This window comes from Nomascus leucogenys, chromosome 7b (genome assembly GCF_006542625.1).
Source record: "Nomascus leucogenys isolate Asia chromosome 7b, Asia_NLE_v1, whole genome shotgun sequence".
Taxonomy (NCBI): domain Eukaryota; kingdom Metazoa; phylum Chordata; class Mammalia; order Primates; family Hylobatidae; genus Nomascus; species Nomascus leucogenys.
Window position 1 is genome coordinate 83,558,683 of NC_044387.1, and position 72,089 is coordinate 83,630,771.

Consider the following 72,089-nt stretch of genomic DNA (forward strand, 5'->3'; position numbering starts at 1 on the left):
AGGCATTTCAGTGAGGAGCAGAAACAAGCTTTTCATTAAATCAACTCCAGTCATGTAAGGTTTTGGTGCTCTCCTTTTCACCCTTTTTTTTTTTTTTTTTCACATAGAAACTTAATCTTGGAGGGGCTAAGTGAATACAACTTAGATAAAATTACTACTTCCACAAACAACTCAAGAATACTTAGTTCTTCTCCCTCTTCATTAGCTTCTATCTTTGTATTTCTTATCAAATATAAAATTTATAAAGAATTTATACCATAAATTCTCTCAAATGATGCACTTAAAATAATTTCATGATTAAAAAACTAATATTATCTACCTATGCTAATCTGAAACATTAGCCTACAATTGTTACTTATTCACTTTGGGGAGAGAAGAAAAAAGTTGTAAGTAGTTACACTCCACTTATTAAAAATCCTTTATTGTCTAGTGTCTAAAATATTTCAATGTCTAGGAAGAAAAAAATCCTCATTGTGAGGTTAATAATGTATTCAAAGCATTTTTCTATTAGTTAGTGAATTTAAAAAGCATATACAGAAAGAACACAAGTGGTAACAGAAAAGTGAGGATGATCTAACCCTACCTCACAGCCTAAAAAAAGAATGCTATGACTTGTTTCTGTGAGGTCCTCAAGCGGCAAGGAGAGAGTTCCTCCATGGGGAGCTAACACCTGACATTTTGCACAGAAAGGTGTCTCCTAGAATTACCTCACACTCTTCATAGATATAGAGATTACTGCCACCTTCAGTGAGTTTGAGGGGCCTATACATAGGATCAGGTGAGGTCTGAATAAGCAATGATATGTGTCTGATCTTCTGATCCAGAATGAAATGAAAACATAATTAGTTAACACAGAATGTGCTTTTAAAATGCAGAGATGTAATCCTTATATTACTTTTGTATGTCTCTCATTTTTACCTTTGTTTACTGCAAATGATATGTTAGGTAGCATCCTGCCCTATTAAGTACGCAGATACGGAGAACATTCAATAAGATAGCTTGTCATTATTTATTTAGGCAGAACATACAGTACTTGAAATCTGTGGGTTGCCATGAGGTCCCCATGGCAACTCTTCTATGGATAAGAATGCTTGACTAGGCTGGTAGACTTGCTGTTACCATCACCAGCCATAGCATCATTTGAGGATACAGTACTCTCCCCTCATCTGTGGTTTCACTTTTCGTGGTTTCAGTTACCTTCAGTCAACCATGGTCTGAAAATAGGTGAAGTAAAATCAGACATTTTGAGAGAAAGAAGACAGTCACATAACTCTTACTACAAAATATTGTTATAATTGTCCTATTATTAGATGTTGCTAATCTCTTACTGTGCCTGTCTCCTAAATTAAACTTTATCATAGGTATGTAAGTATAGGAAAAATCATGGTATATATAGGGTTCGCTACTATTTGTGATTTCAGGCATCCACTAGGGGTCTTGGAACATATCCCCCAAGGCTCAGGGGGAATTACTGTATCATCATCTTAACTTCAAAAGTTAACTTGTAAATGAATTTTGTATATTCTCTTACTGATCTGGAAACCTAAGGTCAAGCAAAAGTGATGTTTATTTGCTTCAATACATTTCCACTGAAAGAGGAAAGGAACTAGAGACAGATTTTAAGCTTTCAGTTTTGTTTTTGGTTTTCCTATTTTTGCTTCCATCAAGTTGAACTCTGCTATGGATTTTTGTAACTCAAAATTGATGAGCTCTAGCACTTTGTAGCGTAGTTATTTACATATTTAGTCTTAGGAACCTGGAACCATAATCTCTAGGGATTTATTTATATTTTTAAAAAATGGATTAAAGGCCTACATAAAAACTGATAGAGCTGCTTGAGTTTTGTTTCTCCCTCTATAATAACTAGATATTGTATCCTTTTTCACATATTAAACACCGGAAACATTTTTAAAAAGGTAAACCTCCAAAATTGCTTTTTGAAGGTTCCTCAGAAAACTCCTTATTAATTTATATCTGGCCAAAAAAAATCTCTCTTTTTTTTTTGTAGATTTCTGGACATAACTTCAGCTATTGCATAACTACCTTTTTTTTTTTCAGAAGTGACAAGTGTTGAATATATACTTCTAGATACAAAGCTGAAGGACTGATTTGGTGTTAAAGAAATACGTGAATATGAGTCAAGTTAGGAAGGAATTGAATACCAGAAGAGAGGGAAGAAGTAGTGGGAAAATGTCTTCGGTGGTTGTCAACCCATTTGAAACATTTAAATTCAGAGTGCTATCCCTAGAAAATTGGAAAGTAGGTTAATTCTTTAACCACCATTATTCCCTCCCCATCTCTGAACATAAAGTAAAAGTAATATACAATCCTTATTGTTCTTCTATTTTGTTTTGTTTTGAAACACAAAATAAAATGAAATAGAATGAGCTTGAGCAACTGGAAAGATGGAGTTGTCATAAACTGAGGGAGCAGAAATGTCCAGTGGCACAAGTTTGGCGTGAATTTAGAATTCATTTTGGACATGTTGACATATCTATTAGTCATTTAAATAAAGATGTCAGGGAGTTTGTGCATTTCTGAGTCCGAGTGTCTGGAAGAGAGATGTGTACATAAAAAACATAAATGGACCAAGCATGAACTCTGTGACCCTCCTACCTTAAGAGACAGGGAAAAGAGAATCAATTAGAAAAAGGGACTGAGAAGTAGAGCCACCGCTAGTGTTTTGTTCTAGGTAAATGGCATTTCTTGGAATTGTGCACTAGGTGGCCCATCTGAGAGTGAGCCGTGAACTAGGAGGAGAAAAAAGTAAGAGTTTGATGTCCTGGACGCCAAGTGGGAAACATTTAAGGAGTAGAAAATTTTTATCAATCACGCAAAAAACGTTAAGTACGATGAAGACTGACTAGGAGGAGAAAAAAGTAAGAGTTTGATGTCCTGGATGCCAAGTGGGAAACATTTAAGGAGTAGAAAATTTTTATCAATCACGCAAAAAACGTTAAGTACGATGAAGACTGACTAGGAGGAGAAAAAAGTAAGAGTTTGATGTCCTGGACGCCAAGTGGGAAACATTTAAGGAGTAGAAAATTTTTATCAATCACGCAAAAAACGTTAAGTATGATGAAGACTGAGATCAGACCATCATAGTTTGCATCGTAAAAGCCACTGATGACTTTGAAAAGGGCAGTTTCCACTAATGGAGGGGGAAGCCTGATTAGAATAAGCTACAGAGGAAATGAGAGAAGAATAATTGGGAGTCTGAGATTATTAATAATTTTGCAAAAGAAAGCAGAACAGCTCAGTAGCTGGTGAAATGGGCCAAGGCAGGGATAAAAAAAAATGAGAGAGATAATAGCAATTTTACAAAATGGAAAAAATGATATGGGGGGAGAAAGAATTGCTAGTTATCTCTCTCAGTAAGCAAAGACAGTACACAAATGAAGTGATCAGCTTTAAGTAAAAGCACTCTGTAAAGAAGGCAGTCAGAGGATATTGAGGAAAAAAGCAGGTTGGTAGGTGAACATGGTGATGGAAATCTGAATGTGTTTGAGGTATCACAGGTTGGATTCACTGGAAGCAAATACTGAGATGGAATTTGGAATACTGAATATGTGTTAGGGATCAACACCTAGGGAAGGGAGAGAGAGGAAACAATTGGATGGAGGAGAAATTCAAACTACAGTACACGCTTGGCAAAGCTTAACCAACCCAAAGAGAGCTCTGGATTTGTTCCTCCAGCCTTTATGCTGCCCTCAACCACTCCTTCTGGAAATGGACATTGGATTTGGGCTCCCCCTACAAATGTGCACTTTGGGCTCTCCGTAAGTGAGATGGACTTTATAGTTGCTGAATGCTGGAAGATGTCTGCTAACCCCAGCATCTGGGGTATAAGGCTCTTTTTGTGAAAAGGGATGTGGATAATACAGCTCTGTGTCCACCCAATAAAACTGTTTCCATTTTCTCAGTACAAAGAGGAAAACAAAACTGCTACTGAGGAGGGATAGTGAGATCAGGGAACGGAGGGCTTGAAGGTTGTAGAGGAGAGTTATGAAATTGTCACCTTGGTGAGTGACAAGTGAATGGACTAGGAAAAAGTATTGCAGCTTTAAGGCTCCCTTTTAGGTTTGGTAGTTATGAATCTCAAGTGATACCAGACAGCATGAGTGTTGGGTTTTCTCCGATCACGTTCAACTCTATATGTGTAGATGCAGGAGCAGAGGGAGACAAGAAGAAAAATTGAGACATCAAACCATTAGTAGGAGGCCAGATTATTTAGAGACTTGTCAGCCATTTAAGAATCTTGTCTTTTGTTTCCCAGTTAGATGGCAAGCACTTCAGGGTTCCTTTTAATCCTTTTGGTTTTGAGAAATAATACTTTTATAGATAGTTCCACAGAATATAAGTGTACAGCTCAAAAAACTATCACAAAGCCATCACCCTTGTTACCTTAGTCAATCCAAGGAAGAGAGTATGGCCAGCAAGGAAATGGTCCCCTCTGGTCCTCTCCCAATTATCATTCACTTCTCCACTTTCGTAATTCCTCTCCTAACATTTATGGTAATCCCTTCCTTGTTTTTTTTTTTTTAATAGTTACGCCATCAAAACTTGTAAGGCTTCTTAGTTTTATTTTTTCATCTTTTCAAAAATGCAATTAGACCACATATCCTTTTTGTGTCTGGCAGTTTTGCTCTCCATCATGTTTTTGAGATGCATCCACATTGTTGCATTTCTAAGTTCAGCTGCCCACAGGATCAGACTTCAAGCTTGGTTTTCAGAAATTTTAACCCTGCAGCTACAGGAGATATTTCTGTGTGTGTCTGTGTTTTCCAGGACAATTACAGAAGTTTCCTGGATCCCTACCCTGTTGTGGATTAGGATTTAAAGCCATGAGCTCATCTTTTCCTTTCTCCGTATCCTCCAGTACACTTTGTAGAAATCAAATAAATGCAAAAACCTTTATTCTTTATTCCCACAATAATGTTTATTGCAGTAACTACTTGATCACTTAAAGTTATCTTCTCTAGACCCTAGCTACCTGTTTAGTTATTGCATGCCATGGACTACTTGTGTTTTATTTACCATGGCAATGAGGTCACTAATGCCTTTAAATCTAGTAGGATTCTCATCCTTAAAATTCTATTGCTTCTACTCTAATTCACTTCTATTATCAAAAACTGTATTAGCCAAGATTCGGTCAGAAAAACAAAGCCACTAAAAATACCATGTGAAAAGGAGGTTTACCACAGGTATTAGAGCATACACCAATGTATGGGAAACTGGAAAAGGAAAGACTGGAAGAGAATAGGGAAATAACAGCATCACTAATATGACAGTTGTGGGTATGTAGAAGCATGAGGTAAAATTCAGGAAACTGCGTGTATCTGGCCACTGAAGTAGAACCACAGAGGGGATCTGTGGAGAGGTCTGTGGAATCTACCACCTCTGAGGAAATGGCAATAAAGCACTTAGTAGTCAGCAGGTCCAGGAGCTGGGCAGAGCTAGAAGCTAGAGCTACCTGTGTCTGTCACTAAGTCTGGGACCAGGAGCTTCCTCTTGGTATTTACCCCTCCTTTGCTTCTGCCTGTTCAATCTTGTGAGTGCCTTCCTTGATCAACTCGAATCCAGAATTGTGCTGAATGCAAGATTCCAGAAAATTTATTTTCAAGGCTTACACCGGAGTGGGAGTGCCAAGTTGATAAATTCAGAACATTCTGTTCATGCGATGAACAATATTGATGGATAATCACGTGTTAAACCAATCTCGTATTCCTGGAATAAGTCCTACTTGGTAGTGTATCTTCTTTTTATATTTGCTGTTTCCATGTTGTTAATTCACTCTGTGAGTAGTATTTTTATATCTACATTTGTGAGATCTGCTTGCAATTTTTCTTCTTTATAATGTCCTTGTCAGATTTTGGCATCAAGTTTATGTTGTCCTCACGAATGGGTGACATTGTTCCTTATTTTTCTACTTTCTGGTAAAGTTTATGTAAAATTACATATTTTGTCCTAAAATATTTAGTAAAATTCACTGGTAAAGCTATCTGGACCTGAGGTATTTGCTGTGGGAAGATTTTTTTTTTTCTCCATATGGCTTCTACTTAATAGAGGACTACCCTGATAAATTATTCTTTTTTAATCCATCTTCATAAGCTTGTTTTTCTAGAAATTTGACTATTTCACTTACATTTTTACATTTTATTGGCATAAAGTTATTCATAATATCATCCTATTTCCTATGACGGTTATCTTAACTACAAAAATGTAACAGTCAACTAGACTTTCTTCATAATGTCATCATAAACAAATTTCAAAATGTAGGATCATTAGGACCACAGGCATGAAAGACTGTACATTTTTTCTAAGTTATTCTCAATAAAGTTTGATACTATCGGTGGTACAGGACAATAATTTTTTTGAAGCCTTAGCCATACTCAATATGATAATCATGTTTCTATTTATTTTTTGCCAATTTGATACACTCAAAATAGTATTCTTAATTTTATTTTTATTTCTTTAAGTTTATTTGGAAGGTTGGGCAATATTTTTGCAAATTTTTATTGGTAGTTTTTTTTGTGACTGGGCTGACATATCCTGTGGGTTACATTTTGATTTAAATGATTAAACAGGCAAAATCTACAAACAGAAAAAAAGCCAAATTCTTTCAATATGACCACTGACCAGTGTTACTACTACTGAAAATACAAGTCGTACCCTTTATGTGTACAAATGCAACAAAATCTTGCAGCTATTTTGCATAATTCTTCCCTATCAGTTTTATTTGTAGAGATCTATTTCTATGCACAATTTTCAAAGTAAAACAAAAAACTAAATGTTTGCAAAATTATTATGTATACTAATATCATTATGACACTAAATTGCCTCTTGAAGCAAAATCGATTCATTTACTAAACCAATAAAGATGCAATAGATGCATTCAATTCAACGTAGTTTAGAAGTCTAAGTTCTTGCTACTTATTCTAAATAAATTCCTAAAACTGACACAATATGGCAATCTGATGACACATCATCAGTTTTTGATTGATAGAGTTAATGCTAATAAAAAACAATTCAGTTTCCAACTAATAATAATACCTTCTAGCTCTAGGTCCAAAAATGTTACGAAGTTTTAACCCAGTGGTGTATACGTAAGTGAAACCCTTGAAAATGTGTGGTTCAATTATGTAACTGCTGCAAGTGTCCTTATTATGGAATTTTGAGAAAATTATACTTGGATGAATAGAAAAGTGTATCACTGAGTTAACCTGGAATCATTTTTGTTCATGTGTATGTATGTCTGTGTGTGTTAAGAGAGAGAGAGATCTGTATTAAGGCATATGTGGGTATTAAATATATCAGTTTCTAGCAGAATTTCTTAGCACTAATGTCTCCTTAAATATAAATTTAACAGTTTTTTTCTTAGTCCTTGTTATAATATTTCTTCTTCTCTTCCTCAATTCCAACTTTTGAAAATCTTGTGGTTTACTAGTGCCTTTGAGGAAGCCTACAATGGTGGCTACAAGCTCAGATCCTGGAATCAGACAACTCTTGTGTTCCATATGATTTCATCAAGTACTAGGTGTAAGAAATCAAACAAAATCTTTAACCTATACAAGTCCTCACTTTTCTTCCTTATAAAATGTTAATGTTTACTACCTCACAAAATTGTTGTGAAGATGTAAACACATAAAAGATGCAAAATATATCCCTTTTTTCAGGGACTACCACCCTACCTAGCCATTCAAACCATAAATAAAGCCAAGAGTCATTCCAGACACCTTCCTTCTGCAGCACAATCCCTAACATTGCAAGTCCTGTCAATTCATGCCCCATTACTTCCAGGATAAAATCCAAACTCCTTAGTAGGGCCCCAAAGGTCTCCTGTCACCTGACTTCCATTTACTTTCTACCTCCAGGAATTGTTTTCTTCTATTCCATCCTTTTACACTCTTCATACCCGTCATACCTATCTATCTGCTGGTTTCAAAACATGCTGAGCTGTTTTACAGTTCTACGGCTTTTCTCAGGTTTATCTTTTATTTTTTAAGATTCAGCCCTAAGATCATGTTCTCTGTGAATTATTCCCTACCTTCCTCCTCTTCCCATCTGTACCCAAAGTGGAATAGACTTTTCTCACCTCTATGTTCCCACCATACCTTGTACACATACAAACTTGTATTATAGCACCTAGTGTCTTTATTTATCCATTTTCTACTACTGCACTTAGGATTGCATTCCCAGCATCAAATGACTAATAAAAAGCACAAAACGAATGTTCATTGAATAAATGAATATATTAAATTTCAATGGCTCTCTAAACCTAATTTCACTAGGTTGGTTCATTAACGGAAATATTAACAGCAACTGGTATGTACTTCCCCACTTGTTGCTCCAAGAGATTTACAGGTTTGTGCTTCTATTTTTTTTTTCATACTTTCAAGTAAATCTAAATACATGGCCTCAGATGGCTTTCTCATCCTGAAGCTATTTTACAAAGTAGAGAAAAGCAGAAAGGGAAAGCAAGTGTCTCCTAGGATACTCAGTCTTCTCTTATTCTTTAAACTCCCTAGAAAACACGCGCACACACACACGCGTGCACACACACACACACGAATACATCATCCATTATTCATTGTTATCTGTAAAGGTCGGCACTCTGGTATATTTACGGATAGAACAGCATGGATACACTCTTACTGAATGATCATATAGAGATCAATCCAAAAACCTTGCAGCAGATTGATTATCCTTAACCATTTGGTAGCCAAATTTTGGTATCATCTAAAGTTGAATATTTTTAAGCAAATTTTATTATCCTAGGAAAAAATAATTTTTCTAAAATGTTGTGATTTCCAAATTAGAGGTGATAGGGTCCTCTCAAAACCAGTTCCAAGAAAAAGAGAATTCATGTTCCATTTATCTTTCGGAGCCATTTTTGATGAACAACTGACCAGGAAATCTGTGCTAAAATAGGTTTATGATACCTTGTGAAATACTTTCAAGTCATTAAATAAAAAGAATCCTCACTAATGCTTGCCACAATAATCTTGAATCCACACATATAAACCACTATACTCTAGAAACACAAAGGAGAATCCCAGGGGTGATGAATCAGAAAGTGGTATCTAGAAACAAGGTTTCAGTTACTGTCTCTCAAGTAACTTCCCTGTACTAGAGTAGGGATAGGTGTGATAAAACAGTGCTGGCCCTCAGATAATACTTTAACAGAAAAGATGATTTAAGCAATCAATGGAAGTAGAGCACTGTATGAGAACTGAAGTCTATTCTCACATCTCACGTTACAGTCACAGACAGAAATAAAACTTATTTTTGGCCAGGTGTGGTGGCTCACGCCTGTAATCCCAGCACTTTGGGAGGCCAAGGCAGGTAGATCACCTGAGGTCAGGAGTTTGAGACTAGCCTGGCCAACATGGCGAAACCCTGTCTCTACTAAAAACACAAAAATTGGCCAGGCGTGGTGGCGCATGCCTGTAGTTCCAGCTACTTGGGAGGCTGAGGCACAAGAGTCACTTAAGCCCGGGAGGTAGAGGCTGCAGTGAGCCAATATCACACCATTGCACTCCAGGCTGGGTGACAGAGAGAGACGCTGTCTCAAAAAAAGAAAAAAAAAAGAAATAAAACTTATATGAGCATTTGTAAGGGTCATTGCTACTTGCCCACATTAGGAACTGTCATGATATATCTATCCAGTCCAGCCAGCTATGTGAAAAAGTACCTGGATGAGTCCTTTGACTAGAACTCTATGAGAACTAACAAAATCTTAACTAGCATGATTGAATCTACTTTTTTATAAGGGCAATTTATACATTTTGCTTTTCTATAACAAAAATAAATTATGCAACTATAAGACTTATATATAAACTTTCAGGTCCTCTACTCTAAGTAAATGGAGAGTATACCTTAGCCTATTAGGCCTATGAGAATGGTCTGATTCTGGTCTTCATTTCTCTCCTTTCAGAAACTTTTCTGAATGATTTTCTACATTCCGTTTGTATCTTTTCCTTTTCTGTCGTTGTTGCATATGGGCATTTTTTAACTATTTGTAGAATGTCCTTAAAATTTGTGTGGACTTGCTCAGATTTCACTGTTTATCACAATATGCCTGGAATGAGCTTTATAAAATAGAGACAGACCATTAAATTTGTTAAGCTGAATATAGTGCCCCTTCTTTTAATGTAAGAATGATTTTCTATTTGTATCCTAAATGACGGACTCTCTGTCTCCAGCCTCTTTTTCTGTCTTCAGATACTACTTTGAAAACAAGATGAAAGCCATGGAATCTCCCTCTCAGAAAAATGTACATCTTACAGACTTTCAGTGAGTTCTGGAACACCAGGAACCAGAGCCCACCTAATGAACAGCAGTTTCCTAACCTAATGCGAGAGACCTAAGATTTCTTCTGGGTCCCATGATCTTCTAATAATTGTCTTCTTAGCAAGACTAAACACATCTCCAAGAAATGTGCACTGCCATGAATGTCTTCCAGCTATCTTCTATGACAGCATTTCCCAGTGTGTTCTGTGAAATAACGGTACAGGGTGATGTTCTATGAAGAAAAATATGGAAAGTAATATATTCCACAGTCTGTATATTAGATCGGACTAATAAAAAATAAATATGGAAAGTAATATATTCCACAGTCATATATTAGATCGCCTACCCAACAGCAATTTGATATAGTTTAATAGGATTTGAATGAATAAAATTAATGCCCACACCTGTTTTCTTCTGCCGGTAAATATTTTTCTGCCCATCATCTTGCTAAACAGAATTCATCTGAACTTATGTTGTTGCCAACAAATATACGAACAATTATACCTAGTCAAAAACAAAAACCAAACTGATGCTAAAGAAAATTAATCATTTGTTTTGAATAAATCAACTATTAAGAAAGCTTACATAATTGAGTCTGACAGTGCCAAATCATGTCTGAGATGAAACACCGCATGATACATAATCAAACAGACATTTGCAAGAGCTGTGGGTTGGGGAAGAGTGCAAATGTTTCCCAGCACTCCTGTATGTCATGGGAGCACACAATAAAACACTTGAAGAGCCGCAATAATAAAAGGTTTAAAGAGCTGCAAAAATAGGTTTTGCACACTATAGTGGCTACTGAGAACATTTTAGAAGTTCATCTCTATCATCCAAACACTACACACCACCTAATCTATTTATTACATTCTAATAGGAATTCTATGCTAATATTTTATCCCTTTGCATCTGCTCTATTTTACTATTTGGGTCATATCTCTTGTTAGAAACAATGTTTGGCCCATCTATCCTCAATATAAATAAAAAGCTTTTACCACATAAACAAGGTCAGTTTGTTCTGTTTGAAAGATGGAGTAATGGAACTAACTGTAAGATATGCAATGTAAAATTTATTCCCATTTCACCTTTATGTGAATAGAAATGAAAGGGTACTCAACTAAAATATGCGTAACAATTAGGCTTTCTGTACTAGCCTTCAAATAAATAGGTATTTACACAGATAATAGTGTAAATGTATGCCTTCTACAGAATGCACAGAAGAAAATATTTGATGTTTTTCTTCATGGCTTATTTTCATTATTAAGTATTTTACCATGTGATACACAAATCTGTACTTTGTTTTCAGGTAATTGCATACATCTAGTCTGCCAATGACAGCAATTTATCACTGCACAGAGTCAAAAATGAGATGTAATTTTATTGCTGCTAGTAGCTCAAAACAAGTACTTTCATCTATTTTTTTTTTTTGAGGCGGAGTCTCACTTTGTCAACCAGGCTAGAGTGTAGTGGAGCGATCTAGGCTCACTGCAACCTCCGCCTCTCAGGTTCAAGCAATTCTCCTGCCACAGACTCCCGAGTAGCTGGAGTTACAGGGATGAACCACACACCCAGCTAATTTTTGTGTTTTAGTAGAGATGGGGTTTCACCATGTTGGCCAGGCTGGTCTTGAACTCCTGACCTCGAGTGATCTGCCCGTCTCAGCCTCCCAAAGTGCTGGGATTACAGGCGTGAGCCACCCCGCCCAGCCTGATAGGTAATATTAAGGGAATATTTCTCAACTTTAATTTCAGCTACACTATAAAAAACAGTCCCTTGGTTTCTGGAACATAATTGCAGGTAATCCATTTCCATACAGGATATTATCCATATCCTAATTTATATCCATATAAATTTAGGATTGGACTGGGTTACAAAATGAGAAGTAAAAAAAAAACTTTTGAAATATTGGCAATTTATCTGCAGAAAAAGATACAAATACCTGCGTTTTTTTTTCTTTTGTATCCTGAATGCACTAAATCATAAACAGTGTAGCTGCAACATTACCTGAAAATGAATTCTTGTGAATAATACTGTTCTTTATTTTTTATATTTTCCAGCTTGCATTACTAAAATTCTCTATTTTTTAAACATTTATACCTCAGAGATTATTGGTGTTAAACATGAAAGATCAGACTGAATATTTTATGAATGCATATTGTGTGAACATGAATTCATTCTACAAATTAGTTTTTAATTCTTTTTTAAAAATCTAATATTTAATAATACACTAATTTACTTTCCTTAGCACTTAATTATGGAAGTACATGACTACTTATTTCAAAAAATTCTAAATACCCTGAGCAGGTTAAGATAGTGTTCTAAGTAAAGAATTTCCTCAAGTCTGCTTTATGTGCCTCAGCCAGATTGGGAAAGACTGAGAAGTAAAGACACAGAAAGAATTGTTTATCTTCTTTTGCTTATATTTCCTGATTTGAGTCATCCAGAGGTAAAAGAGATTGCCTTTTCTCCAACAGAAAATAACTCAATAATGGCAAGTTGTGTAAAAGAACTAGTACGAAGCACTGGACCAGTTTAACATACTGCCTAAAAACTTGTAAGTCAATAAAATTAAATCCAAATGCCAAACATTATCATTGAAAGAAAATACATACAAATGACACATTATATTTGAGACTCTATGTCTCCCCAATTCAATGATTGGGACCTTAAGAAACTGTTCCTTAAAACATACAGTAAGATTTTCAGTACCTGAGAATTTTAAATACCACTTCTTTATATTTAATAAATAGCTTAAAATTATAGCAAACTGGAATTCAGATTCTCATTTCTTCTTTATCAAATTGGCCTCAATTTTTTTTTAAATATAGTTGCTGTTCACCAGCTCTAAACAATCAACCAAAAATGTAGAACAAAAAGAAGTGGAGTGACAAATCACAATTTAGTGGGAAAAGAGAAAGAGAATGAGAAAGCATTCGATATTCATTGCCCCAAAACAATGGAGACCTGTACACAGGCACCATGGTAATTACTTACATCTTCCCTATGTCCCACTAGTACATATTAATAATTTAGTTTCTATTACTAGTCACTTACCTACACAGAAGAAATTGATACATTTTGGAATTTATATGACTTAACTACATGGCTTTTAAGAAGTATCCTACTATGGTTTGACTATCTGTCCCCTCCAAAACTCATGTTGCAATTTAGTTGCCACTGTAACAGTATTAAGAGATGGGACCTTTAACAGGTGAGTAGACCATGAGGGCTCCACCCACACTGGGGGACTTCCACCATTATAAGGGTGAGTTCAGCCACTCTTGTCCTTTCTTACCCTCCTGCCTTCACCATGTGATGACACAGCAAGAAGGCCCTCACAAGATGCCATGCCTTGATACTGGACTTCCCAGACTCCAGAACTGTGAGCCAATAAATTTCTATTCATTATACATTACCCAGTCTGTGATATTCTGTTAAAACAGCACAAAACAGAACATGTCCTTTGTTAAGTTATGAAACTGCACTCTATTCCAGGTTTCCCCTAGACAGTCTGTAATAGTCTGTTTTATACTGCTATAAGGAAATGGCTGAAGCTGAGTAATTTATTAAGAAAAGAGGTTTATTTAAGCTCACAGTTCTACAGATTGTAAAAGGAACATGACACTAACATCTGCTTCTAGTTACAGCCTCAGGAAGCTTTCAATCACAGGGAAGGTGAAGTGGGAGCAGTTATGTCACATGGTGAGTGTGAGCAAGAGAGGTGCCATGCTCTTTTAAATAGCAGCTCTTGTGTGAGCTAACAGAGTGAGAGCTCACGCATTACCATGGAGACAGCACCAAACCATTCATAAGGGTTCCATCCCATGACCGAAACACCTCCACCAGGATCACATTTCATCACAAGATTTGGAGGGGACAAAGATCCAAACTATATCACAGTCTCAACCCAGTTATTTCAATTATCTATTTCTAATAAGTAAACAAGTCATCCAATTACCATGGTGTGATCACAGCTCATTGGAGCCTCAACCTCCTGGGTTCAAGTGATCTTCCTGCCTCAGCCACTTGAGTAGCTGAGACTACAGGCATGCGTAACCATGCCCGGCTAATTTTTGAATTTTTTGTAGACAAGGTTTCACCATGTTGCCCAGGTTGGTGGTCTTGAACTCCTGGGCTCTAGCAATCCTCCTGCCTCAGCCTCCCAAAGTGTTAGGATTACAGGCATGAGCCACCATACCCGGCCTACAGCTACTCACCTTAATAAAACAAATATATTAGCTTAGGCAATGATTTTAATTTCCTTCTATATTTGCAACTGTAGACATGCAAAGGGGTTATCCATATACAATCATGTGAATGTCAGCCTACCTTATTATATAGTAATAGGCTAATACAAAGAATTCTCCATAGAAAGTGAGAAACTGTGTGAGTGGAACATTTTAAGTATGTGCCTTTACATCAGTTTAAAGATCTAGAGACACAATTTTAAAGCAGCACTGTAAGATTAAGGTGAAGATGATGACAACTGCATTATTTCTCTCTTCCAAATAAGAGACAGTTGGTGACTTAGTCCTTTTGTGCTGCTGTAACAAAACACCACAGGCTGAGTAATTTATGAAAACAATAGCAATTTATGCTGGGCATAGTGGCTTGTGCCTGTAATCTCAGCTACTCAAAAGGCTGAGACAAAGGGATTGCTTGAGGCCAGGTGTTTGAGACCAGCTAAGACAACATAGCAAGACCCTTTCTCTAAAATAAATAAGTACCACTTACAGTTCTGGATGCTGGGAAGTCAAGATGAAGGCATTAGCAGGTTTAGTGTCTGGTGATGGTTGCTCTCTGCTTACAAGATGGAACCCTGTTGCCACATCCTCCGGAGGGAGGAATACTGAGTCGTCTTCACATGGTGGATGAGACTGAAGAGCAAAATGGATCTAAGCCAGTTCCTTCCAGCCCCTTTTATAAGGCACTAATCCATACATAAGTGCAGAGCCCTCATAACTTAATCACTTCCTAATACTTTAAACAATTTCTCTAGATTATTTATAATGCCTAATACAACGTAAACCTTATATAAATAGTTATACTCTATTGTTTAGGGAATAATTACAAGAAAAAAAAGTCTACCATGTTCAGTACAGGTGCAACCATATATTTTATTTTTTCTATATGTTTTCGATCCACAATTGGTTGAATCCACAGATGCAGAACCCACAGACATAGAGTGCTGATTTGTATAGAGAGGAAGGCAACCGGACCTAAGTGGTTAAGATACCAACTTAATTTAAAGCAAAGATCAAATGGTTTAATTCAGATGTTTCTGTAGATAGTAAATATCCACTGTCAGATAATACTACAGGCATACACTGTTTTATTGTACTTCATTGTACTATACTTCATATATATTGCATTTTTTACAAATCGAACGGTTATAGCAATCCCACACCTAGCAAGTATATCAACTCCATTTTCCCAACAGCATATGCTCACTTCATGTACTCTGTCACATTCTGGTAATTCTCCCAATATTCTGAACTTTTTCGTAATTGTTATTTGTGTTATAGTGATCTCAATCAGTGATCTTTGATGTTACTATTGTTTTGGAGGTACCATGAACTATGCCCATATAATATAGTGAACTTAATGGATACATGCATATGTTCTGACTGCTCCACACATCTGCTGTTTGCTTCTCTCTCTCCTCAGGCCTTCCTATTTCATGAAACAACACTGAAATTAAACCAATCACTAGCCGTATAATGACCTCGAAGTGTTCAAGTGAAAGGAAGAGTTGTACATCTCTCACTTTACATCAAAAGTTAGAAATGATTAAGCTTAGTGAGGACGGCATGTTGAAAGCTGAGGCAAACTAAAAGCTAGGCCCCTTGTGCCAAACCACCAAGTTGTGAATGCAAAGAAAAAGTTCCTAAAAGAAACTAAAAGTACTACTCCAGTGAACACAGGAATAAGAAAGCAAAACAGCTTTACGGCAGATACGGAATAAGTTTAAATGGTCTGGATAAAAGATCAAACCAGTTAAAACATTCCTTTAAGGCAAAGCCTAATCCAGAGCAGGCCCTAACTCTTTTCGATTCTATGAAGGCTGAGAGAAACGACAGTTTCTCTCCAAGTGGGAAGCTAGCAGAGGTTGGCTCATGATGTTTAAGGAAAGAAGCCATCTCCATAACATAAAAGTGCAAGATGAAGCTGCAAGTTATCCAGAAGATCTAGATAAGGTGGATACACTAAAGACTAAACAACAGATTTTCAGTGTACATAAAATGGCCTTATATTCAAAGATGCCATCTAGGATTTTCATAGCTGCAGAACAAGAATCAATGCCTAGCTTCCAAACTTCAAAGGACAGGCTACCTTGTTAGGGGTTCTGCAGCTGGTGACTTTAAGTTTGAAGCCAATGCTCATTTACAATTCCAAAAATCCTAGGGTCCTTAAGAATTTCGCTAAATCTACTCTGCCTGTGCTCTATAGACTCTATAGACAGAAAAACTATGCCTGGATGACAGCACATCTTTTAAAATCATGGTTTACTAAAGATTTTAAGTCCACCATTCAGTAAAAGATTTCTTTTGAAATGTTACTGATCATTAACAATGCACTCGGTCACCCAAGAACTCCAACGGAGATGTACAAGGAGTTGAATTTTCTTAATGCCTGCTAACACATCCATTTCATAGCCCATGGATCATGGAATAGTTTTGACTTTCAAGTCTTATTACATAAGAATATTTTTTGTAAGGCTATAGCTGTCACAGTGATTCCTCTGATGGATTTGGGCAAAGTAAATTGGAAACCTTCTGGAAAGGATTCACCATTTAAGATGTCATTAAGAACACTGATGATTCATGAGAGGGGGTCAAAATACCGATATTAACAGGAGTTTGGGAGAAGTTGATTCCAACCCTCATGAATAATTTTGAGGTGTTTAAGACTTCACTGGAGGAAATAACTGAATATGTGGTAGAAATAGGAAGAGAACTAGAATTAGAAGTGGAACCTAAAGACATGACTGAATTGCTGCAATCTCATGAAAAAACCTGAATAGATGAGGAGTTACTTCTTATGCATGAGGAAAAATGAGGTTTCTCAAGTAAAAGCTACTCATGGTGAAGATGCTATGAACACTGTTGAAATGATAACAAGGGACTTAGAATGCTACATAACCTTCCTAGTTGATAAGGCAGTGGCAGGGTTTGAGAGGACTTGATCCCAAATTTCAAAGTTTTACAGAGAATAAAATGCTATCAAGTAGCATCACATGCTACACAGAAATCTTTGGTGAAAGGAAGAGCCAATTAATGTAGCAAACTTCACTGCTGCCTATTAGGAGAAACTGCCACCTTTAGCAATCACTACCCTGATAAGTCAGCAGCCAACAACACTTGAGGCCAGACCCTCCACCAGCTAGAAGATTATAACTCACTGCAGGCTCAAAGGGTCATTATTATTTTTTGAACAGTAAAGTATTCTTCAATTGAGATATGCACATTGTTTTTTTTAGGCACAACGCTATTGCATACTTAATAAACTACAGTAGTGTGTAAACGTAACTTTTATATGCATTTGGAAACCAAAAACTTTGTGTGACTCACTTGACTGCAGTGGTCTGGATCTGAGGCCACAATATCTGTGAGATATACCTGTCACCTGTGTTAAAGAAATGGACAGATTTTTACTTTGAGATGGAGTCTTTCTCTGCCACGTAGGCTGGAGTGCAATGGTGCGACCTCAGCTCATTGCAACCTCTGCCTCCCAGGTTCAAACAATTCTCCTGCCTCAGCCTCCTGAGTGGCTGGGATTACAGGCACGTGCCACCACGCTCGGCTAATTTTTGTATTTTTACTACAGGCAGGGTTTCACCATGTTGGCCAGGCTGGTCTCGAACTCCTGACCTCAGGTGATCCACCCACCTCAGCCTCCCAAAGTGCTGGGATTACAGGAATGAGCCACTACACCCAGCCGAAATGGACAGGTTTTTAAATGCCATGATGATCAGAACAGCTTGATGACTAATAATAATAACATGTTACTGTTCCCATTCTTGTGGAAAACGGTTTGGGTTTTTCTTTTAGTGATTTTAGATATAATCTCATAAACTCTTAAAATATTCTAACAATCATAAAAAGACTGTGCTATAACCTGTGAAGGTAACTCCTAAAGAGAAGTTGCAAAAATATTTAAAAAAATAATGAAGAAAGTACTCATATGATAAAGTTAATGTATACCAAGGCAGAGTCTCTCAACTTGTGTATTAGGAATGCTGCAAAGAGTCCCCTCAGCTCATGGGGAAGAAAAGTGGGGCCTCAGTGCAACCAGAGTGCATGGGCTTGTGCTAAGTGGTCTCCAGATTACTCCAATGTGCCATACAAATACTGTTTCCGAAGTGTGTAAAGGAATGCAAGATTGGGAAACATCTAATTAGTAGAAACTGCTAATCAGAAAACCAGAAGAACTAGGTTCAACTCCTTGTCAACTCACTAGCTGAGTGATCTTAGTTAAATTATTTTAACCTCTTTGGGACACTTAGGCTACTCATTTACTAAATGAAAACTGGAGTATTTTAATGGTCTCTTCTAGTTCTAAAACTCGTAATTTCCCTTACATTGACACTTCATAATAGAAAGCAGTAGTCATTACTCATTTAATTAAAAACTCTAAATTCAGATATTCAATAAATATTTGTTATTTACTGAACCTAGTCTGCATGTGAGGATCTGGAAAACAAATATGGAAGACAAAATCCCTAAATAGATCTTACTGTGAATAATCTTTGCATACCTTTTAGGAGGTTAAATAGTAAAGCCTTCTGAATAGTGCCCAAATAAAGGAAATATTTTGCACAGATAATGAAAGCTTGCCTATGCATAATAAACATTTTTTGCTTTAGCTATAATCAGAGCTTCTACCAATATATAAAAATTTTCTCCTCTATACCCCTCAACTACTTTAAAAAGAAAAATTATGGTCATTTAAACTTACTCACAAATTACATTTGTAATTAAAATTGATTTCCACAGTATAAATTTATAAAAATAGTTTAAAGACTCTCAAAAGGACTTCATCTTATATTCAGATTACAGCAAGAAAATCAATGTGCTCCATATATTTCACCCATGATGAAACTTGTCCCATATCCATTACCATATATATATAGTTTAACTGGGTGGGATTGGCAGGGAGAAGGCATGAATTCAAAATTTTAATTAAATGTTACATAATTTAATGTTCTCCCAAGAATCTGAGCTGACATTTTCATATGAATACAATTTCACAAAGGTTACAAATATATATCAACTTACAACAGAAGGAATCATTTAGTATTTTACAGTGCTTTTAAAAATCTAGCTCCATAATCACTCTTGAAAAAAAAAAATCCTTACCACATAATATGAAAAGTCCACATTTCTCTGGTAATGCATAGTCACCTAATAGTAAGGTCCAAAATGAGAATTACTATCTCCAGAAGAGGGTGGAGGAGGCAGCGGTGGAGGGGGAGGGGGTGGGGGTAGGGAGTATGGTAAGTTAAGTAATGGATGAGCAGCCATGTTTGGTGTAGCCCAACCCATGTTTACAGGTGGGGGTGGTGGTGGGGGTGGAGGGCGGAGTGGAAAATTATGCATGTCAAACATTGGAAGAGGAAAGGGGTATTGTGGCATAATGGGATTATCTTGTCTCTGAGAAGGAAATCCTGAAGTCTCCTGAGATACCGTATGTTCTGAGTTATAGAAATGCTGAGGTGGAGGCCTGCCATGGCAAGATCGAGGGTATTTGCCCCTGGAAAATCCTCGTGTGAATTCCCTGTTACGATATCCTTTTGCATGCTCTGAAGCAGAGCTATGAGCATTCCAATTCTGATGTACTTCAGTAAAATCTTCACCTTTGAGTGAGGGGAGGGAAAACATAAAAAGGAAAATAAGTTTAATATATCAAAAAGCACTGTTTGAAATTTCAATTATGATTTTTCTTTATTATCCAGTATATCTTATGGCAGTTAAAAAAGTGTAAGACATAAAATGGTAAATTTTAAATGAATTGAAAAGACAAAACTTAATGCCAAAGAAAGAAAACCTAGCAAGTCAGAAAACACTTAGACGATAACCATTCTACTCCAGCCAAACACCACAGAAGGAAACGTGGCACCAACCCTACACACTCTCAAAGGCTGAGTACGGATCCTAGACTTCTATCCTTGACAGGCAGTGATGAGGTACTCCAACCCTTCCACCACAGTAGCATCAGGAACAGGCTGAACAGGGTGCCAGTAACAAGCCTCCCCGCAAACAATGAACATCACATGGGGAACCTGAACTTCCACCTCCACTGGCAGCAACACAGTGTTCTTTCCTCTTTTACACTGGGGCAATGTCAGAGAAGACTGAGTAGTGTTAGGATTTTTGTCCCCACCCAGTGATAACAAGGCCATCCTCCATTGGTGTCAGTGTATGCCATATGGGGAGGAGTGACAAAGTACTCCTGTCCCTACCAGGCATAAGAAAAGACCTCGTGGGGTGTCAGAACTTCTACCCTCATCCAGCAGTAACAAGGCACGGCTTGGCCAAAGATGTCAACAGAGGCTAAGAGGAATACCTAGACATCAATCTATCCCGTTCCTTTAGCTGCCAGAGTAGCATTTTTAAAAAGACAAAGAAACAATCACAACAAACCCAGCTAAATCAGAAGACTTACATAAGATCCATGGTCTTGTAATATAATATTCAATATACCCAGGTTTCAATAAAAGAAAATTGCTCATCACAAAAAGAACCAGGAAGACTTCAAATTCAATGAAAAAAAAAAAAAAAAGGAAGGGTGTCACAAAGATGTTAGAATTATGAAAGATATTAAAGCAGTCATAAAAATGCTTCAACAAGATATTAAGAACATTCTAAACAATTAAAATTACAAAGTTTTAGGGAAAAAAAGAAGATATAAAGAACAAATTGGAATTTTAGAACTGAACATTACAATAACCAAAATTAAAAACTCAATGGAACAATATTGAAGGAGAAGAACAAAGGTGGAGGATGGAAACTACCCAACTTCAAGACGTATTATAAAGTTTAAGTAATCACAGCAGTGTGGTACTGGTGAAAGAACAGACAAATAAATCAACGGGACAAAATAGAAGGTACAAAAATAGCCCCACATAAACATAATAAACTGATATTTAACAAAGGAGCAAAAGCAATACAACAGAGCATAAGTAGTGTTTTCAACAAATAGGGCTGGAACACATGGACATCCATATACAAAAAGAATTAAATCTAGACAATAACCTTACACCGTTCACAAGAATTCATTCAAAATGGATCACAGATCTCAATGTAAAATGCAGAATTACTAAATTCCTAAAAGAAAACATTGAAGAAAATTTAGATGACCTTGGGTTGATAACGACTCTTTTTTTAGAGACAGAGTCTCGCTCTGTAGCCCTGGCTGGAGTGCAGTGGCACGATCTCTGCTCACTGCAACCTCCGCTGCCCGGGTCCCAGCTCAAGCAATTCTCCTGCCTCAGCCTCACAAGTAGGAATGCACCACCATGCCCAGCTAATTTTTGTATTTTTAGTAGAGATGGGGTTTCACCATGTTGGCCAGGCTGGTCTTGAACTCCTGACCTCCTGATTTGCCTGCCTCGGCCTCCCAAAGTGCTGGGATTACAGGCATGAGCCACTGCGCTCAGCCAATAATGACTTTTTAGATAATGACTTCTTAGATAGGACATCAAAGGCATGACCCATGAAAGAAATAATCAATATGCTGAATTTCATTACACTTAAAAATTTCTGCTCCATGAAAGATACTGTCAGGAGAATGAAAGAAAAAAGCTCAGAAGTTCAAGGTTACAGTGAGCTATGATTGTACCACTGCATTCTAGCCTGGGCAACAGACTAAGAATATCTCAAAAAACAGACCAAAAAAAAAAAAACCTCAGGAAGACATTTGTTGATGTAGAGAAGATTCTAAAATTTATACTGAAAGGTAAAGGACCTAGAATACCAATTATAATTTTGAAAAAGAGAAAGTAGGAGTTATCACTCTATGCAATTTCAAGACTAACTCACATTCTATACAAAATTTAACTCAAAATGAATCACAGTGTACAATTTAAAACAGAAGACTACCAAACTTTTAGGGAAAAAATAGAAGAAAATCATTAGGATCTAAAGCTAAGCAGGAAGTTCTCAGATTCCATAAACAAAATCGATAAATTAGTTTTCCTCAAAACTAAAAACTTCAGTATTGCAAAAGGCCCTCTTAAAAGAGGGAAAAGACTACAGACTAGAACAAATCATGAAGAAACCACATATCTGACAGAAAGCTAGTATCTAAAATATACAGTTTTAAATTCTCGTAACTCAACAGTAAAAATCCAGAAATACAATTTAAAAGTTGGCAAAAGATAATGAACTGACATATCACTGAAGATACAGATAGTAAATGAGCACATGGAAAGATGTTCAATGCCATTAGCCATTAGGAAAATGCAAATTAAAACCACAATTATATTAGCACTACAAACCTGGCAGAATGGACAAAATTAAAAACAGTGATAACACCAAATGCTGGAGAAAATGCAAAGAAATTGTCACTCATACATTGCTGATAAAAATGTAAAATGGTACAGCCATGCTGAAATACAGTATGGTAGTTTCTTAGGAAACTAAACATGTAATGCAACTATTATACAACCAAGCAATTGTACTCTTGGGCATTTATTCCAGAAAAATGAAAATCTGTTTTCACAAAAAACCTGTATATAAATATTTATAGCTGCTTTATTCCTAATAACCCCAAAATGGAAACAAGCCAGATGTCCTTCAATGGATGAATGGTTAGGTAATCTGGTAAATTCATGCCATGAAACGTTACTCTGTAATGAAGAGGAACAAACTATGATTGATACATGCAATAATGTGGGTGGATACACAGATATTATGCTCAGTGGCAAAAGCCTTTCCCTAATCGTACTATGGCGTATAACTTCACTTATATAATTTTCTGGATATGACAAAATATATGAAAATGGAGAACAGATTAATGGTTGCCATGAGTGAAGGAGAGGGGCTGAGAGGTAAGGACGTGGCTGTGACTATAGAAAGGCAACCGGGTAGCTCTCTGGTGATGGAAATGTTGTATAGCTTCACTGTTTAACTGTCAATATCCTGGCTGGGACAGTGTTCCATATATAGTTATACAAGATGTTGCAACTGGGGGAAACTGAATAAAGGGCATACGGCACTTCTCCTATTATTTTTTATAACTGTATGTGAATCTACGATTATCTCAGAAAGTTTAATTTTTAAAAAAGGTAAAGGGATTGCATGTTTAAAAATAAGATACTGTGATTTAGGGGTTCATCAAGTACTTGATCATAAAATTCTAAAAATGGAAGCAAATAGGTATCTTAAGAAAAAAGTGGCCAGGTGCAGTGGCTCACGCTTGTAATCCCAGCACTGGGGGAGGCCGAGGCAGGCAGATCACGAGGTCAGGAGATCGAGACCACGGTGAAACCCCGTCTCTACTAAAAAGTACAAAAAAATTAGCCAGGCATGGTGGCAGGCACCTGTAGTCCCAGCTACTCGGAGAGGCTGAGGCAGGAGAATGGTGTGAACCCGGGAGGCGGAGCTTGCAGCGAGCCGAGATCGCGCCACTGCACTCCAGCCTGGGTGACAGAGCAAGACTCCGTCTCAAAAAAAAAAAAAAGATAAAAGTACTGACAAGCACGAGTAACACGGTTTAGTCTCTCTGTTACCCCAGGAAGCCATTTTTACTGCTTAAGCTCATAAAACTACCACACCTCCTGCTATGTAACGGCTCTAAATGTTAGCAGGATGCTAGGAGGTAAACAGAGAGAACCCAGATGTTTCCTTCAGTTTTATTATTGAAAAACTTACATAGATGTAAATGAAGATAAAGAACAACTGTATATATTGTATTCACTCACCTGGCTCATTAAATTCAGATTTGAGTTTTTTCCGGCCTTGAATCTGAGATTTTTTCCTCTGTTTGGCTTCTTTCTCTTTTTCATCATCACTAAAATCTAAGGCCTTGCAGAGAAAAGTATATAATAGGTTTATGTTACATGGATTTGCCAATTCAATAGTACATACTTGGAGGTGAAGCAAATAAGCCTATTATTAATCACTGACTTTAACAAAAGTTGCCTTTTTGATACTTAGTATTTTCTGTATCTGAATTAGACATGGTAGAAAAAGCATTTTTTGATAAATGCTTAATGACTCTTTAATTAACACAGGCCAGTAATCACCCTTCAGATATGAGTCTGACTTCCAGTTTAGACTTAAAATTCATCATAGTATCAGATGCAAAAGGGTGCCAAAGGTAAGAGTATCAAGGACTAAGCAAATTATATACATTATCAGAGCCAATAAAAAATAGAAGACAATGTTCCATAATTCATTCATTCAAAATACACACTCAAGCACTGTTCTAAACATTTCACAGGTTCATTCTTTACAGGTTTACCATCTTATTTTTTAAATATAATTTTAGGTACAGAGTAAGAGCTATAAATAAATAAGGCAAAATAAGGGTATGCAAATCATGGGGAAGCTATTTAGACAGAACCATAGGCAAAGACTTTCGTGTGTGTGTGTGTGTGTGTGTGTGTGTGTGTGCGCGCGCACAGTGGTGCGATCTCAGCTCACTGCAACCTCTGCCTCCCAAGTTCAAGCAATTCTCCTGCCTCAGCCTCCTGAGTAGCTGGGATTACAGGCGCATGCCACCACGCCCAGCTAATTTTTGTATTTTTAGTTTGAGGCCAGCCTGATCAACATGGCAAAGGCCTTCATAAGCAGATACTTGAATGATCCAACTCCTAAGAGGAAATTATTTAAAAATTAAAGGTGGTAAAACCCACATGTAACTAAGAATTAGGATTCATTGTTATAGTCCACCAAGAAAACCAAGATTTATGAGCTATATATATTATGACTGCCATGGTATCTATAGTTCAGACATTTTATTATTCTACTAATGCCAGAAAACTTCTATTATGTTTCATACAAAAAACATATGAAAGCAGGCCCACTATGTATGGACGGATACACATTTAAAAAGAAGAAATAAAATGTGTATGAAAGTCTTTGTATGTAATTTTCAGTATGGCTTCACTGGAATACATTCTAGATCAAATCCTCCATGAACCAGGAATCCATACACTTCAGATTCTGAAACCTAATTTGAAAACATGAACTAATTGTATGCCTTCCAATGCACAATTTCTTATTACTGATGTTAATATGATAAGATTGTAAAACTCAGATTAAATCTGGTATCTGACAGACACTAGAAAGTATGGAGACCAGATAGAAGACTCCTTTTTCGGAGAAAACAGATTAAATGTACAATGAACGAGTGCTACAACTTAATGCTATGTTATTATAGTGCTGGATAAAGAGAAAAAAGGAAAAGGAAGACTTCTTGGTATGGATAACCCAATAGAAATACCTGAATGAGTTAGCTATGAAAATAAAGAGAATTTTCAGAAAATGGGAACAATACACACAGAGGCATGATAGAACATAGTATATACAAAAAGAAAAATGGTTCTGAAAGGCAAAGTGAAAGCTTCTTCTTCTTACATGGCAAAACCAGAAAAGATAAAACTGGAGAAGCTTATAAGGAACCTTATTGTGCCATTTTAAATAATTGAACATCTTAAGAGCAGGAGGGAGGAACTAAGGATTTTAATTGGGAATCGTTTATTTCAGAGAGATTACTCTGGTAGTATTTTGCTAACACTCCTAAACTCAGAGAAAAATTCATGTTTCTTATATGCAAATTAATTTAAATTTCCATTCATTAAATACATTTATTCAACCATAAAGTATACGGTGGCATATTAAAAATGGCTATGAAGATGCGTATGATACAACCATAGGTAATTTTTAGGTCCTTTACACAGCTCAACATTTCACAGCACATAATTTCTCTTATTTTCCTTTATGCAAGTTTTCTATTTTCACATTGCATGATGTTTCTCTTTTTTCTCTTTTTAAGTTTAAACCTCACAAATTTCTAATTTTAATCTATGATCAATACCAGGCAATAATTCTAGACTACAAAGTTTCATCAACAAATATTACAAAATTAAATCCCAACATACTTAATGATCCAGTTCAAGCTACCTGGAAAAAACAAACACCATGAACTAGGTGAGATGTAATTTTGCAATTAACCTAGTCAAACCAATTTTACAAATAACTCGTATTGCTCTAATTGGTAACTTCAATGCTTAGGTCGGAAACAACAGGGACTCATTAGAATATCTGGATTTTGGCCGGGTGCGGTGGCTCACGCCTGAAATCTCAGCACTTTGAGAGGCATAGGGGGGTGGATTACTGGAGGTCAGGAGTTCTAGACTAGCCTGGACAACATTGTGAAACCCAGTCTCTAATAAATATACAAAATTAGCTTGGTGTGGTGGCATGCGCCTGTAATCCCAGCTACTCGGGAGGCTGAGGCAGGAGAATCACTTGAACCTGGAGGTGGAGTTTGCGGCGAGCTGAGACTGCCACCGCATTGCAGCCTGGGCAAAAAAAGCAAAACTCCATCCCCCACCCAAAAAGAGAAAAAAAGAATATCTGGATTTTATAAGAAATATGTTTTGAGATGTTTATGAATCTCTAAACACTTTTAAAACATGGAATTCAAGTAATAAGATGCTCTAGATACTCTAAACTTAATTCAGAACATTAAGTGAATATTCAGAGCCTTAATTGAAATCTCATAAATACATAACATTAATTAGAAAACAATTCTATTTCAATTCAGAAACTAGGCAAGGATCATTCACTGGTTAAGTGATTCATACCTGTATAAAACCCTCTAAGTGGGCATAAACCTGATTCATACCTCAGTAAAATTAGAAACACAGATCACGATTTGATTGCTTTAAACATCTAAAATGACCAAAGTTAAATCCGTAAATATCAAAAACCTGTAATACTGGCTGGGCAAGGTGGCTCATGCCTATAATCCCAGCACTTTGGGGGGCCAAGGCAGGAAGACTGCTTGAGGCCAGGAGGATCACTTGAGGCCAAAAGCTTGAGACCAGCCAGGGCAACATAGTGAGACCCCCATGTCTATATTTGTTTAAAAAAACAAAAAAACAAAAAAAACTAATACTGAGAAAACTTCATAAGAACTGCTGAGCAAGTTTTAAAAACTCTCATGTATAATTTTTACTTATAAAAATATTTATATACATTTTTATTTTATACTGTATAAATACATGCTATTTTTAAGAAATGAATACATTCGTTGTTGTAATTTAAAAAAAAAACCCTCAAGATAATCTGCTTAAACACTTTCACGGAATGTTAAACAAAGTAATCCTATTAAATCATTAACTTATTTACATATTATTCCTAAATTCACTTCACATCTCTAGGAAGACTAGATTATGAAGTCACCTTGGGGCATAAAACTATTGTTTTGCTGACATAGATACAAAAAGAAAACCAAGGTCTCTTTTTTTAGAAAGGTAGTTATATCGTAAAAAGCTGACAGGTAGGTAGCTTCCAATGATCTTGTGCTTCCAAATGATTTTGTACTTCCAAAAGAAGGGCAGCTTACTATTAAAAGCACCATGTCTTCATGTCCCATATGGTGTATTTACTAAATTGAATTACATTTTTTAAAAATGACAGCCTGCCTTTATCAGACATCAACGAAGTTGACAAAAACAGCAAATTACAATGTAAATGACAAGGTGATAATTATTAAAATACAACTAAATGTCACTGAAAAAAGTTTTTTTCCTAAATGATCAATCAAAACCTTTCATTGAAAGGTATAAAAGAGTCATCTACGAGGGTAAGAGAATACATGTGCTACGACAGGAGAAGGCAGTATGGCTGCTAGCCAGTATTAATGACTTCCCTAACAGCAAGAATGATAAAATTTATAAGATTAAGTCCTGCCCTACTTTATAAAATGTTGCATAAAAAGACTTACACTTACCTCTGGTGGTGGTTCCTGATCATTCTTCCATGATGCATCTGATCCCTTATCCCTGAGTGGGGTGGGGATGGGAGTCAAAAAATTATTTATCACAACTCTATTAAGTGCTTGTAACTTAAAAGTACAGACAATAATAAAGTAAAGGACATGAGTTCAACCTTTAATTTTGCAATACACTTATGTGTCTTTAACCTTATTTCAAAAGATGTGGGAAGCTCCGAAGAAAAACACAAAAGTTGAGCAAATATAAATATTAGGATTAGGGAATTGGAATGAGAAGCCAAGGCTATGGTGTGCAGTGGAAAGCAGACGGACAGCTCTTTTGATTTTTCTTTTCATATAATATTTGCAGTTTTCACAAAACTCAGTTTAAAAAAAATGCTTATTTCACCCCAACCGTAGACTGGAAGTTGTTCCATGTGCGAAGGACATAAAAATGACTATGAGGCATTCCCTTTTCAAAGATTTTACAGGTTTAATGGCAGAGACATCAATATGAATTATTTTCTCCTCAGTTTACCTGAGGAATGCCAGCAATCCTCTATGAGTAACCAAGGCTTATTCCAACACTGATTCTAAAGCAGTGAGGGTCAAATAAAGGCTAACTATGAATAGTTTGAGGAAGAGGAAGAGAAGCTGCTTTAAAGATTCTGAAGGACGATATAATGACTGGCATATGTGAAATGTGTAATTGCAGCTGAAAATCAACAACTTTTGGTGGAGAGTTTTACGCTTTACATCCAACCAAAGTACAGATATCTATTATGAGCAGTATAATTTGTGAAAGCTCATTTTTAATCTTTTAATTTTGTTAATTTCATAGTTTCAGGTACTATTTTGTTATTCCATTACATTAAAATATCACACAGTAAAATACGACAAAGTATTAGGACTAGATGTCCTTATTGTTTTAAACTAGATCTCAAAAATAAATGAGATTCCCAGGAATTAAGGCCATTAAAATCAATGTACAGATGTCAGTTTGCTGGCACAACATGAAAGTTATTAAGTTTGTTTTAAATTTTTGATTCGGAACTTTGACATTATATATGAACCATTATCAATGACTTTTCCATCACTTAAAAAGAAAAAAAGCATTTCTTCAATTGTCATTTCACACATGGGCCTTAAATATAGCTCTGGTATTTCTTTCTGCATACATGACATCTCATGATCTGGACTGCTGTTAGCCTGGAATCACAAACATAAATGGGAAAAATTCCCCAACTAGTGCGTCTATTACAAAAAATCAAAATCTACTGAAGGAAAGATCAAGCAACGTTTCAAAAGGCACTTTTAACAAGACAGTAAGTACATGAGAAACTAAGATCAAAATAGCCTCACTAGAGAACAGTAAGCTGGAAAGGAGCTGAACTTCTCTACCTCAAAGACAAAGTACTCCACCGAGTTCCCATGACAGATGCCAAAATGAGGTCTAGAATACAACAGTTTTCCTAGGGGAGGGAGGTTTCTGCAATATAGGTCTAATTTCACAATTCATTGATTTACTACTACTTCTTAATAGAAGAACTGCAAATCAAAATCAAAGACTGCGTCTATTATTTAAAATCTATTTTAAAGCCATCTTCAGAAAACCTCTTCAAGTTTATCTGTTTTAAGCTAAAATACTCTGTTAAAAGGCTAAATGTATGGCATATCCACGGCAGTATCTTTATATTCAAAGCAGGATGAAATGCTAAATATTTAAAGCATTTTAGAACTTTTTTTTTTTTTTTGAGACGGAGTCTCGCTCTGTTGCCCAGGCTGGAGTGCAGTGGCGCAATCTCGGCTCACTGCAAGCTCCGCCTCCCGGGTTCACACCATTCTCCTGCCTCAGCCTCTCCGAGTAGCTGGGACTACAGGCACCCGCCACCACGCCCGGCTACTTTTTTTGTATTTTTAGTAGAGACGGGGTTTCACCGTGGTCTTGATCTCCTGACCTCGTGATACGCCCACCTCCGCCTCCCAAAGTGCTGGGATTACAAGCGTGAGCCACCACGCCCAGCCTAGAACATATTAATATCTTGAAGACTTTATGTGTATTTAATTCATCTTTCTTGTCAGTGTTATTTAGGAAAATAACCTTATGCAATCTGAAGAATAACTTAGGCAAAATATTCCTCCAGATCTTTATGTAGTTCTTAAACATGAGTTAAATCAATTATCAGGATCAAAATTTTCATCTCTGAAATAAATGAAATTTGGTGACTTGAGACTTAATATATAAGTGGTATAAGTAATCTTCTTATGCCATGCAACTGGGGTTGGTACCTTTGACATAATACCAAAGTTATTCAGTGACCAAAGTTCCTTTGTCTTCCTGCAAAAACATCTATAAAAATGTATCGCCTAGGTTTTAAGTTTCCAGTAAAAGAAGAGCTAGAACTAAAAGGAACTTCTGTGTCAAACTGAGTACAAAGTCTTTCTGGATTTAACCTTCCCCCAATCTTTGGCAGTCTTTTCTTCCACTCCCAATTTGAAAATATTTTTAGTGGCTCATATTCATTACATCATTCGAAAGCATTCAAGTTACTTTTATTAAAAAAAAATCTACTATTCATATGCTATTTGCTGATATAAAAAATTAAGTAACATAACTATAACAAGTTCAACTGATACAAACAGCTCTACAACTAACAGCTGGCAACAGCTAACATTTGAAAAATATTCAACCAATGGGAGCACAAATATAAAAAAATATTGCTGGTCACATGCCACAGAAATCACTTAGCATTATTTATAGACAAAATGGAGGGCACTGGTTTGTTGGTTAGGTCAACTCCACACACCATGACTTTCTACACAATTTTTCAGGGACACGTGTTAGTTGTCTCTTCTACAAACTTACAATTTATAAGCAAAATAAAGAGGTATACTCATTTTTTTTCTCTTGATAACTATTAAGTTTTATTGAAGAGCAAGGCCCCTAAATAGAATCCAAAGAGAATTTTACTTAACTGAAAAAAGTTATTAAGAAATGATAATATCAGTACTAATACTAAAATAGCAAGTACATTAAAGAAAGTATATAATGAAAAAAACACTGCACTAGAATCAGAAAGTGTACATGGCTCAAATGTGCTCTTAATAACTGATCATCTCATTTTTTGTGAAAGATATGAGTTCTACGTACAAAATCTGAAAATAAATTGTAGGCTTCAAAGATATTATTAGTAAGATAAATGAACTCTTTGCAAGACAGACACAATATAACTATAAGAAATTACATCACTGAGAATTATTCTTAAAATATAAACATTAGGTAAGTGAAGAACAACATGCCAGTAAAGTACTTACTGTTTAAGTTTTTCTGTGAATATATACTGGGTGAAATCTTTCATTGATGGAGCAAAATACATAGTCTCCTTTATTTTAATACCTTTACTCTCAATGTGATCTGAAGAATTAAACCGTAACACATAAAATGGATGTGCAACAGGTCCAAATATCTCAAATATCTGTAATAGAAACATAAAGGCCTCTTTTAACATGTAAAATATTTGAAAAGTTAGCAGCGTTTTCTTTTAAAAATCCCACTGATAATTGCCAGAACAAAGTAATTTTGTCAGTGTTAGGGCAATAAAGTAATTTTTTAGTTATATTTATGTCATTTTTACATACTCAGTCTTCATATATTGATTAAAATGCACTCCCTCACTCCAGATTTCCCTTCTATGAATGTGAAACAATAGTAACAAGTTTGTTCCCCACCAAATTCAAATCATTTTGGTCATACCAACTAGATGCAAATTATGATTTTTTAAAATTATTCTCATTTAAGTTGTAAGGTACAAAGAAAAGGATTATAATTGGTAACTTTTGAGAAATAACATACTGTATACATTTGGAATCATCAGATGGGAAATATAAAAGCAAGCTTCTGACTTCAATAGGTGTTAAATCACTTTTGCTGTTTCTATAGTTAGGAATTTTGTAAAATTAAAGACTTTTTCTAATTTAACAAATGATAAAGTAGAAGTTATTTATGTTTAAAAAACACAAAGATGGTGCAGCCTTTAACATTTAACTAAAAGAACTGCTTTTAGCAGAGCCACATATTTTACTTCTGAAAACGTTTTAAGAATAATGAAAGGAAACTTGTTGGTTTGAAATTGTATTTTCTTCTCAAAATATGTGAATTAAAAAATATATTTTCTGGCTGGGCGTGGTGGCTCACGCCTGTAATCCCAGCACTTTAAGAGGTGAGGCGGGCGGATCACCTGAGGTCAGGGGTTCAAGACCAGCCTGGCCAACATAGTGAAACTCTGTCTCTACTAAAAATACAAAAATTAGCCGGGCATGGTGGCAGGCACCTGTAATCCCAGCCACTCAGGGGGCTGAGGCAAGAGAATCGCTTCAACCCAGGAGGCAGAGGTTGCAGTGAACCGAGATTGCGCCATCGCACTACAGCCTGGGGAACAAAAGTGAGATAGTATATGTATATTACAGAGATAAGACCATGACCAATGCCAGTATAGATTTTTCCAGTCTTTTTTCTATAATACGTTATTTTTTTCTTTAAGACCATACTGTAGTTTTGTGCACTGTCCCCTTTTAAAAACCTAAAGTTGTTCCATGTTATATTCTTTGTAAGTATAATTTTAGCAATCACAAAACACCCCTTTTCAGACTCAGGACAACTTATTTAACTTCTTTCTTATTGCAAGACATTTAGACAGCTTCCAATTTGTTCAACATAATACATGATGCCATGATAAACATCTTATATATAAATCTCTATACTTCAGATTTCCTAAAAACTGATCTGTAAGGAGTGGAAGTATTGAAGCTGAAAGTATGATAATTAACACTAAGGCATAAAAGTTTTAATGGAAATTACTAAATAGCTTTCTAAATAGCTTGGACCAATTTATACCAACTGCATTGAACATGGCTGTCTTATCACATCCTCAGTTCTTGATTTTTAATAGTAAATGCTCTTCACATTTTATGATCTTTAGTACAGCATTGAATCTTTCATTAGTTTTCACTAAGGCGTAAAACAGCTCACCTATCAGGGCACCACCATTTTGAAGATATGTGTACTCTAAAAAGAAGTAGTGACATTAAAAACTATTAAAATGCCAATGTATTATGAAATAACGATAATAGCATCGCAAATTTAAAGCTTTAAAAAAGCGTAAAAGCAAAAAACTTTAAGAAAATAGCAAGACATTTGCTTTGAAAAGGTTTAGATAAATCCAGTAGACCTCGTCCAGTAAGAACTGTGAAGGACAGAAGAGGTGCAGTCAGCACCACTCTTACTGGCCTACATGACATATATTATTGTAGTCTTACTTTCACTTAAAATTGTCTTAAAAAACAATTAACAAGTTTAATTCTCTCAAATATAGGCAAACCCAATTCTTCATTTGGGTAGAGATTAAAAAAATACCTTTTAAGTTTCCTGTGTATCCATTAACACAAGGTAAAATAATCATTGTTTGCAACCTGGTACACACACTGCTTCAAAGGGATTCGTTTCCTAGATAGCATGAATCCATTTCCTAAGTGTGAAAAATGATTTCAATGGAAAAATTCCCTGCAAACTTCAGGTCTGTGCAGTATGGTTGGAACTAAAATATAAGTGACATTCAAAATTCTTGGACAAAAGCAAAGCATAATATTTTAGTTGACTGTTCCTAGGTTCTGAAGTGTTTATGAGCCACAACTATAATAAAATCATTATAAAGTTTTAAATAAGACAACATCACAGGCAGTAGATAACGGAAAGCCATACAATAGACAGTATGTGGCATGAGCCAATACTAATAGGTATGTTACAGGAAAACCTGACCAAGATCACATAAGCAATTTAGCTAATCCAGGGTAGAAAAGAGGAATTTAACAATATTTTAAATAACCATTAGCCTCTGAGTATAGAGTTTAGATTGACTAATACCTGAGAGCTAAACTGTAAAGAGCAACTTAAGACACAGCAAGGCTCAGGCCAGCCCACTTCTCCTCATACAGCTCCATAGGAGGCACCCACATCCCTTCTTGGTCATTCCACCCGACTTAGGGGATTTTGTAACTTCCATACTACCTGATTCAAGATAAAAGCAAAGGAAGTAATAGATTGTAAGGAGAGTATAAGAAACTGAATTTGGAAAAGTAGCAGCTGAGATCTTTACTATGAGGTGGGCAAGCAGCTTTCTTTATATCTTTAAAAATGGTATATATTCTGTAGGTGTTCATATAAAAATTTAATCCAACTGATGCTTTATACTTGCCCTGTCATTGAGAAGTGGTTTTCTAGGTATCCTTTCACTTCGCTCTAGCTGATAATACTCACCATTTTTAACTCAAAGGCATTATATTTTTGCTACAGGATCTCCAAGGATTCCTATCACACATAGAGGTTAACACACACCGTAACAACATGGTACAGCTATAATGTAGGGTCTGCTGGGAAAAATAACTGACAAGCAGAGAAGATATAGAGTGCATGCAGTTCCCCAAATTCCATTCCAGCATAGGCTGGGCTCAAATGTTCTGTGCACACCATGGCAAAAGTTTCAGCGGTGTGGAAGGCCTGTTTGAGCCAGCAGGCTGGACGTGCACAGACAATACTGCAAAAGGGAGAATGAGCTGTACTCTCTTTCCCCTCTCCACACACATACCATGTCACAAACTTTGCGTTATCTAGAGAGGGCTAGGTAACTCCCAGTTTTTCTATTATCTAGGAGGGGACTAGGCAAATCCCAGTTTCTCTAAGTAACAATAAATACAATAAGGAATGTCCAGGCCTAGGAACAATGCTGGCAGGCTGTGCCTGTGAAGGGCCAATATCTGCATGCTGCCACCTGGGAACAGCCTTCAAACAATGTCTCTCCAGGTGAGCCAGCTTTGGGCTAAACTGCCAAAGGAGAAAGGAAATGAGGAAATGAACCTTTACAACTATTCAACATTGCCTTTTATCAATCACTGTGTGCTTTTTTTCAATTCCCATTAACAAAAATGAAGAAAATACAGACGAAAAGAGTATTCTAATCTATTAGGTAAACCGATCATTTCAATCACCGTGTGTATTACTGTATCACAAGTTACCTTGAAATATGTCATGAGAACTGAGGGGGTGGGGAACAACACTCCATCAATATAATACAGAGTCCTCTAGAAAATCATCATATCCTACCAAACAAGACAGTAATATAATTGTTTAAAAAGGAATCAGTAAAAATCTCCTACCCACTGATATATGAGAAGTAAACAGATTTCACTAGTTAGCAAGAGAACTAGCAATTCTTAGGATTAAAGGGCAAAGGTAAGAATAAAAATCTGAGACTGTCCTCCCTTAATCAGTGGGGAAGGCAAAGGGAGGTGGAAGGGAAAAGAACCTGGGTTGTAATCTCATCCATTTCAGCTTTGTGACTTTGTAGCAACGTTTCTCAAGTTTTAAAATAGAGGTAATTCTACTTCCTTGCAGGGTTTCAGTGAACTTAAAAAGATAACATAAATATGACTGTAGCTGATTACTATTGTGTTACTGAAGAAAAGAGGGAAAAGATGTTTGATGGCTTGCTACTGAAGGTAAAACTAATTTAGTATTTAGATAAGACATGCTAATAATCTAAAGGGTGCTCAGCTTCATATTCTGGTTATTGGTTTGTTTAACAAATACTTTCTAATCTCTACTCCCACTACTATTTTGGGGAATCATTTCAAGGCACTTAGATTTATAATCAAGTATTTTTGAAAGACTTGTCACAAAGTCTTTCAAAAGCATTTTTAAAGCATTCTATGTAAAATTTAGAAATAGATATAATTTTTGCCAAGTCTTATGCCATATAACTAAAGTTAGAGGTGTAAATGTTATATTTTATCTGACTCCTTTCAAAGCTAAATGACAGCTGAATATTAATATTAGTCACATTTACAGGTCTATAAATTCAAATGTAGTGGGAAATACAAAAAAAGGTCTGTTTAGAGGTTTTAATTTAGCAAAGTGTTGAGTATTTTCAGATTAAAATTGTCTAAGTTAGGTACTAAGAAAAAAAAGACAACTGTCATGAAAATCACAAATAGCTCCTTTCTTATTTGCTTGTATTCAACTCAGTACACATTTACTTGGCACAAATAATTTACAAAGAACTGTACTAGGTACAACGGGGAATATCAAGGTGAATAAAACTGTCCCTATTGCCAGGAAATAAATACTTAGTATTTATATTCTTGATTTTAGAATGTTTTATGCCTTCTGCCGATCAGTCAGAATTGCCTACTTGCTGGGTAAAGTGTATGGTTTTCTATATTAAGGTGGACATGCAGGGTTGTTCCATTAGAAAGATGTTAAAAGGGAGCAAATCTTATAGTAATTACTCGAATGCACATATTTGTAATAACCCAGGATGTGCTTACAGTGACAATTCACTGCTGTCAGTGAAATATTTTTCCACTTGGAAAAGATTCCACACCGAGCTTCCACCTGAGGAAGTCAAAGTCTGAAAAGTCTGAGAGCCAATATTCAAAGGAGCTCACAAGACAAAAATGCTTAAGAGCTACTATACTATGGGAAGTCGTCTTCACTCAGCTGAGTATCTGGAGGGTAGGAAACGATGTGTTACGCATTACGCGGACTCACTGCCTAGCAAGTTATCTGACAAACACTAGGAAAGAATTCTATACATGTGTATTTAATAACTCATGCGGCAAAGAGTAATAATCAGTATTAAACCAATTTATAGACAGACATGAAGTACTGAAGGAAATCAAGAATGTACTGAAATTAGAGAGCTCTAGATTGTCCATCAATTAAAATAAATAAACTCTTCTGAGAACTAATGGGGAAAGTCAGAAAAAAACAATAAATAAATAGAATAATTTGTAAGATTTGAAATGTTTTACGAACCTTTCCTGCTGCTTGTCGATCACTTTTAAAAATTACAGTCTCCTCATTAACTGGAGGTAGGTTAGTCATAGATTCAATTATTACTGAAAAATAAAATAGATTACTTCAAGATTTACTTATAAGAGAATGTAAAATTTTAATGAAAATCTAAGCTTTAATTCCAACATAATTTAAAATAAAATTGAAGGTGGGATTATTACCTCATTAACCATTTTCTCTTCAGTAAACAAAGTCTACTTATTACCAAATAGCACTGGGAAATGTTTTATACCTATTTTTAATACAAAAAGCTATAATTCTAAGGGAAAAAAAATTAAAATGCAAATCCCACAGAAAATCTGAATCATCAAGAGTCAACAAATTCAAGCTATGTACATATTCTCAAGTAATTTTTACCAAAAATAGTGTAATCACATTTAGTTGTAAAACTTTTAGAAGAAATTAGTGTTCTTTCTCACTCTTAAAAATTCTTTTCTACAAAGCACTGTTTAGTTACTGGTATATGAAAAAGTTAAATAAAAGGCTTCACGAAAGCATCTTCCTATGAACAGAAGTCAAAGTGCCAGAGCTCACAGTAATTTTTATCATTACATGAAAATTCCCTCCTCAAAACGCAAAAGCATAATCTCCAAATCTCCAGTTCTTTTAAATGACACAAATGTTAAAGAACTGATCCACCATAACGAAGAGAAAACACATACACACACAAACACACTCTCAATAAATTTTTAGAAAATCAGAGCCACAAGTAAGAACACTTTGTTACATTACATAGATAATACCATGTCCACTAAGGGAATAAAATATATTACCTCAGATTATTAAAATTAATTCAAACAATTTCTTTTGTATCTCAATTAATTTTAACAGTGGGTACTTCAGGCTGGGCACGGTGGCTCATGCCTGCAGCACTTTGGGAGGCTGACAAGGAAGGATGGCTTGAGCCCAGGAGTTTGAGACCAGCCTGGGCAACATAGCAAGACCTCGTCTCTATTAAAAAAAGTTAGTACTTCTGAATTCCAAATATACACATAAGCAACAGATCATGGGGCAACATGTTTTGAGTTAAATCTGCAACAGTAGCATGTGCTGATTTTGACCCATTTACACTTTATTCCCATTCGGTTGAGAATTTTTTTAGTCTCTGTTAGTCAAAATAGTATTGTTAAAAATGCAAAAATGACATGCATTATTCCATGTATGTCAGAGAGTTTACATTTATTTTTTTGAGGATCAACATTATGACCTAAAATTTTTCTGTATACATCAAGTCTAATAAATGTTTAAATCATACTGCATAATTCAGAAATTAGTTGCCTGTTTGATTTATCTATATTATTAAATACCATAAGATAACTCTAAAACTAGTAAATGTAATGATTCCAGAATGATGGAAAGAATTTTAATTATTATTTTTGAAAAGAAAGTTCATTTTAATCTACATTTTTATTAATAAACTGAAAAAGTACAAAATTATGTAAGTATTAATTTTTTAAAATATCAATACAGACACTGTTAGAAAAAAAGTCAAAAGAAAAAGGTCCTATTTCTACCACTGACTCACTATACAGCTGGTCCTAAGAGCAACTGACTTGAATTTTTCTGTTTCCTTAGGTCCTGTGGAGGCTGGTGGGCAATCTGGGTCCTCTTCACAGTTCCAAAATCCTATTATTTTGTCAGTGCTGAGTTCTATTCTCCGGCATATCCTACTATGAGTTAATAGTACCTACATTAACAAGAGTCTCACATAACCTCACATGTTGGGGCTAAAGAAATCTAAAATATTAAGTTCTCTTATAACTCAGCAACTTCATATTTCATGCCATTAATAACAGTATTAAATCACAAAACTTTCTCACGTGTTTTTAAGACAAAATCAAAGGTGGTGAGCAGAATGGCTCCCCCAGAGACATCCACACTCTAATACCTGAATCTGTAAATTACATTTTTAAGAGCCTTTGCAGATGTGATTAAAGTTAAGGACCATGAGATAGGGGAGATTATCCTGGATTATGCAGTAAACTCAATCTAAAAAGTCTTTAAAAGCAGAGAACCTTTCCACATGTAGTTGGAGTGAGGTGAGATAATGGAAGAAGGCTCAGAGACAGACGTTACATTACTGGCCTTCAGGAAGTAGAAAGAGAGCCAAAAGTCAAGGAATGTGGGCAGGCTCTAGAACCCAGAAAGAGCAAGGAAATAAGATTCTCCCCTAGTACCTACAGAAAATAACTCAGCCCTGTTAACACCTTTCATTTTAAGCCCACTGAGACCCACATGAGAACTGTGTGATAAAATTGTGCTGCTGTTGTAAGTCACTAAGTTTGCAGTAATTTGGTATAGCAACATTAGAAAACTAATAAACCAAATCAAAGGAAATTCCGGAGGAAGTATGTCAGTAAAAGCAGACATTTAAACTTCTATAAAGAAACTGTACTTATATATATAATTTTAGTATACGAAAACTGAATTTTATCCCTTCAAACTTAATGACTATAAAGTGTTAATTACGCATGTCAAAGAAAATTTACTAGTCATAAAAGTCACTGATTCAATTATTAGTGTGTGTTTGGATATAATTTTTATTAATAAAATTCTTAACATACCTAGTTGTTCAATAATACTTGAAACCATCCCAAGAGGTTTTAACTCAATATCTTCAGGCAGAATAATAGTTAGTTCTTCAACAGAAGGCAGTTCCTATAATTTAAGACAAAACAAAACAAAACATTAAACTTCCTCCAGCTTCAACAACTTAAAAAAAATAAATTTTCCATTTAAAGTGCTACACATCTCTGAAAATGTAACATTAAGTGCTTAGAGCATCTCTTTTATGTTATCCTTTTAGTGGTTGCAGACTTGTGATAGCACTTATCTCCCTCCAATATTTCTCCACCTAAGTGACTCAACAGGTCTCAAGTATACACGCCAAATTCAGTTACACTAAGAACACAGACATAAGTACTATTCTAGATTCTTTCAGTCACACTTGAACAAGAGACTACCTACTTCCTGTAAAAAAGGCTATTATCAGCCAGAGACATTCCATTTGAAAAGTAATAATTCTACTGGTAACTATAATTTCTCCACAGAAGTTCTTTTAGCTGTCTTGTTAAATTGGTTAATTAATTAGTTTGACTGTGATTAAATAGAACACAGAAGCGGCAATCTTTTCTGGGACTGTGTCAAGAAGAGTTGAATGGCCTCTTCAGGAAAAAGGAAATGACACCTATCAGTGAAATACTGAAGTCCTGAAAAAAGAATGTAGGCTTTAGCCTATAAAAACTATGAAGGTGCTGCCTGATACCTTCTCTCTCCAGGTTAAAAAATAAGTTTCTTTACACCTAAAGATTTCTCTTTTCTTACCCAGCTGCAAACTGCATCTCAGTTGCTATGGAAACTAGATATTGAAGTACACATGAATCTGAAGAGAAATCTAAGAATAAATCTGACCTTAGCCTTTAGATTAAAAACACAGCTTTCTGTTCTTGACCCTTGACAAATGATACAACTCTCAGAAGGAAGCTTAAGTGTAAAGACCCTACCAATGGCATTTTAGGAGTTAAACTGGGAGAAGGATAACTTTTGGAGAAATGCTGGAAAAGATGGGAAAACCTACATAACACGAAGTATACTGCAGATAAATGCATCTTGAGTAATCATATTACCCCTATAGAAACTTAAACTAGGTTCTTAAAATCATTCAACCAGAGTTGATAAGCAGACATCTAAAACACACTTTGTTTCTGGGATATGCTATTTTCTGATAAAGGATTACTTATGGAGAGCAACACTACAGGTCTCAACCAACTGATGCAGAAGGAAGTCATCAACATGCCTTTGTATGGTTAGCCTGCCTGATGTTAGAGGAAATTATTTTGTTTTATCCATCAGAATTCTTAGGAGTTCTTTCAAAGAGAGAATAACCACTTGCCCTTTCATCATATTAAACGTGGAAAGCCTTATCTTGGGAAGACCATGGTTTGAAAGTGGTTCATGTGTGTATCAGAATGGAGGAGGGAGTTTAGTTGTTAGAACAAACTGTGACATTAAATAGCCTTTTTATAGAAGTTCTTAGCTAAAGAAATCTCACACCTTGTTAAATATAAGACTGGATAACTATAATTTGGGGGATTGCAGAGAAGAGGGCTTTAATGATATTTCAAAGGGCAATTTTGAGAGGAGTTTCACACTGACTCTGGTTCTGGGAGTGGCTCCTCTTGTAAGTGGCAAATGTCATTTGCTAATCCAGAAGTACAGTGATAAAATCTGTCCCATTGCCTAGCCAAATTATAAGATCTAAAACAAAAATTTCAGTACTTTTGGATTGGGATAAAGCCTACTGGTTAAATATTCTCAAATAAATAAGTGCTATTTAACCAGCATGAAAGGCCCCTGGTTTTGTATTTCTATTATGAGGAATAAAGGCCCATGTAATATAATATTTATGCTTTGATATAAATCTAAACTGATAGTTTTGTTTTTGTTGTTTGTTTAAAGTATAAAAGTAAAACATGTTCCTATTTGTACAAAAGGAAAAACTCCAGCAGTATGGAAGGATACAGTAAAAAGCAAAAATTCCCCTACTTTATTCCTTTCAACCACCCAATGCCAAGCCCCATAGATAGCTAATGTTAACATGTACCTTTCAAATACATTTACTATGCACATATAAACTTTAACTCTAACTTAAAAATATTTTTTACTTAAATAAAATATCCATATTTTAATACAAGGTACCCTTTTTACCAATCATACCCTGCACATCTTTCTATACCAAACAAAAACATATATCTAATTTCATTTAAACACTTAGGATATTCCACTGTATCAGTAGTACTATCATACACTAGCTGCCTGACACAACATATATCTGCCCTTTTAAAACTTTTGTCACTACACACAATGATACAACATTCTTTTACATATATCTTTGTGTAACCCCTGTGATAAATTATTTTGAGTGGTCCTGATAGACTAAAATATATGCATATTTAAAATTTTGACAGTTATTGCTAAATTTCTTCTTAAAAAGTCACATCAATTCACATTTCCACAATGTATGAGACATTTCCCCACACCCTTGCCATTACTGATAAGTAAATTTTAAATCTTTGCCAGTCTTATGAATATAAAATAGTATCTTGCTTTAATTTGAATTTCTTCATTCATAAGGAAGAGTGAACATCCTTGCATGTATCCTGGCTATTTTTATGTGTGTTATGAATTGTTTCTTGTATAACTTTACATATTTTTTAAGGGCTTATCTTTTATTAATTTATAAAAAAAAAAACCCTTTGGATTTTCAAGGACATTTGTCTTTCATCAAATATGTAGCAAATATCCACTCCCTTACCCCCCAGCATGTTTTTTAGCTAAAGAACTTAAACAATTTCAGTTGTTTAGTCCACCTTTAGCATTTTAATTTTTATGTGGTCAAGTATATATATTATTTGGCTTTTGAAACTTGTGTCACATTTAGAAAGGTCCTCCTTATCCCAAAATAAAATTCACTATTGTTTTCTTTATTTCTCTAGTTTCATTTTTTTAATATTTGCGTATTTGGTCCATTCACGATTTTATTCTTGTATAAAAGTGCAGCAGTGATTGGCTTTATCTTTATCCAAACTACTAGCCAGTTTATCCTGACATGCTGTAGAATAATCCATCTTTTCTCTCACTGATTTGAAAAACAAACTTTAACATATACTAAGTACACTTATATATTTGGGTTTTTTACTGAATCTGCATTCACTTTCACTGATCTAGTTCAGTGTCAATACTAAACTATTTTAACAACTGTGGTTTTCATAAAACATTTCAATATTTGAGATGTTTTAGTTCCTTTACCTACTCCATAAATATTTTTCCCCTTGGAATGTTTTTTAACTGTTCACACATGTCTATCTCGCTACACTTCAGAACTATTTTGTCATATTAGTGTTATTAGTACTGATTGAGATCACATTTAATTACAGTTGTCTTCATAAAGGGTCCTATACAAGTGCTTAGGCTTATTCCAAGCTATTTTATATATTACTTGCTATTATAAATTCCTATTTGATATATTTTATTGCTATTACAAATAGACCCTTTATAGGGTATTGCTTGAACATACAAAAGCATCATGCTGAAATTTACTTTTAGTAATTTTCTTTTTTTTTTTTGAGACAGAGTCTTGCTCTGTTGCCCTGGCTGGAGTGCAGTGGCGCAATCACGCCTCACTGCAACCTCCACCTCTTGGGTTCAAGCAATTCTCCTGCTTCAGCCTCCCGAGTAGTTGGGATTACAGGCATGTGCCACCACGCCCTGCTAATTTTTTTGTATTTTTAGTAGAGACGGGGTTTCACCATATTGGCCAGGCTGGTCTTGAACTCCTGACCTTGTGATCCACCCACCTCGGCCTCCCAAAGTGCTGGGATAACAGGAATGAGCCACCGCGCCCGGCCAGTAATTTTCTTGTATATTTATTATACAACCATATTTTCAAAGAGTAAGTTGTCCTTCTTTTCAATATTAATACAACATGGCTTTCATTTTTCAGATGATACTGGTTGACAATTCCAGAATCTCAAATATGAAACAGCTGTGATGACAGTGGACACTGCTAATAGGAATGTTCCAAATCCTAAGCATAGTGATGCATTTTTATTGGTTGACAACTCCAGAATCTCAAATATGAAACAATTGTGACAACACTGGACACTGCTAATAGGAATGTTCCAAATCCTAAGCATAATGATGCATTTTTATTGGAATTTCTTTTTAAAGGGTTAAGAAAGTATCCATCTATTCCAATTTTAATAAAATTTTTAAAATCAGAAATAAGTGTTGAGTTTCATCAAATATTCTTTTATCATTTTGAGATCATTATAATGTAATTTTCTGTAAGTTGAACAGTTCAGTCTACAGGGTCTGATGAAGTCCTGATGTTCTGCTCTAAAGAGTACTAGGAGACATCCAGTATGATGAAGATAAGGGAAAATATATAAAGCCAGATTATTTGTAGTGAGTCAGGGACTCACAATTTTGGTCAAAAACAGTGTCTGGCAGGCCCTCTTAGTTCCTGTTGCTGTTCCATGTTTCCAACCTATGTACTAGAAGAATGAAAAGTTTTGCCCACAAAGGTGAAGGTTCTCTGATTTTGTGTAGAACCAAACTCTGGGGAAAACAGACACAGACACCGCTATCTGAAATCACCACCGTATTTCCAATACCAGTTCAGTGATCCTAGTACTCTGTAATATAGGAATGTACAGGTTCCTGTGCATTCCTGAAAAAGGCCAGTGATGGCATTAAGTTGCCTCTTGATAGTAACAAATCTACCTATAAAAGTGATGCACATGAAATCTCACCCCAAATACTCCACAAAACATAAAAGGTATACAAAAACTAAATAGTATATACAAAACATGTAAGAGATAAGTGAAACCATCCTTGTACAATTCCAGGTTAAGAGCCTGTTATAGAGTCTGCCTTTGAAAGTACAGTTCAATGAAGCAGTATATATTAATTCTGAGAAAGGCACATATGTGGAGGTCTGAATTAAGGGAAAACAGATCTATTCGTTTCTTTTAAATGAGCATGCTAAGAGAGGAGGACAGGCTGGGCACGGTGGCTCATGCCTGTAATCCCAGCACTTTGGGAGGCCAAGGCAGGCAGATCCTGAGGTCAGGAGTCTGAGACCAGCCTGGCCAACATGATGAAACCCCATCTCTAACCCCATCTCTATTAAAAATACAAAAATTAGCTGGGCATGATGGCAGGCACCTGTAATCCCAGCTACTCGGGAGGCTGAGGCAGGAGAATCACTTGGACCCGGGAGGTGGAGGTTGCAGTGAACTGAGAGTACACCACTGCACTCCAGCCTGGGCGACAGAGCGAAAGACTCCATCTCAAAAAAAAAAAAAAAAAGAAAGAGAGCGAGAGAGAGAGGAGGACAAAGAGGAAAAAATAACCCAAATGCCAACAAGAAGGCACCCAAGAGATGTGCTTTCCACGAAAATTTTTGGCAGGTTCAGAAAGAACTTCAGGTTTGAAGGGGATAGATCTCTGAAAGGTACAAAAAGCAATTTCCTCTGGCAGCCATGTCAGACAAGGTTATATGAGATTTTTGTCTTAATGTATGAATGCCAAATGTCACCATCTCTTTCTCAACTAGCAAATTTAATCTACTGTACCATTACCAAGCCTAGCCATTCTTTATCAAACTATCCTGCTGCTTTGCTTTGTTCTAAACACGTTGTCGTCCAACATTTCTGTATTTACTTAATGTCTATTTCTCTAACTACACAATAAATCCAACCATAACTAGGACATTTTTAGTCCCAATCATAACGAGGAGCCAGTCTTGCTCATTGCTATAACACCCAAAAAGATGGCTAGCGCATAGTAGGTATTTAGTATTAATATATATCTATTAAATGAACTAACCTACCTCCCTCTTCAGTCCAAGTTTAGCAAAAATCTCAAAAGTCAGTCTTAGTCTCAGCAGAAATCAGATAATGAAAATATAACCCAATACAGAATCCTCAAAGAATGAAAAAGACTTGAACCTAATCTTCTCAAAAATAAAATGTAAAAGCCAGGCTTCCAAGGAAGCTTAACTGCCTAGGATTGATACATAAGTACCTCTGGGTTGCAGCAGCTAACATTATTACAATTATTAGATTAACACTTGGCTCCCTGATAACACTGCTGCTGCCCCTCCTAAGACAATGAATAAATCTCCTCAGATATAAAATCTCCTTTAAGGAAATAAAAATCAATCACTTTGCTTTTCCATGTTTCAGGGAAGGGTGTATATGTGTGACAGAGAAGAGAAACACAGACACACTCCAATAAAGGGGAAAATATGGCCAGAAAACATACTGTGGGACATTACCATTTTGGCAGTGCACAAAAGATATAAAGAATTAGATGTAAAAGGCATACTAATAAACTAAAAAAATTGAAGGTAGAGGTGATAGGAGAGGCCTCGGATAGAAAGACCTTCTTCATCACACACAAGCAACAATCAAGGGTACTAAAAATAAAAGACAAGGCGATTTAGTGCAGATTAGAAAGATTAAAGTATCAGCCTGGATACACATAACCCTTGTTAAAAGAATGATGAGTAGATAGGAAAGACTTTTTGTTTTATTTACTCAATATCAGATACAAATTTAAATTTAATTAAAATTAAATAAAATTTAAAATTCGGTCTTCAGTCACACTAGCCACATTTCAAGTAAGACAGCACAATATAGACATCCCCAACACTGTAGAAAGCTCTATTACACAGCATTGCTTTACATTCTCACACAACAAAAAAGCCCTCCATTACAAAACATATTCCCAGGTATTAATAATATCAATTTATTTCTGGCCATTAACACAGGTATACTTTTAAGACCACATTTTAACAGCATGCACCATATTACTAATGAAGTCTTAATGCTAACCTGAATACTCTACTTGGGAAATGAAGATTTGTGATAAATCTATATTTTAATTTTATTGTTTCCCAAAATTAAAATGCAACTAAAAACCTGTTCTGGATGCACATTATCTGCAATTAGAAATAACTATTTTATCATACAAATAAAATTATCATAAATGTTTACTGACAAAAAAAATCAAAGAACAGGAAAAAGTTTTTCTGGACCCATTTATTCAATACTTCTACACATAACAAAGAGTAGGAAAGGAAAGGAAGAAAATATTTCATTCACATCATTAGCAAATGAAAAGCCTGCGTGGAAATAAACATCCCCAAACATCACAGCATTTGGCAAATGAACTGCTAAAATTCAACATACTAAAGAAGCTCCACCATTTATTTCCTACACACTACACAATTCCAAGTCAAAGGCTTTATTGAGAGGCAATATAATCCAAGCAAATACAATTTTAAAAAGCTTACAGTAGATGACACATTCATCCTTCACTTTGAGAAAATATGTTACGATTATTACTCAGAAACCAAATAATGAGAAACCCCAAATGACCAGATTCCAATGTTGCTATACAGGTCTCCACAAATACTAAAAAGACAGCAGTTTGGAATGTATCTATTACTAGTTCAGATCTGCTCCTCCCCACTAATATGACTTCAGACAAGTCTCTTTCTTTCTGGTTTCATTTTTCTTACCTATGAATAGTAAGGAAACTGAGCAAAAGTTCTAAACAGTTACGCAAATGGCTAATAACAATTTAAATGTCCAACTGCATGTAATCAAAAAGACAACACATTAATACAGAAATTATATACTAGATTCGAACAAAAAAATTACTGTGCTTCTGTGATAACAGATACTCATACTGATGGCATTAAAGAAATGCAAGATCCTAACCACACTTCTGGAATATCCATGAAAGAGCAATTATTGTCCATTTTGTAAGATTATCATATTTTAATTTTCTAATATCTGTATGATCTACAAGGTTATTCAGTTAAGCAAAATATTCAAGAGTACCACATAACATTAAAAATTCACCCCATTAAAAATGAAGTTATAGACGTACCAGTCAAAAAATGGGTGCCTAAAACTTTCAATGCAAAAATGAAAGAAGCTAATATGTCAAAAGTGGCCCTCTGAAAAGGTAACATTTATAATTTACAACACTCTTGACTTTTCTAGCATTTGTGAAGGCTTATTGAGCAAAAAAAGAGTATCAGTAAATTGAGGACTTTCTAAAGTAAAATTATATAAAGAACCTTCAGTAGGATTTTCACTCACAAATATGGAAAAAGGACAGCAGAGGTTGGTGGGAGAAGGAATCAAACATTCCAAATGAAAACTAAACCTTTTTGGTGTCAGTTTGGGGAGAATTGAGAAAAGTGAGGAAGGTGGGATGAAATTATCTAACCACTTTTCTCATATTACCCAACACAGGACATGCATGTGGCAGCCAATTACCTGATGCTATTAGGTGAGCCTTCACTTTTCAGATATGGTTGGAAAGTAGGATCCAATCCCTGGAGTACTGAGAGCCATGAATGAATTTTTTTTTCTCTATAGCTGGTAAAACATATTGGAAAAAGAATGGATTAGGTCTGTACACTTTGTGTCAACTATGACCATACTTAACATGTAGTCTAATTCATTAACTTCTTCAGGGGAAGTAATTTTACAAGTTTCCATGGAACTCAGCTATTTATCACGAGTAAACATTAGTCCCCTCATTAATTACCCTATTGTGTATGACACTAAACTTAAGACTCAGACAAGTCAATTAAAAAATGACGGTCAACATTTCTTTGAAGTGTCTTGATATTCTTCTTTTTTAAATGAATACATTATTATCCTGTTTTTCTCTAAAATTACTGTTAAGAGAAGCAAAGTTCATAACAATAGCTTCAAAATTTAATTTGCTTAAATATAAAACTATAGTCCATCTCAATAAGGAAAAAACCTCCAACAATGAATATAACTCTAAGCCTATCTTTTATGTTAATTGAATCCATATTTCATCAACTTTAAGACACTGATTTTATATATCACTAAGATAAAAAGACTGCCAAATAATTGTAAAATGCCACAGGGTATTAGCCCAAATTTTTCAGAAATCCTTATTACCTCCCCTTTTACTCAATCTTTTTTTTTTTTTTTTTTTTTTTTTTTTTGAGACGGAGTCTCGCTCTGTCACCCAGGCTGGAGTGCAGTGGCGCAATCTCGGCTCACTGCAAGCTCCGCCTCCCGGGTTCACGCCATTCTCCTGCCTCAGCCTCTCCGAGTAGCTGGGACTACAGGCGCCCGCCACCACGCCCGGCTAATTTTTTTGTATTTTTAGTAGAGACGGGGTTTCACCGTGGTCTCGATCTCCTGACCTCGTGATCCGCCCGCCTCGGCCTCCCAAAGTGCTGGGATTACAAGCGTGAGCCACCGCGCCCGGCCGTTTTACTCAATCTTATCACTTCTTATGTGCAGTACACCATTCATCTGACATTCAGCCATTAACTCTCTGGTGTTACTTTGCTTTCAGCTAAAGTGTATATGCTCACTCTCTAGTTCCACTGCTCTTTAACAGATATTTGTCTTTATCCTCTAAAGCAATCAGCAGAATTCACTTATTAGAAACTACTGAGGAATGGGAGAATCTAAAAAATTGAATGTTTCTGTGTAATAATAATTATATATATACACACACAGGACATAAATGGATACTCTACTGAATAAAAGAGTATTTATTTCATGTTTATGGAATCATTCATGCTTCATGTAAGCTTTATTGAAATATTCTGTAAGATATAAAACTTTAAAAAACCCTGAGTATTAATTATTTTTGAAGAACACTATTGAATATTAATGAAAAATGATCTCCTTTAAGTATATAAACCATTGCTTAAATAACAAGCCCTTTGGGAAGAATGTTAATAAGTGCTATCAAAGTGTATTCTAAAATAGAATTTAATAGTTCCAAATATACGCATAGTAACAAAAGACTAAGTTAAAAGAGGCCTGCATTCAGGACAAAACTTATAAACCAACTTATGCCTAGAAAACAATATATTCAATTGATAATTACTAAGTGTAGACCAAGATGCAATACAATTTCATATATGATGGGAGATCAAATAGGCATGAAACATTCTACTGCAACTTCCAACCACTTGAGGTGGTCCAGATATTTCCATACACTCATCTTAGGACATTTTAGAATGTGTCCACACTGCCACAATCAGGAGGATAGAGTGTACTCAACCTAACTACCAAATGTACTTATTTTATAAAATAAGCAGTCACTAAAGTATGACAGCTAAATTTCCCCCAAAATTGCCAATAAGCACTAATTTTTGGTCATGCTACATTATATGCCTATATACACATTATTATCCCTATTGAAGTATTATCCATTTCTTATCTCCATAAACATTGTGCTTATAATTTTAAAATGTTATGTTTAAAAGCCTTTCAGGTTTTCAGAGAACAACGGGCACTAATTTATAAAACTCATTTCTGATTAAGACTTTAAAAACTATAATCCCAAATATTTTTATGACCCTACATTTTTAATTACACTTGATACATCTGAATGAAGAGTTCAGGGCATAAACTGCTGAGAAAATTGTTTAAAAAGAACCTCAATTTTCCAATTCATCGCAACACTAAATACATCCTATGTGGCTCAACATAGTTCCAAAGCTGTAATATGTATGCTGCTTACAGTGACTGTGTAGGTTATATATAAACCTTCTGAGCATTAAAGAAAAATTTATGTTTAAAAGAATAATTTTATCTAGTTAAACTTATTAATTGTGACATTATGAAGAGAGCCACTTAAGACTCTCCTTTTTCATTGCCACTGTAGCTCACTAATTCCTCTTTTATTCTCTTCCCCCTTACCATATCCTCACATTAAAAACAAACAAACAAACAAAAAAAAACAAAAACTGGGTTATAACCACATCTTGGGATGGCAAGATTTGGTTATAACCTAATTTTAAAAATTACATCTTTCTAAGGTTTAAGAACAATCATAAAGTTATTTCACTGTAGTTCTCATATACCTAAAGATCTGCATTGTACATAGTTAGATCATAGAGATCGAACAACCCACAATGGAAAGATTTAAAGGGATATATCCAGAGGCGACATTCCTGCTTGAGGCACAGACTAAATGGAGGTAAAAATTAAGCTAAGCATGCCTGAGTGACAACAGGAAACTGCTAGAAAACACTTTAGAAAGTGGTTGGACATAAAATTGGGTTAAATTGGGCATGTCTATGTCCAGATCCCTGAAGGTCCAGCACAAACTCTAAAATTGATTTTAACTGTTTGGCACATTTAATTTGTATATACCTTTTAGCAGAAAAGTTCATTAATTTTCTTCAGAATTTCGTTAGATAGTTAAATTAATAGACCACATAGAGCTTGAAGCAGCTCCATCTAGCTAAGATACACAACCTCTGCTGCCTAAAAGTCTAAGTAACATATCAGAAGGCCTGAACAAAAATGGCACATACCACACCAGCTAGGACTAGTTGTGGAGAGGAGACACTTCCCAGAAAGAATGGATTGTCATTTTCCAAAAAAAAAAAAAATCTAAGCTACATAACAGAATTGTTCCAAAAGTAAGCAAGGAAATACAACACTAATTAGCCAGTTCATGGGACACTGAAAGCAAAAGATGCCATTTTTAGAGCCAGAGATACTGAAATCCATGTATAAACTGGAATTAAAAAGATAAATCTGGCCAGGCATGGTGGCTCACGCCTGTAATCCCAGCACTCCGGAGGCTGAGGCGGGTGGATCATCTGAGGTCAGGAGTTCGAGACAAGCCTGGCCAACATGGCAAAACCCTGTCTCTACTAAAAATACAAAAATTAGCTGGGCGTGGTGGGGAGCACTTGTAATTCCAGTTACTTGGGAGGCTGAGGCAGGAGAATTGCTTGAGCCCAGGAGATGGAGGTTACAGTGAGTCGAGATAGGCCACTGGGCTCCAGCCTGGGTGACGAGCAAAACTCTGTCCCCCTCCACCAAAAAAAAAAAAAAAAAATTCTACAGATAAACAGATAAACAGAGGAAGCCAGCCAATATTGAAAGAATAAAATGACAGAGAACTGTGAGACTATCCAGAGGCATGTAAAAGAAACAGAGTAACTAGCCTTCATAGCTGCCTTAGTTCCCAGCTGCTTTCAAATAAACCTCCAGTTCTCCTGAGGTAATATGAGTCTCTGTTCCTCGTAACAATGAGTCCAACATAAGACATACATGATAACCACTTCCAAGTATTTCCCTTTCCCTCTATAGAGTATAACCCATTATTACTGTCTGCCCAGCATCCCCTTTTGGAATGGATATAAGCTCCCTTTCCTGTGAAAGATAAACCATTCCACGTGGTTTATATAGGGCTGATATTACACCCAACATCCCACCCTTCTCACAATACATACACATTCACACTCCCTTTCTGTCAACTGGCTCTTACGCACTCCCACCCTCTCTCACTAGCCCATGTGCTCTTTCAAGTGTTCATTTTCCTACACATGCTCTCCTCACTCTCTCCTACACACTCGCCTACACAAACAGGAATGACTATGTGACTCACAGCCAAGCAATCTGAATACCCATTCCACTAACCTCAATGATCTGTTCAAGGCTGTGTAACAGACCATAGGCCAGCAAAAGTCATCTCCATGACTTTCATGCAAGAGTCTATCAGTCGAACTGCCAGCCCTGAGAAATGGACAAAGAGGCAGACTCCTAAACACACTACATACCTGTAACTATACACTATCCTTAAGGACAGGACAAAGCCATTCTTTTCCCCCAAACTTAAGATTTGAAACCCTGAAGAAGTCCTTATATCTTCTTTCAGACCTGTGAGCCAGAGATTTAGGGCAAACTGGGAAACTCATCAATTCCTCTACCTATCTCTAGCAGCACAGTGGTCTGAAGGACTTCTAATAGTTTCCCAAATAAAGACTATAATTGTCTCTTCCATCATTCCCAAAGATCCATTGAAATGGTCACAGAAAGGAACAGACCAACCCATCATTCCAAGTTTGAAAATCTAACAACATTCAAATGGAATTTTGTCTTTTGAGGCAAACATACACTCACACAATTCAATAGCACTTTTTGCAATTAAATTGATTTGTCTCCACTTTATTTACTGTCTGTGTCCCTCCATTAGACACTGTGAGAGCAGAAACTGGATTGGTCTTGTTTACAGCACCTGGCAAATGGCAGGTGTGCTATAATAATTTCTTGAAGAATTAATAAATATAAAATGCCTATTCACACACTCATTCTATAATCATGTATTACTTTGACCTGAGAACCCATTATCTGTAAAGCACTCCACTGGGCACTATGGGAATTACAAGGATCACATATGAACTCAGTCCTCAGAGAACTTGTTCCTGGACTCCTTGTGGCCACAAATCCTTTTTGATCTTCTGATGAAAACAGGGACATTCTGTCCAGAAAAAATACCTAAACAAATATGCTAAGACTTTGCATTAAATTTGAAGAAATTCCCAAGGTAAGACTTCCAAATCTAGTAAGATAAGACAATGATATGTATGCATTTACAGAAGTACTGTGGTCTTTTCTTTGCTGGTTATTATATTCTAATAAGGAACTTATGTAGAAAGGTGATCAAGAGACAAGGAAAAAAGACCAAACAAGTCTTTACTTTCAGAAAATAGTTATGTTGGGAGCCTTTGTGTACAAAGACCACTAAGAAATATTAACACATCTGTAGCATGAAAACATGAGCCAGTGATGAAGCTGCATACAAATCCAAAGGTTTTCAATGTATAAAGCATAAGCAAGATGAGAATTTCTTGTTATGAGTAGAGAAAGACAAATAATATTAAGACTGGTAGAATCCATTCATGAAAAAGGCTCCTGAGTGCCTGTACACTTTATTTTTTCAAATCTTGCATTAAACTATCTTATCAATTTAAATGTCATGTAAGAATTATGATTAGTGACCATTAAATATTTTTAAAGCATTAATAATTAAAAGTACATGCAGGGGTGGAAAAAAAACAATGTGATAATATAGCCTACATTCTGAAATTCTGAGAAGACTTTCCTCTTGGGTTATAGGTTTCAATCAGACTAACATCATCCTCCTAAGGATATTTACAGCTTAAGAGGAAATAACCTTGCAAGAGTTAACTTTGCAAACCAAATCTATCAAGTGCCAATAAATACTATTCTACAATTAACAAGTTTTCTCCAACTGTAATAATAAAAACACTCCACCAACTTCAATAGGAATCCTAACAAGCTCAACCCTCTGAATTTCACCTTCTACTTCTCTAAATGCAGTCAATTAAAAAGAAAATCTCAACTGCTATTGAGCAAAATTTTCTGACGTGCAGACCAAAAAAAAAGCAAATCTACATAAGAAATACCTTCTTCTAGGGAATGTAAAAAATGTAAAGTTCAAAGCTGAAGTTGATGCCATAATCGTAACAATTATCAAATGTCAGCAGAGTCAGAAGTAACCTAAGAAATTATCCAGATCACTACTCTCTTTTACATAAGAAAGCCAAGGCATGCCAAAAGCATGCCCATTAGGCTGAGAATGAACTTCAAATTTATGGAGCCGATACAGGCAAAATTAGATCAATACCGGTACCAGAATATGTTTTAAAACATGCAAACTAAACTTAATAAATCTAAGTACTTACATTAAGAAGTAATTCATCTTTTGTTTTAAGAGGAAAATTCTTATTTTCCTTCTCAACTTGTAAATCATCATCTCCATCTGACAGCACTGGAGGAAGTGATATACAAGAAGACGACGACGACGATGAGGAAGATGAAGAGGAAGACGATGAGCTTGAACTATCTGTATCTGTTTCACTGCAGGGAAGAAAACAACAGTTTAAAAAAAATAGTCCAGTATTATTATAATAATATTAAAATAAGATTATTCAATTAAGAAATATCAACTTTAATACGTTTACTACTGCTTATTCTAATAATATTAAAATAAGATTATTCAATTAAGAAATATCAACTTTACTACATGTTTACTACTGCTGTTCTAATTCAAAACTAGCACTTCGAAGATGATATGGTATTGGGAAAGTAGTCTTTAGTTTACCAATAACATTTTCAAACCTTTGCTATAACCCAGGTCCTCTTATTACAATACTCTCACATATCATACACCTGTCTGAGTATAAGCAAGCATGTGACAAATCACTAAAAAAAGGGAATTCTGGGCATGGCACCTCTCTTGGTCACCAATAACCAGATCGCTTAATGAGTTTCTTCTCAGTCTACAGACAACTTGGGAAATCCTCAGTTACGAAAGTATGTAGACCATTCTACTTACTGAAAACTCACTTGGTCCTTATCTTCCACAGAAATTATCGTTAACAGCAACCACTGTCTCAGTTTAAATTCTGTTTGTTGGCTCTCCACTTCAAGCCCTTTCATATACTATTTTTAAGGGTTCCATCCTCACTTTCTCTTCTTTCTGTACTACTTTCATGGATAATCCCATACACATTAATGATTTCAGTCATCATCCATGTGACATTAACGCCTAAATCTTCGGCTATGACATCTCTAAACTCCATGTCCAATCTCTGACGGCATAATGGCCACCTTTGTACGAATGGCCTATACACCCACACTCACAGCAAGTTAAAACAAGAAAAAGTGCATTATACTAACTAAACCTGCTTCTCTCCTTCAGTTTCCATTTGATTTCACTGCTGTTAACTGGCAAAAAGTTGTACCCCTTTTGACTTCTACAAATATTTGGTATCCTCTGCCATCACCCACAAAGAGTCAGAAGTAGTATCCTGACACTAAGTTGGCCTATTATGACGCCATATCCCTTCTGCTTTCAAAACGTATCCCCAAATCATCTACCATTTACTTTTCTTTGCTGGTAAAATGAGCTCTGAAATCCCACAAGATGATTATACTGCAATCTTAGTACTGCCAAGAAATCCAACCTTGTTTACAGTTGTTACTTCCCCCTCCCAGTCCATTTCATACCCTGTTCTACTCAAATCCTTCAGCCTTCTTCACTCCCACTCTCCGCTGATGACTTCCCTGAAAACTAAACTTCTCACCTCTTCAACACGTGTCTATCTTGTTAACCTGTTCAGTACCCCACTCAACACACTCAACTATTTGTAGACAATGTTCAGTGTGGTTTAGTAACATCCCACATGCTGGAGTCCTCTCCAGCCCGGAGGTTTCATATTTAAAAGACAGAAGTGGGGGCAAGGGGGAAAGGCTCTCACAAAACGTAAGAAGCATAAAATACTACTAAATAACACTGTTTTGCTACTTTCATAAACACGTGTTCCCTACAAGGATTCTATAAATTAACATAATCGTCAAAAGCCAGCTTTGAAACACAAAATAATCCTTTTCCTGATCCTCAATGTGGTTCAAAAAACAAAGCCTAGATGTGATGGAAAAAAAAAATCAGATCTGACACAAAACTCAATTATAACCACAAAAGTACAGCCTAAACTGAGTAGTTACGGAAACAACCTAAGATCCTCGGGTTTTCTAAAGTCTAACAAAAAATGATATGATCTATACATAGAACCCTTCAGGCCACCAAATTTAAGAAATAAGTGAGTACTAAGCTCAGATTCACAACGCAACCTGCTATGAGAGGCAGCGAATAAGGGGCAGTCGGAGCCAATACTTCAACACGTGAGACCGGAGCACCAGCGACCTGCCCACCCTCCAGGGCCCACACGGGCAACCTCTAGGCTCCTAGGCCCCGGCCACCCCGCCCGTCATACAAGACCTCTCCCCACAGCTCCGGGTCCCTTAGGCACCCGACCTGTCCGAGTCTGAATCCGAGTCCGAGGTCTCCAAGGAGTCCGGGGCCCGCGCAGGCTCTGCGGCTCCTGGAGAGGTGACGCAGTCTCCGCAGGCCGGCGATTCCGCTGGCGGCTGTGGCTGCGGCGATGGGGTCCCGGCCGCGACGGCGTTCAGAACGGGCTGCAGAGGCTGCTCCCCGGCAGGCTTAATCTCCACGGTCTGCCCAGCGTCCGGGGACCTCTCAAACGACTGTAGCGGCGGCTGTGTCCCTGGCGCAGGGACAGAGCCCGGAGACCGAGCCGCCGGACCTTCGCCAACTCCAAAGTCGGTGCCATTGAATTTCAGAGTTTCCAGCTGAGCGGCGGCGGCCTCCACTACCTCCATCGCACCGCGCCAGAAACCGGGTGGGCCTCAGGATTTGGGCCCCCGGACAAGCTCACGGCTCTCTCAAGAAATAATAAAACAACTTAGGCAACCGGAACAACAGTGCCTGGGCCCAACTTCCCGCGTTTCTCAGGTAACTACACGCGGAGGAGCCAAAAGACACGCCCCCGCCATTTACGCAGCAACGCTTTCCGAAGAGCGTGTGACGTACGTGGCGCGACGGCGCGACGGCGCGACGGCGCGATTGCGCTTTCGGGGGCAGGACAAGTGCGTCATACCTTTGAAAATAGTACTAGGGGGTCGGGCGCGGTAGCTCAGACCAAATCCTAGCACTTTGGGAGGCCGAGGTAGGTGGATCACAAGGTCAGGAGTTCACAGACCAGCCTGGCCAACATGGTGAAACCCCATCTCTACTAAAAATACAAAAATTACCTGGGCATGGTGGAGCGTGCCTGTAATCCCAGCTACTTGGGAGGCTGAGGCAGGAGAATCGCTTGAACCCAGCAGGCGGAGGTTGCAGTGAGCCAAGACCGCGCCACTGCACTCCAGCTTGGCGACAAAGCGAGACTCCGACTCAAAAAAAAAATAATCAGGACTGGGGAGGTCCTAAATCGTCCGTTTGCACTGCGTCACATGAACCATTCAAGGCCTGAATGTCGGATTTTCCTATTGCTGCATGTGAACCAATTCTGCTTGAAGCGCCAAAATGAAGCAGGGATTATACAACAAGAGGGGTGCCTGAAGAATGCTAGGTTCTGTACATCAGAAACTTGAGCCAGGAAGTCTCGACAAGACAATAGTAACTTCATGAAAGTTAAATGAAGTTTATCCATCAATAGATCACCTGTCAATAGATAGGGCATTAACCATTTTTTCAAAAATGTAACTACAGCTATTCCATTTTCCTTTCTCCAAAGTACCCTCAAAGAGAGCAGTAATGGACAAAAGTTTGCTGTGTTGTTCATTTTATGGTGATGTCTATATCATACTTGGCACTGTTTCGTAGTAGAGATGAGACTATGAGACTGAAATGTACTCAATATTGGAAACCACTAGTCTAAATTGGGGAGAGAGCAAGCACAGTTCTTAGGACTGAGGAAGAGATCAGAATTTTCTGGTTTCCTATTAGGTCTTAAATTTGATGCATCAGTCCCTGTGTAATAATAATAGTCCATTGGTACCATTTGTTAAACATGCCTATGTGCCAAGAACTGTGCTAAAGATTTTATAAATTATTCACTGAGAATTTAGTGTGTTATCTACAACAGTAGATCTTCATAGAAATGCAAGGCAAGTGTAATAAGAGTAAGGTTTTAAGAAGCTTACAATCTATTTGAAGTAGACAAGGGCAATGCACAGGAGATAACTAGAAAAATATTTGAAATATGAAATAGAAAATCCAAGTGCAGCAGGAATGGGAGGTAGGATTGGTAGGCTATATCATGGAAATCCTCCAAAGTGAAGAAAGACTTTAAACTTGGGATACTAACTTACTAGCACGATGATTAAGCAGAGCTCAGAGTTTTCAACTAAAAAGACCTGTGTTCAGGTCTCAGCTCTACCATTTTGTGATTGGTGTAACTGACTTTGGGCAGTTAACCTAAATCCTAATTTCCTTATCTGTAAAATGGAGATAAAAATACTATCTCATTTAGTTCATGTGAGCATTAAGTAAGGTTTTATATAAGGGAGTGGGCATGTCATACATTCAGTGTGCAAAAATACTTGGAAAGTGGAACAATGCATGAACTCACGAATAAAATATTTCATTAGCAATGATCTTGCAAAGACATGCAGTACAGACTTGAGAAGGGAAGACATTTGAGCCAGAATTATTCCCTAGCCAGCCACTTTGTTGCATTTTTCCAGGAATTAGGTGATAAAAGTCTGAACTAGGGTTACAGTCAATGAAATAGAGTAAAGGAAATCCCCAGTATCAGGGGAAGAATAAAAGTACTCTAAAATTTGTGGTCAAGGAAATTAGAAGCTGGTATTACCAATAAAAATGGAGAAGTTGGCCAGGTGCAGGGCCTCACACCTGTAATTCCAGCACTTTGGGAGGCTGAGGTAGGCAGATCACCTGAGGCCAGGAGTTTGAGACCAGCCTGGCCAACGTGGCGAAAACCCATCTCTTCTAAAAATACAAAAACTTAGCTGGGTGTGGTGGCGGACACCTGTAATCCCAGCTACTTGGGAGACTGAGGCAGGAGAATCGCTTGAACTCACGAGGCAAAGGCTGCAGTGAGCCAAGATTGCGCCATTGCACTCCAGCCTAGGCAACAAGAGGGAAACTCCCTCTCTAATTAATTAATTAATTAATTAAATGGAGAAGTTGGAAAGAGATGTGGGTATGTGAAGTTGAGTCTGAAGAAAAACTAGACAATTAAAAATGTCAGTAGGCATTTAAAAATCAGAAACTGGAATTTGACAGAAATGTTAAGACCAGAAGCATAAGTTATGGGATAATTGAAATACTCATTTGTTCATTCAGTAATCATTTTCTTAACATTATGATATGCTGTGCACTGCAATATAAACTATGCATACAGGAAGATTTACACAGTCCCTATCCTTATGGAGTTAATAGTTCATTAGAAAAGACAAGTTGAAAACAAGCAGAATGTACTATAGTAGAGAAATGTACCATGTAAATGCAAGAATGTATGAAATGGGAAAACTAAAGATAGAGAAGATACTTGGAGAATTAAGGAAAATATACTATAAGAGATATATCATGGCTATAAGATTAATTATAGCCATAAGGCTCATTCAAGTGTCTTGAGGGGCTGATACTAAATGTATTTATCAATATAATACAAACTGGCCCTGGAGATTTCCACCCCTGGCCCAGTAATTTCCAGGAGACAAGGCCACTTCAGCACAGATGCAACTTTCATGAACCTTAAAGCTTACCCTTGTAAGAATAGCTTCGACTCCATTTATGAGAGAAACATCTGATAACTGACCAAGCTGAATACAGGTTTTAAAAAGGGGGAAGAAAGCCCCAACGCTAAGAACAGTCTCTGGTTGGAGACTCTCTTGATCATCTAAGTCCTGACTATCTGGTCTATGTCCCCAGCCTCTTCCCGCCATCTTTTAAGAACGATGCCAGAATAAACTACTGAAGCATCAGACAGTCTCTAAGACTCACCTTTGACTGAATAGAACTGAATGGGAGAAGTCACCTCTAGGAAAGCTGGTTAAACAGGACCACCCAACCACTGCCTCACTGACAATGACAAAAGGCTTTACAATGGGTGTGATACTTCAGCTGGACTTTTAAAGAGAACCATGAATTTGTTAATCTGAGAAAATAGGAGACCTTCACAGGGGATATTAAATAAGATCATTGTAATTTCCTGCCTAAAACTAAACATTTGTAAGCATACTTAGAATAAAATTCAGACTCCCTGCTTTGGCTTTCAACACTCTACCTGATCTGACCACTACTTACCTCTCCAGTTTCTATCTCCTACCGTCTTCCCCACCCTTGTGCCACATGATCACTGGTCTTGATCTCCCTTCAACTCACCAAGTTAATTCTTCACATGTGACATTTTCACTTTTCTGTTCTCTCTTTTCATATTAACGTGGCCTTTTTACTCATTTATGTTTCTACTCAAACACTACACCTAAGAGAGAGCTTTCCAGACCACCCAATCTAAGTGTACCCCTCAATAACAATCACTTCCTAGCTTATTGCTCACTGTTTTTATTTAAATAGTATTTATCTTCACATGAAATTATATTTATTTACTTCTTTATTGTCTGTTTTTTCATAAAGTTAAGTCTCGGGTGCCCAGGATCTTTGTCTAATTCACAGCTGTTTCTCTAAGTGCCTGGAAACATAATAAATCCTATAAGGATTTTTGAATGGATGAATGAAAGAAAGAAAGAATAAAGCTCAGTGGGACAATCAGAGTAAGGAATATGACTTAACAGATAATATCTGTTACTCTTTCAATTTAAATTAATCTAATGATATCTAAGAAAGGCTACTGTTTTTAAATAAAAATCTTTTGTTTGTGTGGTAGAAATGTTTCTGTGTTTCAACATAATGATAGTGGTACCTATAACTAGCTTTGAAGTAGGTCAGTGTTTCACAAATGGTAATTTTTCTAAGTGCTTGTTTCAGAATGTCCTGAATTTACCTACTTCCACAGCCTTCCTCTCAACTGCATTATTTCTAACAGTTGCTAAACTTAGCCTGAAGTCTTTAACCTAAGACTAAATCCAAAAAAACTCCTTGGAAGACTGTGTAGCTTACAGGGTCACTATTAACATTATGAGAGAATTTACCTTGAATTAAATTACAATTTAAATGGCATATTACATTTCAAAGGGAGCATGTAAAACTTAAATTATTTCTATAAATGTCACTGATTGATCTTAGTCTATTTCAATGTTTAAAAATACATGAATAGACACATTTACATTTCCAGAAACCTACAATGCACTTACTAGATAAAAATGATGAGATTTTCTGATATATATCACAAAATGATTAAAAGCAGGTTATGTGACTGTTTGGGTGAGTTGCTATTCCTATTTATATATTGTAGCACTAATTTAAGTCAAGGTCATATGTTTGCCTTGCAAACTAATGAAGTAGGGAAAAGAGAGGTATAAGTGCTATTTTAACTCTAAATGGACTGACATTGTACTGGACTCATTTGAGAGTATGGACAGAAATTATAGATTAGAGACTAGGCACCTCTTGCCACCTAGTCTCCTCTCACACTCAGCTTGTAAGAGAGTGACTTATCAGATAAGAGAGTGACATCTGACTGGGAAAAAGAACCGAGCATACTTGGTCCAGTATCTTTGTGTTATAGGGGATAGAAATTATTTAGGTAGAGAGTTAGGGTGAGTCCCTGGCAGAAAACTTTCCTTCTAACAAAAAGCAGCTCAGAAATAGTTCCCTTTTAAACCTCAATCAGTTCAAAGAAGTCACTTCCTTTCTAACAAAGAGCAGCCTGGAAGATCAGGCTGTAAAACACATATAAGCAACTCAGGCACGGAGTGGGGAGTTTCCTGGGTAATCACCAAACTTCACATACATACAATGGGTCCCAGTAAAAACAGTGGGCCTTCATAAGCATATCTCTTTCCCATTCTTTAGGCATACTAAGACAGGGAAGCTACAAGTATGCACAGGTAAGATACCTGCAGCTGCAAGAAGGTGCCTGGGAATAGGCACAGACACTCTTCCCTCCCTTTTAGCACACACAGACAAACAGCACAGAGCAGCATAAACTAAGAGTGTACCCACATGATCAAAGAATGGGGTGGGGGCTGATAGAGACCCTGCTCTATGCAGATAGCACGCCTGGTCCTAACCATTTCTTCGGGCCCTAGGAAGATAAGTCACACCCTCCTTACTAGCCATAAAACACTGACATTTTTTACTACAACTTGGCAACCCATTTGGGACCCCTCTCTGTGACTGAGAGCTATTCTTTTCTTTTGCCTAATAAACTCCTGCTCCAGTCTCACTCTCTGTGTGTATGCGTTCATATTCTTGATTTCCTCAGCTGTGAGACCAAGAACCTTGGTATTTACCCCAGACAGTGAGGCCCTTTTATACTTGGGGACCCATCCAGGATTTGAAGGTAAATTTATCGGCAGGTTGAGTATAGGAGCGGACTCTATACTTTGATTTCCGAGGCTTCTCATCCTCAGTTTTTATTCTGTCAACTATCAAAAACCCAGGCATTTGACAGCTAATTAAGGAGCCACCAGGGCAAGTTGCTGCTCTTGAAGGCTCAGAGGAGAGGCTTGCTGGGGAGGACTTAGTCAATCTCCCAGTGTCCTCGGGGTGCTGGGAATGTTGGCCTTGTTCCAAACCAGTTTCCTTTCATGGAGATCCTGGCCATCCTGTGGGGCTGGGAGAGGTCCTGGAGCAACTGAAAATTTCTGTCTGGTCAGGGCTATACCCTGGTGCTATCTAAAGGCTTCTGGACTGTCCCTAGCCCCCAACTGCCCAATCAGGTGTCGGCTACAGGATCTCCAAGCTTTCCTACTGCAAATTATACTTTCCTCCTTTCCTTTCTGCTGTCACCATGTCTCCCATTTCCTCTCTGTATGCAATGCAGCAGGAGTTTTTAAACCCCTGGAAAAAATTCAATTAGGCAGGCTTAGCCACCACCTTAGAAACCAGGAATGCAGATCAAAGGATTGCTGTTTTTGTGATTTTCTACAGACAGGGAGATTTTCCAGTTCTTCTCTGTTTTGCGTCCCTCTGCTAGAGACCAAACTTTTTGCCCCCTCTGCAAGCGGGAGAACTCTGCTTTCAGCAGTGAAGAGAAAAATGTCCTCCAAAACCACATTTTAATCTCAATACTCTCTCCATTAGCAGGAAGGCCACCATTTGACCCTTATGTTCTCTTAAGACACCTATTCTGCCTACAACTAGAATGTCGTCTAAATAGAAAGGGGATTTTGTGTCTTGAAGTTAACTGGAACCACTACCTAAGAATAAATTCTGTAATCTGGTCCATAACAGCAGATTATAAAGCTCAATCCAGTATACTCCCTCCATTAAGGGATCTTGCCCAAATGCAATTGTTACATAGTCTCTCTCGAGACCCATCCATCAGGGAGTCATGCAGACCACACAAGTCTAGGAGGTCAAAGGGTAATCACCAAGTGGAGGACTAATGTCACATGGGATAGTAGTGTGACTAGCCCCATTGCTTAGTTCCTCTGGTACCATGGTTTGAGGGTCATACCTGCAACCATGGGTGGCACTACAGTGCTAGGACCCAGGAACCAAGGAGGGAGAACAGTTGGGGTAATGCTCCCACTGTCTTTCCCCTCCACCCTGGGTCACACTGAAAAGAACAAGGAGACTGAGGGATGCCTCTTCTCTTGTCTCTTTTCTAAATGGGTAACAAGCCATCTTTGGTCTGCACTCCTCTGGAGTACATTCTGAAGCACTGGAACTCCTTTGACCTTGAGACTTTGAAGAAAAAGTGGCTCATTTTCCTTTGCACAAGGGCGTGGCCTTCTGACCATCTTGGAAATGAACAGACCTGGCTGGCTGAAGGAGCCTTGGTTTTAATCTTATCCAACAATTAGACCTTGTTTGTAGATGGGAGGGCAAGTGGCCCAAGGTCCTCTATGTACAGGCTTTCTTTGCCTTGCGAGACAACTCAGAACTTTGCAAGCATTGCACAATCGACTAAGGCCTCTTGGTGGCCGTATGGGGCGTCTGTAGAGAGTAGTTCCCCTAAGTCAGAAAAGCAAGTTTTTAAGGAGCCATTGGAGGCAACTTCTAAGTGCCCCACCAGTTCTTCCTGTCCCCCTCATCCAGGGTGCCCTGTGACTGTGCCATTGGCTCCTCTGGCTCCTCCAGCTCCCCCATCTCCAAAGCTCTCCACTGCCCCATCTTCACTCTGACCCTTACAAAAAATGCCAGATGGAAGGGGCACCACTAGGGTGCAAGTTCCCTTCTCATTACAGGACCTTAGGCAAATAACGGGAGACTTGGGCCAATTTTCTGATGACCCTGATAGGAATACAGAGGCCTTCCAAAATTTAACTCAAGTGTTTGACCTCACTTGGAGGGATGTTATGCTGTTTCTAAGCCAAACCCCCACTGCAGCTGAAAAAGAGGCACTCTGCAGGCAGCAGAGAAGTTCGGAGATGAAAAACATATCTCTTATAGTAGGCCAAAAAGGAAAAGGGGAGATATAGAAGGTGAGGAAATAACAGAACAACCACTCCCAATATGAAGAGAGGCTATACCTCTTGACAATCCTGATTGGACTCCCTGTGACCCCATAGATTAATGGAAAAGGAAACACCTTTTAATGTGCATATTAGAGAGCCTTAGAAGAACTAGGGCCAAACCGCTTAATTACTCTAAGTCGTCAAGCCAGATGAGAATCCCTCAGCCCTCATGGAACGGCTGAGAGAGGCACTAGTAAAACACACCTCTTTGTCCCCTGATTCAATTGAGGGATAGCTCATTCTAAAGGACGAGTTTATTATCCAGGCAGCTCCTGATATTAGAAGAAAACTACAGAAACTGCCATTACTGCTCAGAAGCCCTGGGTGATTCTGGAAATTGAAGGGAGGAGGGTGGACCTCCTCCTGGACACTGGAGCCAGTCTTTCTGTTCTCCTCTCCAATCCAGGCCTCCCCTCTTCCCATAGCACAATCATGGTGGGTGTTACAGGAAAGACTCTAACATGATTTTTCTCTCAACCCCTTAGTTGTAGTCAGGGGGACTTGTTATTTACACATGCCTTCTTGATCATGCCTGAAAGTCACATTCCTTTATTAGCTAGAGACATTTTAGCCTGTATAGGGACTAGCATCCTCATGGCCCTGGGACAGACTTTTAGTCTTACCCTAATGGAAGCCAATATTAATCCAGAAGTGTAGGCAGCCCAAGAAAGAATAGGTTGAGCTAAAACTGCTAGGCCAGTTTAGATCAACCTTAAAAATCCCACTTTTTTTCCTAACCAGAGACAATATCCCCTAAAGGCAGAGGCTAGGAAAGGGCTAGAAACCATAATAATAACCTGAAAATGCAAAGCCTCCTCAAACCCTGTAACAGTCCTTGAAATACCCTGATACTAAGAATGCAAAAATCCAATGGGGAATGGAGACTAGTTCAGGACCTCTGCCTCATTAATGAAGCCATAGTCCCAATTCATCTGGTAATTCCTAATCCCTACACCTTGGTAACCCAAATACCTGAGGGAACGAAATGGTTTACAGTCCTAGATTTAAAGGATGCCTTTTTCTGCACACTGTTACATTCTGACTCTCAATACCTATTTGCCTTTGAGGATCCCTCTGGCCAAACTTCCCAGTGAACCTGGATGGTGCTGCCTCAGGGATTTCAAGACAGTCCTCACTTGTTTGGACAGGCACTGTCCCATCCTCAGACCAGGTCTTGCAATATGTAGATGATCTTCTGTTCTGTGCCCCAAGTGAGGAAGATTCCCAGGAAGACACTGAAGCACTCCATAATTTCTTAGCTGACAAAGGATACAAGGTTTCAAAATCTAAGACCCAGTTTTGCCAGACTTTAGTAAAGCAACTGAGTTTACTGCTGTCTGAGTAAACCAGAGCATTAGAGAAAGAAAGGGTTAAGCCCATTTCTTCCTTACCCCTCCCCAAGACTCTCAGGCAACTAAGAGGATTCTTAGGCATTACATGATATTGCAGACTGTGGATACCTGGGTATGGTGAGATAGCCCGACCACTCTGTCAGCTCATGAAAGAAACTCAAGCAGCTAAAACTCACTTCCTGACCTGGGAAACTGAAGCTCCAAAGGGCTTTAACCAGTTAAAGCAAGCTCTACTTAAGGCACCAGCCCTCAGCCTTCCCTGAGGAGGGCCCTCAATCTTTATGTATCAGAGAGGAAGGGGATGGTCCTGAGAGATTTAACTCAAGCACAGGGACCAGCTCAACAGCTAGTGGGCTATCTGAGTAAGGAGCTTGATTTGATAGCCAAGGGATGGCCAGCATGTCTTCTAGCAGTCGCAGCAGTGGCCCTACTGGTAGCAGAAGCCACCAGTAACCCTGGGAAATGGCTTACCTGTTTTCACCCCACATAATGTAGAAGGATTCCTGTCCTCTAGGGGAAGCCTTAGGCTAACAGACAGCCAGCTCCTTAAATATCAGGCTCTGCTGTTAGGAGGGTCAGCAGTTCAGCTAAGAACTTGCTCTCACCCAAATCCAGCCATTTTCCTCCCCAAGGAAACTGGGGAATCTGAACATGACAGTGAACAAATTGTGGTACAGGCCTCTGCAGCCAGGGAGGATCTCAAGGAGACTCCCCTAGAAAATCCAGACTGGGCCCTCTTCATGGATGAGAGTTTCTTTGTGGAACAAGGAGTGAGTAGGCCGGATACGCAGTCGTCACTCTGAATAATGTTATTGAAAGTGCACCCCTCTCCAGGCACAAGCGCTCAACTAGCTGAGCTGACAGCTCTTACAAGAGCACTTGAATTAAGCAAGGGAAACGTAACTAACATTTACACTGATTCTAAGTATCCTATCTTAGTTCTCCATGCTCACGCTGCCATCTGGAAGGAGAGGCACTTTCTAACTGCTAATAGGTACCCTATAAAATACCATCAGGAAGTTAACAGGTTATTATCCTCAGTTTTCCTTTCTTGAGAGGCAGCAGTGATGCGCTGTAAAGGCCATTAGAAGGAAACAGATGAAACAGCTGAAGGAAGCAAGTTAGCTGATCAGGCAGCCAAGTCAGCAGCAAGAAAGCCTCAGGGCATCAACACTTAAAGCCCCTCTAGTCTGGGAAGGCTCCGTAACAGCAATTAAGCCTCAGTACTCCTCTGAAGAGATAGAGTGGGCCACTTGGAGGTACATTTTCCAGCCTTCAGGATGGCTACAGCCAGAGAATGGCAAACTCCACTTGTCACCTCCTAGACAATGGAAAGTCCTTAAAATTCTTCACCAAACTTTTCACTTGGGAAAGGATAAAACTTATCAGTGTGCCCAGGGATTGTTTTCAGGAGATAACTTACTAAAAACAGTCAAATAGAGTGGCTTAAAAATAATTCCCTCAAGAAACAGCTCCTTCCTCCTCAAACCCAAAGAATAGAAAGCTATCCAGAGCAGGACTGGTAAATAGACTTCACCCACATGCCAAAGGCAAAGGTGGGACTTCTTTCACTAATGGGTAGAAGCATTTCTATGCTGTACAGAAAAAGCCTCTGAGGTAATAAAAGTTCTAGTTAATGAAACAACTCCCTGCTTTGGCCTACCTAAGCATCTCCAAACTGACAACAGCCCCTTATTTGAAACAGCTGTCACCCAGAGGGGCCAAAGGCTCGAGGCATACAGTATCATCTCCATTGTGCTTGGATGCCCCAGTCATCAGGGAATGTAGAGAAAAAAACAACATTATCAAAAGACACCTCAGAAAACTGTCCGGGGAAACTCACCTTCCTTGAGTCACTCTTCTTCCCATAGCTTTACTACAGGTAGGAAATATCCCTTCAAAGTCAGGCTTGAGCTCTTTCAAAATGCTGTATGGACAGCCTTTCCTTACAAATGACTTCCTATTAGACCAAGAAACCTCTGAATTGGTTAAGCATGTAACCTCCCTAGCTCACTTCCAACAGGAGTTAACCAGCTGGTGGAGGTGGCCCAACACCAGGACCACCTTTATTTAACTCAGGATATTTAGTACTGGTAAAGGCTCGTTCCTCTCTCTCTCCATCTTTAAGCCCAAGTTGGGAGGGACCTTACACTGTTCTTGTCTCCACTCCCTCGGCAGTAAAAGTTACAGGAATCGACTCTTGGATACATCACAATCGAGTTAAGGCTGGGAGAACTGAAGGAGAAGTCCCTGACAGCTCAGAACACCCTCAATATCGCTGTGAAGAAATAGAGATCTCAAGCTGAGAATCACCAAAGATAAGTAAATGAGTGAGGACTACTCATTCTACTTAGTCCCACCTTCATCCTACCGGATACTCTCAGTTATTTCCACCTTTCCCTTTGAGATTTGCCACCAGATATTAGAACTCCTCTTTGACGCATACTTGCAGGGAGACTTTGACTATCTGTGGGGTTACATTTGTAGCTTCATAGACTCACAGGGGGAAATTCTATATCCTGGCGAATAAAATTTTAAATAATTTGCTGCATTACAATTGGAGGAACTGCTATGCTCACTCCACTGTTTGCAGCGGGACTATATACTGTGCCACCTGCACAGTGGAATTCTGGACAAATAATTCTAGTTACTCTAATATTGTGCCTGATTATCACCTTTATAGCAGGCCTAATAATTACAGGAAAAAGACAAATATGAGGGCCTTGTTGCTGAAACTTTTCTTCCTCCTCTTAATAGTGCAGGTTAATCTCCTGAACCCGATAGCCCAACAGATCCAGTGCCTAGCCTTGGCAGTCAATCTAACTTCATGCTATACTGTATTTCAGATTCGCCGTCAGCTGAAGTATTACCAATATCATTAGAAGATTTAGCCAACATTAACACTAAAGTTACCCTAGTCACTCAGTCCAATGCAACTTATCCTGATGAGGAAGTAAAAAATGTATTTCTCCCAATCATATCACGAGTTATAGAGGACGGTCCAGACCTGAATTTTACAGAAACTTCACTTCTTGTAAGAGTCTTTTGCACTGTACTTCCAAGGCGCACATTATCCATTTGTTTCACATCCTTGAGAACAAAGGGAACTTACCTGGGAAACTTGTCCAGCTGCTCATATGAAGTCTTTCTTAGTTGGACAACTCAGGAAAGGTAATACAACTCTTCAGAAAAGAGAGGCAAATGGTATCTTAAAGTAAGAAAGCAACACCAGTTCCTTCTCCTTAAATACCCAAATTCAAGGCGACCTCAGTTTACTAGTAACACCAACACTTCCTGCATTTCTATGGGTTGGTACTCAGTGTTGAAAGATAACTCACCTTTACCCCTAGCCCGAATGTTAGCCTGGGGAATACAAAGAACGTTCTTAAAATTCCACCCCAATCACGTATTCATCCCCAACATTCGGGCAGAATTTGCCTCAACATGGGAGGACCTCACTGGAAACTACCTAAGTGCATGGGACACCCCCTCACACCCCCTCTCAAAATTAGAGCTGGCCTTCTGGGGATATCAAGTGTCTTTAGATCCCAAACAGGAACTGTACTTCATATGAAGAAACACGGGATATGTGAGCCTGCCAAGTCAATGGAGGGAGCCTGTGGTGTTGCAGCAATACTTCCAAAAGTATCCTATGCCAATGCCTCTACACAATTCCCATTCCTTATAAAACATACCCACGCTGTAGTAAAAAGGGCAGCTCTATTCCCTTTAGCACCTGTTGTAACTGGACTCCTGGGAACCACCCTCAGGTCCATCTCTCTACATTTATCCTCTCAGCAAACCCAGGCCCTAGCTGAAATTATGGCTGCCACTCAGAAACAACAATGGCAAATAGACTCACTCACAGGTGTCACCTTGCAAAATTGAAGAGGACTGGACCTCCTAATGGCAAGTCAGGGAGGAATATGTGTTTTTCTTAAGAAAGAGTGTTGCTTCCATATTAATGCTTCTGGTAAAGTACAGCAACATCTAGTTGAGGCAACCAATATTATCACCCACTTGCAGCAGTACAACCCATCTAAATGGCTCACAGGTATCAAACAAACTCTGCTGTCATGGTTATGGCCTATAGTGACCCCACTGATAATGGTAGTCTTAATACTCATATTCGGACCCTATCTTCTAAACCTCCTTGTAAAGTTTATCTCTTCTCGCCTAGAAATCATCAAGTTTCAGATGGTGCTGCAAATGGAGCTGAAAATGAAACCACCCTTCTACTAGGAACCCTTAGATCCACCCAGAAGGAACCCTGGCTGCTGTTCCCATACAATGCCCCTCTCCAGCAGGAAGTAGCCAGAAGAAGTCATTGCCCAATTCTCCCTAACAGCAGTTAGGGATTTCATTCCTGATGGGGGCAAATATGTTATAGGAGATAGAAAGAAATTATTAAGTAGATAGATTAGGGTAGAGAGAGTTCCCAGCAGAAAACTTTCCTTCTAACAAAAAGCAGGTCAGAAATAGCTCCCTTTCTAACCTCAAGCAGTTCAAAGAAATCATTTCTCTTCTAACAAAGAGCAGCCTAGAAGATCAGGCTGTAAAACATAGATAAGCAATTCGGGCACAGAGCAGGGTTTTCTGGGTAATCACCAAAATTCACATACTTACAATGGGCCCCAATAAAAAGAGTGGGCCTTAATAAGCACATTCGTTTACCGCAACTTGGCAACCCATTGAGGACCCGTCTCTGTGACAGATAGCTGTTCTTTCCTTTTGCCTATTAAACTCCCGCTCTAATCTCAACACGTGTGTGCGTCCACTTCCTTGATTTCCTCAGCTGTGAGACCAAGAACTTTGGTATTTATCCCAGACAACAAAGCCATTTTATTTTGGTTCTCCTTAAGCTCTACCTATCAGCAGAGAGGATGCATTTTGAGCTATTTTCCATTATGCAATAATAATGATAAATCCAAACATATAAACAGAATTTACTGTGTCCCAGGGACTGTCGTAAGCACCATATAAATAAATTTACTTCTTTCCACAAAACCTTGAGATACAATTATTCCCATTTTACAGATAAGGAAACTGAGGCTCAAAGAGATTTAGTGAATTCCCTGAGGTCAAACAGTTGATAAATGTTTCTGAATGCTCCTTCAGGGGAGGGCTGAAGATTCTAGCTAACATAATGACTGGGTAGTCAAGTCTGTCTCGTTTTAAAAGTCCATTTTGCTGTAGATCTAAAACTATTAATAAGTTGTCTAATCGGTTTTATCACTAATAAAAGCAATATTGTTATTTTCCAAATAATTGTCTCTTGAGTCTTATTTCTAAATTGCTCTATACTCAGAAGTACAGAGCCACAATAAGCCAGGCTTATTGACCACCCAAGTCTAACATTTAGAGGCCAGAGCTCAGGAAGAGCAACACACATAGAAAATGAGTTTTCAATGCTGAGTAGCAACACTTCACCCCTCCAGAAACAAAAGATCCACACAAATGTTGCACTTTCCGAAAAGGACATTTTAAACCAGTGATGTCCTATTGAAATATCTGCAGTGATAGACATGTTCTACATCTGCGCTGTCTCATGCAGCAGCCACTAGCCACGTTTAGCTATTGAGCACATAAAATGTTGTTAAGGCAATTAAGAAACTAATTTTTACTTCAATTCAATGTTAATTAATTTAAATTTGAATGTTCCTCCTGAAGGGGCCTGAAGATAACTGCTAATACAGTGACTGGATGAACAAGTCTGTCTAGACCCAAAAGTTCATTTCGCTGTAGTGCTACTATATTGAACAGTGCCATTTCATACCTTCATCATATTTCCCAAACTGCTTTTGATAATCCTTTTACTCTCATCAGATATACATTAGATTATGAATTCCCTCATCTTTTTGCCTAGAGATTGATAAACCTCATTCATACCCATTTTTACTACCATCACTTTGATCTCAAAAACCAAGGAGTCTTTTCTAGTCTAAATTTAATTCTTCAGCTGTGCTATAGATTTCACTTTTTTTGTGTCTTCTCAGAGACCTTCCTCATATTTTTTTCTCTCTCTCATCTCTGGGTTAGAGATGATTTTAACCAAAGGATAGAGACAAGAAAATGTTGGGCTAATTTGTCTTCTTTGGGGCTGGAAATTTTGTGATTTCTACATTCAACATACTGTTCTCAGATATGTTAAAATACATATATGTGGGATGTTATCTAATACTGTGGGCTTTTGTTAAAAAACAAATATGTGGGATGTTATCTAATACTGTGGGCTCTTGAGAGGTAGAGTCATAGACTTTA

At 37.4% G+C, this 72,089-nt stretch overlaps 1 protein-coding gene across 2 annotated transcripts; it reads right to left on the reverse strand.

The window, feature by feature from the left end:
- Nucleotides 1-17,036: 17,036 nt before the first annotated feature.
- NAF1 (nuclear assembly factor 1 ribonucleoprotein) lies at nt 17,037-57,010 on the reverse strand. Of its 2 annotated transcripts, none has more exons than XM_003257916.4 (8): nt 56,378-57,010; nt 54,243-54,417; nt 39,715-39,808; nt 37,112-37,194; nt 31,558-31,718; nt 28,261-28,312; nt 24,217-24,320; nt 17,037-17,917 (listed from the first exon to the last, which is right to left on the reverse strand). In XM_003257916.4, exons 1-8 carry the CDS (start codon nt 56,740-56,742, stop codon nt 17,782-17,784), a joined length of 1,170 nt encoding a protein of 389 aa, XP_003257964.1. In that variant the 5' UTR covers nt 56,743-57,010; the 3' UTR covers nt 17,037-17,781. The 2 variants fall into 2 exon arrangements, with proteins under 2 accessions (XP_003257964.1, XP_030672150.1); XM_030816290.1 differs by lacking the exon at nt 17,037-17,917 and adding an exon at nt 19,470-20,149 and having other exon boundaries at nt 24,218-24,320.
- Between the last annotated feature and the right edge of the window lie 15,079 nt (nt 57,011-72,089).

Bases quoted from the DNA above. Each gene is read 5' to 3' on its own strand.
- NAF1 (XM_030816290.1), bottom strand. From the start codon at position 56,742: ATGGAGGTAGTGGAGGCCGCCGCCGCTCAGCTGGAAACTCTGAAATTC. The intron at 54,418-56,377 runs GTCGGGTGCCTA...TCTTCCCTGCAG, and splicing joins TCGGATTCAGACTCGGACAG to TGAAACAGATACAGATAGTT. The intron at 28,313-31,557 runs GTAAGTACTTTA...CACCCCACTCAG, and splicing joins TTCACAGAAAAACTTAAACA to GGATAAGGGATCAGATGCAT.